Genomic DNA, 72089 nt, shown 5'->3' on the forward strand with positions numbered 1-72089 from the left:
TTGGAGGTGGGGACAGTGTGCTCCGGAAAGGGGAATAGACATGACTAGGGATGAGAGGCTGTGAGGAGGCCTCCCAGGCTGTGCTACTCAATGAGTGGCCGATGGGCCAGCAGCATCAACATCACGTGGGAGCTTGTTAAAACTGCAGAGTCCCTTCCAGAACCATAATCTGCATTCTTGATTGGTCTAATCAGTGTTTTGCAAACAGTGATCCTGGGGCCAGAAGCATCTGGATCACCTGGAAAAAAGTAAGCTTCTTCTAAAACTATAGTTTTGGAAAGGCAAATTCTCTGTTTCCACTCCAGCTCTACTGAATCACAAGCTTTAGGGGCCACATCTTCCAGGAGATTCTAGGGCACACCTAAGTGTGAGAAACATTGGTTTTATACCCTTGTCGTTGCTGGGAATTAGCTCAGATACCCGGGCCTAACCCAATCAACGGCCATGGGATTGCTACAGGAATGTGTATGGGGCTCCAACACAGGCCAAAAAGATGCCAGTGGAAGGTCATTCAAGTTTTTTGAGAAAATTTTTGTCGCATTTAGACAGAGCCTGAGGAATAAGTGGTTTCTCTCCCTGTAGAGGATGCTATGGACATGCAGAGGGCAAATATGGCTCCAGCCACCTTGTTGATAACCTGAAGGGGAGCCGGCGCAAGAATGAGGATGGGGGGAGAGGGGGTAACAGGCAAATGGCCTGGGAACCAGCCTTCCTCTAGATCATCACGATGTAAACCATTTCATTTCTTCATGCCAGCCAGCTTCAACTGGCTATTATCTGCAGCTTAAAGCATCTGACAGAGTTTAATGTGGTGAATAAGTTGCATTGGCCTCGTTTGGCTAATGGCCTCAACACTCTTCAAACACAAGAGTGATATTCAAACTATTTCATAGCTGGTGCAGTCTGGGCACTGACCAATCAGAGGGAGAGACAGCAGGGACATTGGTGCTACTCACCTAGCACGGCTTCCCCAAATCAAGCCTCCTTTCTGATCACTCCTGTAGCAAAGATGGCACCTCTTCTACAATATTTCATCAGGGGAGAGCCTGACTTTTCCCTTCCTTAGTGGGCCATTCCCTTCTGAAGTCCTCTGGGCTGGTAGGCAGTCACAGGGACATTTCCTACTGAGAACTTGCTTATGCTTTCATTTCAGTACTCTTTTTTACTTCCCATTTTTCCTATGAAAATGGAGTAGCTAGTGCTCTTATCTTAACAAATTGTAAGATACTTCCTTCACTCTCTTCCTCCCTTTCTTTCTTCAAGATCCAAATTTTTAAAAATTTTTGTAAAATCAAAGTTAATAAAGCAAAATGTATTTTAAAAGATGTATTAAAATTAAATCAGGACTTTAAAAGTGTGCACAGGAACAATGTGTATACATTTAAGGTATTAACTTTTTTCAGGATTATTTTAGTGCTGAATTGATTTTACTTTAATTCTCCAAAAATTGGTAATGCCCAAGTAGTGTGTCTATACGGTGTTTATTAATAAGGATATTTGATTCACCAGAAAATAATTGCCTATCTCCCAAACCAAATAGTATGGGATTTTAATATATTCTATAAAGAGGTAGAGAGTGGTTAATTTATTAAAATCAGAATCCAGGGCCTTTAACAGAATGATCATGGGTACTGTGGTGCATGAAATGAGACCACATGTTTTAATACAATTTTTGCATTCACAGCTATTGGTAATAGCTAGAGCATGATAACCTGAAATTGCAATCTGTTCGCTGACTCCTGTTTCTCCTGTCCATCAAAGGTGATCAGTTTCACTTGAGTATAAGATACGAGCAACGAAGACACCAATGACTAACAACCAGACCTGTCTTCTGGAAGCAAATAATACCGAGTATATCATATCTTATTGTTTTCAAAAAGAAATGTCATGGTGGGATTCTACTTTAACTCAGATTTGGATATAACCCTGATGACACAAATAGCTGTATAAACATTTTGTGGTTGGGCAGAGCTGAGTGAATTATGGTGATAACATTTTCACTACTGAACACTTTGCCTTATCTCTCAGTAATCAGTCACATATTCTGGTCCCACTGACGTGACAGTCTTACCAGACAGGTAGCTAAGAGGATCTCCTCTGAGTTTCGATATAAAGTTAAAAAAATAATAACCTGGTTTTTAAAAGAATCCGTATAAAATCAGTCTCCAGTATTCCAGACGGATGAAGCATATCATATCAAGACGTTTCTTTGTGACCTGATAGCCGGGTACCTGGTGATCATGCTATGTCACTAACAGATGATTTTGCAACTAGGTTTCCGGTCTCCTAGGAGGATGAATCTGCTGTAACTTAATCCAGCTCTTTGAGTCTTGTTCTTTGCTCCTAAGCTTATGAAGAACATGACTGGTAGAGGTTGGAATTTATGGTAGAGTTTTCTAGAACCACTTCTGTCTACAGCTTTCAGGTGACTAAGAATGGAGCTTTCAGCACCTGTTGTTTCTTATGCTGCTTGAATTATAGAATCTGGAGCAGGAGGGTGACCCCTTTGATCTCAGGGCCTCAGGGTATGTCTTTTTATTTCTTTAATCATTAATTCTCTCTATCGCTTCGATCTTCTCCCTCTAGGTTTCTTCTAGCACATGTATTGGTTTGGCTCTCTTGGATCTATTCTCTATATATTCAATATCCATTTTTCCCCTCAAATTCTGCAAGAGTGAGCCAGATTGACAGGTTCTACTCTTCAGAATATTTCTCTCCATTAGAAATGTTTTAAGCAGGGGTGCCTGGGTGGCTCAGTCAGTTGGGTGTTTGCCTTCAGCTGGGGTCATGATCTCGGGGTCCTGGGATCAGGATCCTGCTCAGCGGGGAGTCTGCTTCTCACTCTCCCTTTCCTTCTTCCCCTCCCCCTGCTTGTGCTTTCTCTCTCTCTAATGAATAAATAAAATATTTAAAAAAAAGAAATGTTTTAAGCAATTGTATGTATGGTCTGAATGCAGGGTTACTTGGTCTTGGGTTAGCCCTTTTATATTGATGCAGGTTCCCTCAAAATGTAATACATTTCTAATGTTTTTTATTTCACGTGTGGGTTAGTTCAGCTTCTCTGCTCAGTACACTCCAAGACAGGAGTAGATATTTTAAAAAAACTAGGGGAAATCCATGTGAAAGATAAAGGAAGCAGGAGAAGGCGGGAAATGACTTCAACCATGAAGTCTGACACCTGTGCAGGAGGAGAAGGAGAGAGAAGTGGGTTCTTGGATTACAGCGAAGTTGTAAGAAATTTTTGGTGAGGTGGATGGTGAGGTCTTTAGCCAAAGCCAGCCGTTCAAGGAGTCTCTTGTCTTGCAGGAATGGGCCCACGTTAGTGTTGGAGTAGCCCGTGAGAAGGGGTGTCTCGGTGTGAATGCTGTGGTAGATATGGAGAGGCAGCGCCTGGAACGGTCAGTGGTGTTCATGCAACAGGAGATCATGGCCGCTGCAGCATGGCACTCAGCCTCGACTGGTATGGCATTTCTTTTGATTTAGTAAGTCTCACCATGTTGGAGGATTTCTCTTCCTTTGCTCAACTTTATTATGTGAGGCATCCCTTTTCCAGTCTGGGAGATGAAGGGATTTTACTCAGAATTAGTAGAGGGTCCTTATCAAAGAATACAGGTCCAGACAAAGACCGAAGAGAAACTTTAGCTAGACCTTTAGATAGACTTTGTGTGTAGATGTTCTCTACTTAAAAAGCCTTGTCTCTTGGGGTTAGGAAGAGAACAAGATCCAGAGGCACAGCTCAGCAAGAATCCTGCTACCTCAAAGAATTTGTCTTCAAGTCAAAGTTACCTCTGGTGATGGCAATGCCCCTTTTGTACCTGGCATGACCACGGAGGGGCTGTCTTGCTTTATTAACATGCTCTCTGCCCTAGGAATAAGCTGGGAGTGAGTGCTGCAGTCAGGTCTTCCCATACTAGCCTTGGGATGCTTCCCTGGAGACACTATTATCTTTTGCTTCTCACCAACTGTGCAGTAGGCTGCCTTCACCTCTAGCTCCTGCCACTTTGTGGCTGGTCATATTTGGGTGTGTCCTGTAGGAAACACTATTCTACTTCCTTCTCACACACACCATCCTTTGTGAAAGGTACATCTTGGGCTCACCCATTCTTTCCTCAAGCCAATCTTTTCTCCATTAAATCCTACCTGACATCTCTGGTATTCAGATGGCATGATTCTCAGTTTCAGTTCTGATACAGAATTTCCTTTCCTTTTTAATTGCAACAAGGATTGACACAGAGTAAAAGTGGTTTTGAATTTGGCTGGGGTGATCTCCTCTCTCATACCTCTTTGCCCTGATGATTTATATAGGAGGTTGAACAGCAGAATGGCCAGAAAATAAAGTTTGAATTCTGTGTCTGTGCTGCATCCAGGGTGATGGGTGGGGGCACGGGAGAAATGGTAACCGAAGTCAGGTGGCATGGCGTGAGCGCTGTGCTCCTGAGAGAGTGTCCACTCGGCCTGAGGGAGGGTGGCAAGTTGAGCCAATGACAGCACGAGGCTCCCCGAAGGAGGCTGAGAGCTGGGGAGCAGGAAGTGAGCCCCTGGCACCATAGTCCCTCTGGGACAGTGTAACGTAGGACAAGATGGCGCCCTGGACCTGAGCTGAAAGAGCTAGCCCAGTAGATTCCACCACACTTTAGAGTGGGCACCAAACAATACCAGGATAACCTTCCCCCTCTCTGTTCTCAAGAGATTGATGAACCTCCATGACCCCATGAGAACCGAGGCAACCAGGGAAAATCAACAGGGATCATTAATAGAGACAGAAGCCCACACTAGACAGCGGAAGCCATTGGCCCATGTAGATAGTAGAGTGAGTGCCAACATATTTGTGCATACACAGAAGGCACCTCTTAGGGATTCCCAGAAATTCACTCAGGGTAGGAATAACTTTAAGAGACTGGATTAAAACAGGTATTAAACAGAGACTTGGAGCTATCTGGATTCATGTATAGATATGAATGTGACCTTATTAAATTTGTTATTACAATTATTTGAAACATACAGAAGAATCTTTATAATATTAATATGAATTTGAATCGTGATTTAAATTTTGATGACCCAATACCCATATCAAAAACTAACATTATGGATTACTGTGGCCAAGTCATAATTAGATTGTTAATGATTTGTATAATCCAAAAACATGCTTCTCATTGAATCATTTGATTCAATGATAAAATAGAAAAGAATGGTCTCCATTCTCTACTTTTGGTTTTTATTGGTAATGGTATTACATTTTTAGATCAATAAACTTATTTTTTAAGAAAAAAACCATAGCATTAATAATACCATGGAATATATTGCTTCCCCTGACCCAGTCCCCCTTTCCTCTCCTTAGGTAACAACTACCTTGAATTTTGTATTGATACTATCATTTCCTTGCTTTTTGAAAGTTGTTTCTATGTATCGGTTGCATTCCTGAGCAATGTAATTTTTAGTTGTCTCTGTATTTGAACTTTACAAAAATAGGATCAAATAGTCTTTAGTGTTCTGCAACTTATTCTTTTTGTTCAACATTATGTTTCAAAAATTCATCCATTCTGTTTATTTATCCATTCTCCTATCCATCATATTTGGATTGCCCTGGTTCTGTTTTTAAAAATAATTTTGCTATGATCATTCTTCTACATGCATCTTGTTGCACATATGTAAGTATTTATTTAGAGTGGAAATGCTAGGATTTAGGGGATATACACATGTACAGTTTTATAAGAAAATGCTAAACTATCCAATTTGTGCTACCAATTTATTCTCCAGGAGAATGATTAGTTTCTTATGCTCCAAATTGTACCAGGTTTGGTATTGTCAGAATTTAATTTTTGCCAATACTGTAGATATAAAATGGTTTCTTACTGTGACTTGGTGTGCAATTCCATGATTACTAATGAACTTGAGCATATTTTTATATTTATGTTGCTTTTCCCTGATGAATTATCTATAAGCAAAGACAATTCTACAGTGAGACTTTGTTCTCTTCAAGAGACAACACAGACTGGTCTCATACGAATCATGTATTTTGTCCTTACTAAAAGGAATTCCCCCTACTCTGATAAGGAGCATCCGTCTCCTTCTTAAGGATGCTCTTATGACATAGGGTTCTCCTCATATGGGCCACCTGCTCCATCTGAGGAGAGCGATGTCAGTCTCAGACAGATTTTTTTCTGGTAGCAGACCTCTCCCTTTAGTGGTACTTGAAATTGATCTACCCACACCATGTTGCTAAATCTATGGTGTGGGAAATGTGAAGCCGGCAGAACTTGGCCTCAGCACCCCTCACCTCCCTTTCCTGGGCCCCTTTCTCTCTTACCACATCCTTTCTCCACAGTGCTCCTGAGCCACCCATTCTTCCCACACATGTTCTTGGGGTTCCTCTGGTCAAAAGAACAGATGATTAAAATGTAGAATAAAGTCAGCTCACTGGGGCTTTTTCATTTCTTAAAGGGAAGCACAAGAATAGATGTTTCAAGGAGCAGTCTTGAAATGATAAAATGATGACATTTCAGACACTGCATCCCTGAGGAACTTTCCTCAATCACACCACCACACCACTCAGTTTGCTGCCCTGTATGTCAATTAGGAAGGCCAGATCTGCTGACAGAAGGGCTCGATCCTAGAGTCTGAGCTACCCTGGATCTTGCCAGCAGCCACGGGAAACCTCCTACTTCCTACCTCTTATGTCCAGCCCACTCAACTAAGGAACCTCAGTTCCAACTAACACGTAAGGTGCACCTATTTTACATATTATGTGCTTTCACTCATAACCTCTCATCTTTTCTCACACTTTTTTATGTTCAGGAGAGAAGGTGGCTGAACATCTTGATGGTCAGTTGACTTGGGCAAAGCCACACCACTAGTAAGGACTAAAGCAAGAACTCACCTTAAACTCAGCACTGGCTCTTTCTCTGTATCTTATGGTTTGAGAACTTTACATTTGTCCCTTGGTCTTGAAGGGCTTACTAATAAAACCTTCTAGGTTCTGAGGTATGCTTTCTTTTGATCAGTTTTTCAAAAAGAGAATTTCTTGAACTTTCCCACCTGCAGCAGTTATGGAATCTTACTTCTAATCTCATCATTCCAAGCAGGGAAGACCCTAGAACATTCCTGCTACCATTCTGATCTTCAGAAGGGGTCACAGGGTCTCAATACCTTGGCTTCTTCTCTTTTCATATGACCCTTTGAGTCATAAGGAAGCTCTTTTTATACCATATATTCTAGTTGAGTGATTCCTTAACATGATTCCATACACTGATTGAGTAAGAACCACCTGTGGAATTGTTCTTAAAAATACAGATTACCAGGCCCTTTCCTAAAAGTTCTGACTCAGTAGGCCTGAGTGGTTTTAATGCACAGCCATGTCTGGGAGCTCTTGGACTGGTTGAAAAGTCTACTCGCTGTGTTAGAGACTGAAAGTTTGGTTCTCGCATCACTACGACTCCCCGGGGCTCAGTGTGCTCGCTTGTAAACTGGGAACGAATAATCCCTGCCTTTATACACCCTCTGAGGCAATGTGTGAGAGCAGATTATGTCATGGGTGTTAACACACGTGGTGGAAATGCTTTACAAATAAGAGCTTATTTCTGTTCCTCTGCGTGACAGGTGTTGCCAGATACATCTCAAGCATGTATCAATTCAATATTTACTATCTGTCCAGTTTTTATCCAAGCAGGTAAAGAGGCTGTGACTCCTTCCTCCTAAGGGGCGGAGAATGGTCTCCTTGAGATCCCCTAGCTGATGGGCTGGTCAATACCTAGTCCGTTGGCCCGCTTCTGACTCTCAAACTTCAGGATTCACTCTTTTCTCTTTAATCTCACTTTTACACCACAAAGGGAAAAGCTTTCTTGGCTTTCAGGGAGATGCCATCTGAGCTCCTTTGTCTGCAGGTCTTTCTCCATAAGCCTCCAGGATCATCATTCCCCTCTCAGTGCTCAGGCTACTCTACCTCTTCTCCAACTTGAACGTGCATGACAAGGGCCTGCAGAATTTGTCGTTAAGTACAGCTTCTCAGGTGCTGCCTCCCACAATTTTGGACCCCAAGGGCTGAGGTGATACCCAGAAAGTTGCATTTAACAAGCACTCTGGGGAATTCTGTGCAGATGATCCAAGGAGCACACGTTAGGAAATACTACACTACCTCTTCTGTGTTCCCATGAAGTTGGTATGCATTCGTTTTGACTCACCAAGGTGGGATTTGTGGCATTTAGATTAGCCAGAGGATGGCCATTTTTTTTCTGTGAAAAGAAGTTGAGCTAAGCACTGTAGAGCCTTGCAACTCGACTTGTGATCTGCAGACCAATAGCCTCTTCCTACTGGGAAGCTTGTCACCCATGCAGAACCTCAGCCCCCACCCCAGGCCTTCTGAGTCAGAATCTGCATTTTAACAAGCCCCCAGGTGATGTGTGTGCTCATAAAGGTGCCTGCAGCACAGATGTTCTGCCAGAACATAGGTCTGGAATGAAGCTGACTTGGGCTTTGTTCTGCGTGCCATCCTTAATCAGTTCTGTGAACCTGTCTTAGTGGCGTCACCTCCCTGACTGCCTTTTTTTCTACTGAGTGAGACGGAGATAATAGAGACAGCAAACATGGTTTGACTTAATCCCCATTACAATCTTGAAGGTGTGTCGCCTCAGAGAAATCCTGACAGAAAATAGTGCTTCATAAATGTCTGTTTCTTAGCCCTTTCTACCTTTCATTAAGTAATAGTGTCTAAAATTTATGTGGTGTGTATGGAAATTGGTGAAGAAACCAAATTATTGTTTAAACACTGCAGGTGGACAATTTAGATAGAATTACACAGGGAAGTACTTGAGTGACCCAAAGGACTGTCCGAGAAGAGCAGGCCACAGAGACTTTTTGTGTGACTAAAAGACAGGAAAAATGAGAATATGTAAGAAAAGACACGGGGGATGGGCACCAAAAAGGACTGAGTTTTCCTGCGCCACCGGGATTAGGCAACGTGGAATGGGAGGCTGAGAGGAGGCCAGATAGCCATCCATGACAGCTGGCCCGTGACTTTCCGGCAGGGGGCTGAGAGGTGGCAGTTACGCTGTGAGTGACTCATGAGAGCATTTCTCACCCAATGCCAAGTTGCAGTGTGGGCAGAGTCAGGGTGAAGCCTGAGGAGGTGGTGAGCTTCACAATTTTATGATAATAGTGCTTGTCTTGTAATTTAGACATTTCCAGGAGTGCTCAGAAGGGGGAATTTGTATCCAGTGGTAGTCAATGAAACTAATTGCTGAATTCATGAAAAATTACACCGATAAAGCTGCTTCAGTTCTGTTATCTCTCTGACTTATTAGCAGGGCCTGGTAGAGGGAAAACGTCCATTTCTGTAACTCACACTCCCTGTTGCTGTCATTTCTCACTCTGTTGCTCGGAGAGAGTGGCCCTCGGTGAGGGGGTCCAGGTGCTCCCCTCCACCTCCCCATCAGGTGACTCCACCTGTCTGCAGTCTCTTGCCGTTCCTGCTTTTCAGATCTAGGCCAGGCGGTCTGTGTTCTTGGCTGAAAAAAGATGCGTCATTCGTTTAATTAGATCCCTCTAGAAAACATCTAAGGAGCTGCATCTTTAGCTGCCATCAGAAACTGATTGCAAGTCGATCTGATTGTAGAGAACGATTTTATAAGCCATTCAAAAATGAAGCCAACTAAACAGTGGCCATTTCTACTAGGTGGTTCTAGAATTTAAGATGACATTGTTATCAAATAAAAGATATATATTAAACTTGTGGGGAGAGGATTAATTTTGATACTTCAATTGTACCTTTCAATAGGATGGGTTTTTCACTCTTTGGAGGGCAGTACATGAAATATTCAAAGGGTGTTGATTATCACTCTGGCTGCCATCATGGTCATCATCGTCATCATCATCATCACCTTAACATCATGACAGTGACTCTTTATTGAGCATCAGTCACTCTGCCAGGAATTTTTACGTACAAAATTGAAAGTTTAACATTAAGCATTTACTTCCTGATAAACCCTTCAGGATAAATACTTGTAAAACTGTACTATGGGTATAACTAAATAATTTAATCCGCCATTAGAAAAGTGAATATAAATCTACTGAATCTTGGAGGATGTCTGCCAAACCTAATGATTTTGGCTTAAGGCTATTATCCTAAGCCATTCTTTCTGACCATGATCAGATAATAATGCAAATTATATATGGGGGCCATATATATTTTATCATGATAAAAATAGCAGAGACAGAAAAGAATGTATACATTCTTGGGAACAGAAAAGTATGTATACCTATTCTCAACTACAACTAAAAATAGGATCCAATCATTAAGATATAAGTTAAAAGGAACCAGGGCCAGAGGAAGCTCTGTTTCTTACTGCCAAGAGTTATTGTTAATCTGTCACAACTGTTTCCACCAACCCTGATCATCACTTTGTCATTAAAGAACAAGCTCAGTAAAGACATCAGTAACCTGGGTCAGTGTAGCTTCACCAAGTCAGAGGCTGGGGAAGGATCAACACGGACAGATGGTAGGTTACCGAATCATTTTCTGACAGATTGCTTCTCAAGGTGATAAGGAAGTGTAACAGTGACCAAGCATGTCAGAGTCATACTTAAAGACTTTTTGCTCCTTAAATTAAGTATTAGCTTAGGACCCACCAGACTGTCCTTTGCTCATGAAGCAACTGGCATAAGAGGCTGGAAGGAGAAGGGGGTATCCCATAAACTGCTTGGTTTATGGTTTTGAGGGCAGAGAGGAAATGTTATTTAAAGGGGGAATAATTACACTTGACCTACAGAACTAGGTCTAACAAGTTAGTGAAGGGAGGGCTCAACAGAATGTCAACATTCTGGGGACAGAAAGTCTTCACTAAGCATGTGCTAAAATTTGAACTTCTTGATCACTAATGTTATCTGCAAACCAAACAAGATAAGGGACTTGGATCTATGAAGTTCCTAAGATTATAGATTAAGAAGTTGGGAAAATGGATCTCCTAGATATCAGATGAGATCTGGTTTCTAAGATTTTGTTTATCAGATTCATGGATAGCTCCCCCTAATTTGCCTTTATTCTCAATTTTTAGTAAGCCCAGGTCCTCCCAGAAGTATATCTTATATGTGAGTGTTTTGGAGGGGATAGTGGTTTATAATAAAATTGAAATTTAATATTATTCTGGATTGATTTTACCAAATTCCTTTCTAAATTCTGTTTCATCTGTCACATCACCAAGCTAGCCTGTTTTTATCCAACTTACTGACAATAATTTTCAAACCAATAACTGAAGGAGTGATGATAAAATATTGCCAATAGAAATAGAATGTTCCTCTTTCCAATCCGATTTTTAATCCTCAATACTAACCCTGGTCCAATTATGTATCCACATAAACCTGGGAGCAGCTATGCCAAGATGGCACTGAGGGGAAGATTATCACCGTTAGTCAATTCAAGATGCCAACCCTTGAAAGAACTAGCACGACATTAAGCCAAGTATCCTCTGTCTACCAAAAGTGTTTCCATTCAGCAGAACCAAATTATGGATGACCATCACTTCTTTCTGCAGGGACTCCACGTAAAGGCTTGTAAAGCTGTTCATCAAGGACATCTTCAGCATTGTGAGATATATGGAATATTGATCTGACATCAAGGATCACTTTTTCTGTTGGCAAAGTTGCATCAGAATATTGAAACAAAGCACTTCTACCCTCTCAGAGAACTGAACTAGCACCAGAAGGAAAACACCCCTTTGGCATGAGCTGAGGGCCTTACCTTACATTTCCTTGACGCTTACCTTCCTTTAAACTTGCATTTCTTTTAATCTTTAATATGAGGCTTGGCCAGTCTACCTTAACTCCAAAAATGTTTCTCTTTATAGCTCAGGATAAAAAAAAAAAAAGTTGCTTATGTCATAATATTTAAGGAAACAAGTTTTTTGGAGCTTAAGAATTACGATAACAGGTAATGTTAAACTCCATTTTGAAAAACTTAGCACATGATAACTTTTCTTTGGGATTCCATCTAGATCAGTTTCAAGAGAGGTATCATAATCACTGGAAAATACGTGCTCTCGGAAATCAACCAGACATAAAAGAAGATAATCACCGTGCATGTTGAGACACTGAGCTTGAACTAAAATTATAGCTGCTTAGTGGATAATCTGATTTGCAACTCTCTAATCCAATCCATTCAAACCCATAGAGTTTGTCTTTCTATTTCTAACTCAAGTCTCACTGATACCCACAGTTCCAGGGTGTTTCTTGAGGTGCTGTTTCCGGCTGTGCTCTTAGCCTCCGGGATCATACTTTCTCTGACTTCTATTTTACTGGATTAAACCTGGATTCTTCTTTCCCTCCCCACCCTATAAGCTTGCTCTGCCATGCAGATAGCGTGTGCCTGACTGGTTCATTTTGCTTCTCTCTGAGAGGTGGCCTCTCTCAGCTCTGTACAGTACAGCCTGTGGTCAGGGGCACCAGAACTCTCCACAGATGCTAGAGCCCAGCCGAGCTCCAGTGTCTCCAGGTTGGGGGTCTAGGAATTGACTTTGTGACGTCGAGTCCTATGTGCCGCGTCGGGGTTGGTCTGGCAGAGGGCAATAGCTCCACTTGGCTAAACAATGCAAAAGGAACCTTGACGAGATCTACTGGGGGACACCTGCACATTTTGGGGGGACTGAACATCACACTGGAGCCCTGATTGTAGGGTGCAGGCAGAAAAACCACGTTGAGAACATACCTTCATGGGAAATAGCATTACTTGGTCAGGAACCTACAAGAACGTTAACATGGTTGGTGTGGAGGGTTTATGTGATGGGAGTGGGTTGGAGCCGAGGAGAAGACAAGGAAAATAGTAGCAGATGGTGAGTGATCTCCTAAGCTGTGCAGGCAGAGGGGAGTTTGACTTGTCTTGTACATGTTGGTATACTAGGGTAACGAGATCAGAATCAAACGTATTTCCTGGTAAAATCTGTGGAGTGTATAAAGAACCTTCTGGAGAGCTCAGTGATTAAAGTGACTTTACAGGAATATAAATGTCACAATTCAAAGCAGTTATGAAGTTAGTACTCTCCAGCTCATCTCCTACCAATAATGGCAAAAATGTCTACATTTGATTTTCACAATACAACCGCTCTACAATCATTGCTTGAATTTCATCTGTATGTACCCTGATGGTCACACCGGTCTCACTTGGGAGTACTTGGAGTCTTCTGTCCGCTTGACTCCTGTTTCTACCCCGGCTCTCCTTTTCATGCTACCTCTCACTGCAGCTTCTCTAAATAGCATTTAAAGCTGTGACCTTTAAAATAAGCACTTAAAAGTCTTGCTGTGATTTACATTCTGAGCATGATCCAGCTGTTTTTACCTAGGCATGCTGTGGGTATGAAAAATTGCCAGAACAATTTAGGATAGAACTTTCTATCTCCAGTCAGTGGCAAAAGACAATGGGTGAATTATACTTTTTATCTCTCAGTGTTTTTCCATTTTTTACAATTCATACTGTGTCAGAAAAAAAAAAATCAGAATTCACTCCTGCTGCATTTTGATGCACTTCCTGGAAGATTATTAGCCAAACCAGTCATACTCTCAGGGAGGTGATGTGGTCCAACATATTCTCATAACTTAGAGTTTGGATTTGTTTTTCCTTTGCTCTCTTCCAAGCTATTATTTTGCTGGCAGTAAAACAAAAACAAACAAACAAACAAAAACAGAAAAACAAAACAAAACAACAACAAACAACAACAAAAAACCCAGACCCACTGAGCTATCAGATACTACTCTGGGACCTGTGTCATTTAAACATTCATAAAGACTGGCTAGAAACCATCAGCAGGGTTATCAAAGTAGTATTGATAAATGACTAGAAATGACTGAAAGTCCTAACCAAGGAATTCTTGGACTCAACTAGGGTAAGAAATTATGATTTATGGTGTTTGCTTGGCGTTCTCCGGTAAACTGTAACAGTAGAGGTTGGCAGGGCCTTCTCGGATGTCAGCTAGAGTGGTATAGACAGAAACAGGAAGGACAAAAAGGACCATGGGGCATGTTCTAAAGAAAAGATTCACAACAGCTGTGTTTTCAGTTTCGAAGGGGAAAAAACACTTTACTGATATTACGAAGTAAAAACCTTGTGAAAATAGAAAGAAGAAAAGGGAAATCTGCGCATAGATGAGGGCAATAGTAAGCAGTAAAGGAGAATAAGACAAAGTTACATCAAACTGGGTACTTACAACATCCAACCTCACTAGCTGGGGAGGCCCTGTGGAGACAGCCAGGCTGGAGTCCTGATGGAGAGGCCTGGGCGGAGCATCCTCCCCTCAGGTGAGACTTCCAACCGACCATCCCCAAAACGGCTGTATTTATAGGGCAAATGATGGGGTATGGAGTTAAACATTTGTTCACCAATGTGCAGTTTGGAGTGAGCTGCATTCCTATGTTATCATGTCTTTACACCTTCAAGGAGCCTGGGCCATATACGTATGCCACCTGTCCTGGATCTGTTCTGGGAAGCCAGCCGGCCTGGAGCCAGAGGGGATGCGAGGCAAATTTTATAGCTCTTGGCGTCCAGACCAGAAGGGCCAGTTCTGACCTGGAGGCCAGCTAACGTCAACTGACCAGGCTCCCGAGGTCACTTATGCAACACAAGTCTCACACACAGCATTCCTTAACCTGCCTGCGTACGTGTGGGGCGGGATGGTTGGTTATGCAGAACAAATCCCAGAAACCTCCATCTAGATAATACAGGCACCAACCACACTTAGTTCTACTTCCAGTTTCCTACTTTGAAATTAATTGTGCATCTCTATCTAAAAGTCCATTATCCTTTCTCACTCAAAATGTCCTATTCTTACCACATTAACTCCTTACTGCCTTTCTTAATTCTTATTCATCAGTGAGATATCCTTTCATTCTCCCAACCCCCAAATGTGGAATCATTTTTCATTCTTCCCCTAAAACTCTCCATATCCATAAAACGATATAGTCTTAGATTATTCTGACTATTCTTTTTTTAATATTTCAAGTTTTTATTTAAATTCTAATAAGTCACATATAGGGTAATATTAGTTTCAGATGTAGAATTCAGTGATTCATCCTTACATATAACACCCGGTACTCAACACAAGTGCCCTCCTTAATCCCCATCATCCATCTAGCCCATCCCCCTGCCCACCTCACCTCCAGTAGCCATCTGTGTGTTCTCTATAGTAAAGAGTCTATTTCTTGGTCTGCCTCTCTTTTTCCCCACTATGTTCACTTGTTTTGTTTCTTAAATTTCACATATGAGTGAAATCATATGGTATTTGTCTTTCTCTGACTGACTTATTTCGCTTAGCATAATACACTCTAGCTCCATCCACGTTGTTGCAAATGGCAAGGTTTCATTCATTTTATGGCTGAGTAATATTCCATTGTGTATATATATATACTACATCTTTATTCATTCATCAGTGGATGGACATTTGGGCTCTTTCCATAATTTGGCTATTGTTGATAGTGCTGCTATGAACATTGGGGTGGATGTGCCCCTTGAGATCAGTATTTTATATCCTTTGAGTAAACCTAGTAGTGCAATTGCTGGGTCATAGCGTATTTTTAACTTTTTGAGGAAACTTCATACTGTTTTCCAGAGTGGCTGTACCAGCTTGCATTCCCACCAACAGTGCAAGAGGGTTCCCCTTTCTCCGCATCCTTGCCAACATCTGTTGTTTCCTGTGTTGTTAATTTTAGCTATTCTGACAGGTATGAGGTGATAGCTCATTGTACTTTCGATTTGGATTTCCCTGATGACGAGTGATGTTGAGCATCTTTTCATGTGTCTATTGGCCATCTGGATGTCTTCTTTGGAAAAGTGTCTATTCATGTCTTCTGCCCATTTCTTAACTGGATTATTTGTTTTTTGGGTGTTGAGTTTGATGAGTTCTTTATAGATTTTTGGATACTAGCCCTTTATCAGGTATGTCATTTTCAAGTATCTTCTCCCATTCCTTAGGCTACCTTTTAGTTTTGTTGATTGTTTCCTTCACTGTGTGGAAGCTTTTTATCTTGATGAAGTCCCAATAGTTCATTTTTGCTTTTGTTTCCTTTGCCTCCTGAGACGGGTCTAATCAGAAGTTGCTCCAGCTGAGGTCAAAGAGGTTTCTGTTTGTGTTCTCCTCTAGGATTTTGATGGTTTCCTGTCTCACAATTATTCTTAAAATGGGTCAATGTCTTGTTCTTTGTTGCTGCTGAACAACGATAATTGGTGCATATGTCATTTCCTCTACCCCATATGTCACTGATGCTTCCACTTATCCCTCAGCGGTTCAGAAATTTAGTATGCTTCCCCAGCACCTGAGCAGTCAAGCCCATTCTCATGTCCCCATCAGGGCTGCTTGGCCCATACTTCCCAAATAGTGAAATCCTCACCTTTCTCAGTAAATACCCTCCACTCTGGCCAAAGTCTATGCAGATCCCATGCATTACTGCATCAACACAATGGCTTAGCTAATTCCTATAACTAGCAAGTCTTCGTCCTCTTCCTAGTGTTAGCCTAGTTATTTTCTACCACCATATAAAGGCTATTTTAATTCTCTCCACGTCACTAAAGTGATCCTTTGTAACTTTTGCTGCCACCAACCTTGAATAGCTCTGAGCTACACATTTTTTTTGGCTCATAGTGGGCATTTAATAAGCATTTGAATTAAATTACATTTTGCCATATTAATCTCAATCTCCTTCATGTGTGAAAGTATTGTCCTTTAAACTATAGTAGAAGGTCTTTGAATTTAATAAATACTTGCCAAATTGAATTGACGGGCTCATAGGTTGGCTCATAATTTTAATTTTTAAATATGTGCTCGGGCATAGACTATCAAAAGTGACCATTTAAACAGAAAGGAAAATTAAGAAAACATTTTTCTTCCACAGTTTATGTGAGAGGAGGATAATTGATGTGATTACTCTTTTTCCCTTTAGGGTACATGCTATTCTCTTAGAAGTCAGAACGAGTTCTGTCATTTTTATCTTTCAACAGTATTATTGAGCAGATACTCTGATGCACAGCACTGTGTGGGAAGACAGTTCAAAGAATGGTCTCTATTTTCTGGACTCCTACATTCTCATTAAGAAAAGAGTAATAGAACGACGCAAGACTTTGCTCCAAAGTGGGTGTTTTTGTCAGTATGCTAGAGGAATGCACAGGAAGGAATTATCAACGGGTACAAAACAATAAGAGAGAGGCTTGCAGGGAAGAGGGGCACTAGAGATGAGCCTTGACTAAAGGGGGAGTAATGAGCATTGATGCAAGTCAGTTATTTTCTCTGTGTCTCAGGATCCCCTTGTATAAGATGAGGGGCTGGGGAAGATTATTTTCAGGGGCTACTTTTAGGAATCCAAGGTAAGGAAGTGGGGAGAGAGGGGTCATAGTGGAGAAGGGACAGTGATCACAGCAAAATAAGTGGCTGAGCAAGACAGAGCAATGAAGTGGTAAGGGTTAGGAAAAATCTTTGGGTAGCATTAGGTCTTGAAGAGATAGGTAGCAGGTACCAGGGGTTCAGGATATTCCAGGCAAACAGTTAAAAGTAGGTGGGGCTAAGGATACAAAAATAGTGATTCAAAGGGGCACATGCACCCCAATGTTTATAGCAGCAATGTCGACAATAGCCAAACTATGGAAAGAGCCCAGATGTCCATTGACAGATGAATGGATAAAGAAGAGGTATACACACACACACACACACACACACATATATACACAATGGAATATTCGTTGCCAAAAACAATGAAATCTTGCCATTTGCAACAATGTGGCTGGAACTAGAGTATATTATGCTAAGCAAAATGAATCAGTCAGAGAAAGACAAATATCATATGATCTCACTCATATGTGGAATTGAAGAAACAAAACAGATGAACATAGGGGAAGGGAAGGAAAAATAAAATAAGATGAAAATAGGGAGGCAAACCATAAGAGACTCTTAACTCTAGGAAACAAACTGAGGGCTGCTGGAGGGGAAGTGGGGGGGGGCAATGGGGTAACTGGGTGATGGACATTAAGGAGGGCACTTGATGTAATGAGCACTCGGTGTTATATGCAACTGATAAATCACTATATTCTACCCCCTGAAACTAATAATATACTATATGTTAACTAAATTGAATTTAAATACAAATTTAAAAACTAGGTAGGGCTGTATGACTTCTCTCGGTCAGGTATAGCCCATGACACCCAAATCCTGAGGGTCCTGAAGCTTGGAGTTGTAGATAAATGTGTATGCTAAGGGGGAAAAAGAAAATTCTCCTAGTTAGATTGTAAAACTCATTTTGAAGAAAAGAGTAAAGTAAAATCACGCTAGTTACATTTCAAATGCTCAGCAGCCACATGTGGCCAGTGGCTACCATATCGGATAGTGCAAATGTAGAACATTGCCATTATTGCAGAGAATTCTACTGGACAATCTGTGCTCTAGATTTTATAGTGAGTTTGTTCAAAGTTCCAGAGTGAGGTCAGAAAAGAGGAAATACTTTCCTTCCTCAAGCTATCTTTGGTTTTATGATACTTCAAACATTCCCAGGACACCTCAAAAAATGTCACCAAATTAGTTTGAAGTTAATTCATTCCAATTCAAGTCAGTTTAAATAAAAAAAGTCACACTCCATTTTTTTTTTTCCTGTGAAGAGCAAAACTTTTCTTGTTCACATCTTCTCAGAAGAGCTATTTGAGCAGGTCTGAAAATAGAACCTGTTTAGAGCACACAGGCTTGTTTGTTCTACCACTTACATCACCAGCACAGTTTGGAGATGGGTAACGTGCACTTGGCCCTTGGTGTTGCTCAGGTGTTGTTTCATTGTCCAGAACCCCTTTGCCACCTCTCCCTTGGGTCTTCTGCCTTTTCTGTTTAGACTTTCTGGTGCCTTCCAAGCAATGGCATCCAAGATCAGCTAATGAATAGACAGTAAGGATATCCTTCCACAGGAGACACAGGCATGTGGATGTCAAGTTGGCATGGGGGAAACTTCCCACATGGACTTGGTTCATTATAAAAAGAATAGTAATCATTTTTAGGACCAAAGTTCCTCTCCTTGTCATGTGACAATTTGGGAAAGGAGTTTCAAAACAGAATTAAATAACAATTCTTCGTGTGCAAAAGACTTAAATAGGGCCTTTTTGGGGATGAAACTTACACCCACCAGGGGATGAGGTGCAAGAGTAAATGGGCAAGGGAGCTGAAGATAGCCCTGAGAATCAGAGATGAAAGCAGTAACACGAGGTGTGGCTCACACCCGCCCATCCCCCTCTGGTGGGTGCCAACTCCCTCTCTAGTCCCACCCTCAGTGCATCTGCTGTTACTTCACAATGCAGGGACACCCATCTTTAGCCACAGAAAATAAGACTTTCTGCCGTGTTCCATTTGGCTCATTATGGAACAGAAGAGAGGATGAGTCATGTGGCTTGGTTTTTCTCTTCCCTGCCTCGCCTTAGTATAGCCTCTTTGAGCTGTAAGGTACTTCTCTCAATCATGTACTTACACAGCATTAACATTTTATTCAGTGCACCAAATAAGGCATCAAAGATACTAAGACAAAGAAGATGTGGTCTCTGCCCTTGTGGCATTCAGAGACAATTAGAAGGTTGTAAAATATCTGTCACGAATGTCACCACTTTCACCTCCCTTACCGTAACATTGTTCATGGACCACTCATTCAGATAAATACTAATTGAGTGTCTACTATATACTCAGACTGAGCCAAGCACTAGAGATACCAAAGTGTAAAATTCAGGGAAGGTCCCTGCCCTTAGGAAGTCTGCATTCAACATTCTCCTGGTGAGCTCAAATATGGCCTCAGAATCCTTCTCAACACAGTGCTCTGGCTAGTACCACTGAGTCCTCAGACAAGTAGAGAAGAAACCCAATGTCTAAGCCATAATCTGGCAAGTGAGACAGATTCGTGCATAAAACAATGTATTGCTGAGTGACAAAACACTAGAGCAGAAGTACACATTATTAAGTTGTATGGGAATATAGAAAGTGAGTGACTGAACAGTGCCCAGTGAAGTCAAGAAAATTCCTGAGAGGAAATACAGTTTTCCAGGACTTGAAGGAAACATAGGAGTCCATAAAGCAGATCAGAAGTGGTTGGTACAGGGGAGGGGAAGACTGCAGCCACAGGAATGAACGAGAGCAGAGCCCAAGGCAGGAAGGACACAGGTGATGTTCAGGGAACACAGGATGAGAATCCCGAGTGTGGCTGTGTGGGTGAGGTGTTGAGGTCAGGAGGCCAGGAGAGGGGACACTGTAGAGGTAGGATTAAGCTCCATTGCCGAAGGTCCTCTGTTCCACGTTGTGAAGTTGGGAATTTATCCTGGTGGCAGCTAGGAGCCCAAGAGGCAAGAGGGGCACTTTAAGTGAAGTGACCTGCTCAAACCTAAAAAGAGAAGCAGTAGAATCTCACACTTAAGAGCATACAGACACTGAGCAAACAGCCTAGGTTTGAATCCGCACGTCAGTTAGCTCTTCCGTGCCTCAGTTTTCTCATCTGTAAGACCGACATGATAATGGCATTCACCTCACTGTCAGAATTAAATGAGGTAATATATGGAAACTGCTTAGAACACTGACTGGCACATAGAAGCCCTCCATGTGGGTCATTTCCATGCTTATCATGCTGTTTTGGCAAATTTGGAAGCCAAGGCACAGAAAGAAAAAATAATTTACTCAGGATAAAATGCTCTTCTGTGGTGGGGACTGGATACCTATCCATCATGCCAAACCACTTCGAACATGAGCATTATCAAACATTCATCTCTCCCTATGGATCCTAGCAGATACATTTTTTTTTGTTTGTTCAGATGAAGAGGAAATTAATTCTTCTTAAAACTCTGTCATTTCTATTTCCCCCTTTTATCTTAAGATGCTCCAGCTGCTTCCCATATTGTGTTCTTCCACTCTGTTGTTCTTTTATTTTAACACGTACTATTTCATTTTCCCAAAACACAGTGCAATTTATCATAATGTAAAAAAATAAATAAATAAACCTGAGCAGAAACACAAAGCACATTTTTCTCCAGGAAACTTCCCTGTTCTCAAGCACAGGGAGAGAGAACCTGGTGGCACCTTCAGCAAACATATGCATCAATAGGTGCGTTAATCATATCAATGTACGAAACTGGTCCAGCTCTGCTGGAATCCTTTGCTTGCAAGTGAGAGAGAAGGCACGTCTTTGAAGATGGGCCAGATCTGTCCAATCACTGCACCAGTCCAAGGCATTCGTGTTTGCAATGGTTCCCACATTTGCAAAATTAACACATTGGTTATTAAACTGTTCTCAAGGAGGCATTTTCCTAGGTTTCTATATACAATAAACAAAATCCTTTGCTCCTCAAATGATTGCTATAGTATCCATGGTCAGAAGTGGAGACTTACCACCACTTGGTGTTAAAATCAGGCTGTGTCTGCCCATTCTCAAAGCAATGTGACTGATTAGGAATGGGGGTCTGTGATCAGGAACGAGAAAAGGAGTCAACTTGGATGGGAGAGAAGAAAGTGATATTTTTAGTTGTGGATCTTTGGGCCAGATAAAGGTTGTAGAGGCTTAGTACATATATAGATCTTAGAACACTAGGTTTTTGCCTTTTGTGGGAGGAAACAGCTGAGGCTTATTTAAGAGAAACTGATGTAATGGGGTATATGTTTGATATAGTCTAGTATTTTCTAGAGGAAGAATTTTATGAGAGGAGTGCAGGCTATAAAACTCCATGGATCAGAGAAAGAGTGGGATTCTGGATCTATGTTTAGATGAGGAGTCTCCATCGGCATCGCTCTGCGCAGTGGTACTCAGTACTCAGAGTGTCCAAAATGCCCTCAGTGGCCAAGGGTGCAGTTAGTCTAGTTGGGAGGCGGCGTCTCCCAGACAGTAGGTGGTTTGAAGAATAAGGACATCAGCCAGGTGTCAAGTACAGAAGAGCTCTGTAGCTCTCAAGCCTGGGGCACATCAGAGCCTCTTGAAGATACATATTTTTTTCTTTTCTTTTTAAATTTAAAATCTAGAAACGTAATATATACCTAGTAAAGTAAAGAAATCCTAAGTGCATATCTCCATGACTATTTAAAAAACCATCTCACCCGTACTTCACCTGGATCAGGGTATAGACCATTGCCAGCACCCCACAAGCCCCCTCGAGCCCCTTCCTAGTTAGTGCCTGCTGGACCCACGAAGGAACTCATCATCAGACCTGCCTCACCAGAGTTGCTTTGCCTGCTTCCGAACTTTATCTAAATGAGGTAATACAGTATATACTCTTTTATGTCTGGATCTTTCGTCAGCATGATGTCTATGAGATTCATTCATGTTGCTGCATATGGAAGAGTTTGCTTTTTCCACAGGTGTATAATACGGCTATGTTAATAGCTACATACAAACTTGTATCTCATTATATCTCCTTGTTGAATTATGTTATTTTGTATCTTGTTGAATTGAAATTTTATTATCATAAATGTCTCCTTCATCTCTAATAATATTTCTTGCCTTAAAATTTGCGTTGTCTGATCTTAGTAAAGCAATGCCAACCTTTTAAAAATATATGTATTAGAGGTTGTATGTGTTTTATCCTATCCTTTTCAACATTTTTGTGTTCTTATGTTTAAGGTATATTCTTATAAGATAAGGTATATTCTCTATATATTTATATTTATATAGATATGGATGATATATATATGTAAGATATATCTGTATTTTGTTTTTTTTTTAATTTGGGTAATTTAGTCTATCTACATTTAATGCCATAACTGACATATTTGGATTTAAATATACCATTTCACCATTAGTTTTCCATTTATCCTATTTTACTCTTGTTCTCTTTTTTTGCCTTCTTTTGTATCAGTCTAGTATTTTTAAATCCATTTTTATTTCCATTAGTTGTACTGTAATGTATTCTTTTATTCTTCTCTTAGTGGCTACCTATAATGCATCCTTGATCTAATAGAATCTACCTATAATTAGTACCTTTACTACTTCTTAGATAATACAAGGACCTGCAACACTTTGATCTATTTATGCCTTTCCCACCTTTTTGCTATTGTTACCAATTCCTTTAATTCTACATTTATTGGAATCCTCATTAGACATTACTATTGTTACTAAAAAGGAATATTCATTTAATTGACCCACATTCCTCCCATTTTAGTACTATTCTTCCTACTTTTAATTGCTTCTATCTAGGATTATTTCTCTTCTGCCTGATAAACTCCCTTTACTATCTATATATGATACACATGTAGGTAGGGTCCTGCTGGAATGAATTTCCTTAGTTTTGCTGGTCAGAACTCTTTATTTTACTTCATTTCTGAAAGATATTTTTGCTAGCTATAGAATTCTAAGTTGACAGCTGTCTTCTTTCTACACTGTAAAAATATCATTTTCTCATTTGGTGGCTTCCATTGTTTCTATTAAACATTCAGGTGTCAGTCTTATTGCTGCTTCCAGAAGGTTGTGTGTCCTTCATCTCTGGCAGCTTTTAGGATTTTCTCTTTGCTATTATGATGTGCCTAGGTGTGCTTTTCTTGTATTTATCCTGCTTAGGTTTATGGAGATTCTTAAATCTGTGGCTTTATATTTTTCATAAATTTCAGATTATCCCTGGACAGTTTTTTCGCACAAATTTCTTCTGCTCCATCTTTCTTTGCATCTTAGATCCCTATTGTACAATGGAGGCATTTTTATTATGTGCCATTTGAGTCTTGCCCTTTTTAATTTTCCACTCTTTATGTTTGCAATCTACATATTTTCTACTGACTACCTTCCAGCTGCTTAATCCTCTTTGCTGGTTTGTCTGCTGTTACACTCATCTACTTAATTCTTAATTTTAGTATTGCCCTATTTATGGTCCTACAATTTTAATTTTCCATATATTTTAGTGCACTGAAGAAATCACCCATCTCTTTATCTATTTCCTGAATGCATTCATGGTAGGTATTTTAAAATCCGTGTCTGATAACTTCAATATTGTGATCACCTATGGTCTCTTTCCCTTCCATGGTTTTGTTCCTCTTGCCTTGTAGTCATTTGGTCCAGTTTCCTGGCATGCCTCTTAATTTGAATGCCAGACATTATCCATGAAAAGTAATATGGAGCTCTGGAAGATTTTATCTTCCTCCAGAGTGGATTTAATATTCTTTTGGCAGGCTGATAGAATAGAGGCAAATCACCTTAATGCAAGCAGCCATTGCCATGACTTTAGGTTTTGGGGAGGCACGTGTACTTTCTGTTTGTCCTTACTTCTAGGGAGTAGCTCTTGGAGTGTGTGGTAGGGAGGGTCCCAGCTAAAATCCTGGTATATTTATAATGGCCTCACCTTCCTAGCAGGCCCACCTCCACTTTTAGTCTCTTCAGTACCACGAGACTACCCAAATTCCTGTTTAGTCTTTTAGCCTCTCAGGTTTCACTTGGTTTCTGGATCTCTACCACTACCCACCCTCCCCACCATGCACTACCTAAGAAGCGTATTTTTCATAGTACCTTTTAGAATCATTCATGTAGTCTCTTAATAGTTTTCAAATCTTCTTCATATTGCTGTCTCCCTTCTGTTGCACAAGAAGATATGTTGGAGTCCTAACCCCAGGTACCTGTGAATGTGACCTCACTTGTTAATAGGGTCTTTGCAGATGTCATTAGTTAAGATCACAGTGGATTAGGGAGGGCCATAAATACAATATGACCAGAGTCATTATAAGAAATAGAGAAGGCACAAAGACACAGACACATAGAAAGAAGGCCATGTGATGATAAAGGCAGAGATTGAGGTTGTGCGGCTGTAAGCCGAGGAAAGCCAAGGATTGCCAGCAACCACCAGAACCTGAAGGAAGGATCTAGAGCCTTCAGAGAGAGCATGGCCCTGTTAATACCTTCACTATGGACTTCTAGCCACCACGCCTAAGAGAATAAATTTCTGTTTTCAACCACCTAGCTTGTGGTCATTTGTTATGGCAGCCCTAAGAAACTAATACTAATGTTGATTTATGTCCTATATCTGTTCATGATTAGATTTGTTTATTTGATTAAGAATTGGAAAGAAAAGTGTTCATTTTTATTTCTTTTGAACTCATTGATTCATGCTTGTATTATTTTTGTTATTTATTATCATTTTCTTCTTACTGTTCCAGCTTTTTTTCTGACTGTATTCTTATAATTTTTAAAATTGAGTACTTAATGCTGCTAGGACACACAAACTCCAGGGGTTGAACCTGAAAGATATGTCACACGTGGAAAGTCCAGTGAGAATTGGCCAGCCTTCCTCCACCCCGTAGTTCTGCCATCTGACTAGCTGTGGTGGTTACTGGAAGAGCAGAAGAGAGACAGAAAGGGAACATAGTCTCCTAACGGCCTCAGTCCTGGAGAGAAACCTCATCCACTCGCAGTTCATTGGCCAAGAGTAGTTACAAAGCCTCAGTGTAACCACAGGTAGGATACGCAATGGAAGGGAGTATTTGGAAAACTTATTTGGTACTATGTCTGCTGCAATTCAGTTGAACTTAAAGATTGTTCAAGTGAATAAAGCTATGGATTTTCCTGTGCATATAGCTTAGGTACATCTCATGTATTTTAGACTGTCTTCAGCTAGTATCCCTTAGAATATGTATTTGTCTCCAATTACACAAATATATGAGATCATCCACGATTGTCCCATAGATCTCAGATGTTCTTTTCTGTTTTTTTAAATTTTTCCTCTGTATGTAAGTCTGGATAATTTGACCCATCTTTAGGTTCAGTGACCTTTTCTAGTCTCAGTGGAAAGCCTAGGGTGTTGACCAAGGTGTCTCCCTTCCAGTGGGTCAGAACTCCAATGTCTCCTGGCCCCTGTGTAACCTCAGAAATCCCTGTTATCCCCCAGCCACCAGCAGCTGCCCTCTGGTAGACCCCCTGAGTCTTGCTTAGTGCCTGCACAGTTAAAGATTCTGCCAAGGATGGAAGCCCCTATGACTTCTGGGGCTCCTCAACAGCTGCCTTCTCTCAGCTCCCTCGACCCACAATCCCAGATATTTTAGTGACCCAATCACTGTTCCCTCCCCCAACCAGACCTGGCTCTGCACTGTCTCCACTTCCATTTGGAAAATGCCCCAGGAAGAAACCCAGGATGGTACTAAACTCCACACTTCTCTCCTCCAGCAATTGCGTCCTGTGCGGGCTGCTACCAGACCCCTGAGAAGAGTCATGGCACCTCCTTCATTCAGTTGCATCGCAGCTTACTGCCAAACCAGCTGCTCTGTCATTGGCAGGGTCGCAAGTCTGTATCACGGATATTTTTAAAATGTGATATTCTCATTTTCACTATCTTCCAAAGACTGTAATTCTACTTTTCATTTCTTATGAAATGAAATGGTTCCTTAGGCTTTTTTTTCTACTTTTTTTTCATTTTTATATTTTATAGTTCTACTCTTGACATCAAATAATATAGCTTATACATTTACAACTTTTTGAAATGGATTGAGACCCATATTTGGTTTGATAGGCCATCAGTTTTAAGATAATTATTTTATAGGTCTATGAAATGATTAACTCATAAAATTTAGTATTAATTCATTTAATCATTTCAATTATATTATTCAAAATTTCTACATCCTTATTTGATTTTGGTATATTTTATCACTCAAACACAAATAATATTGTACTAAGTTTTCTTGCCATTATTGTGTTTTTATAAATTAATTTTGCCTTTTTTGTCTCAGTTTTTGCTGTATATTTTTTATTTGCATGTATTTTATCGGGCAAGCATGAATTGTTTTGTTGAAATAGGTACTTATCAAATGTTGCTGTCATGTTTTAAAGTGAGGAACTGAACTATAAAGAAATAATTCTAGTTTGCATAATGGCACCCTTCATCAAATGACATTAATCATTCACGCTACTGTAACATTATCCTGAATTAATAAGGAAACCACATAGTGGACTTTTATTAAAAAAAGATGGGTCAGTGTAATGTATTTTAATATGATTCATTGGGTTCCTACTATGTGCCTGATTTTTCTTTCCTGAATGAATGATACTTCAGATCACAGGAAATATTTGACTTACTATGGTCAAACAAAATTTACTGAACATACTTCATTATCTTAACCAGTTTTTCCTTTACAAAGGTAGAAATTATATTTTCTTGCTTTCCATATAGCTACATTTAAGTCACATTCACGAAAGCCGACTCATCAACAATTTCACCTTTAAAACAGCAGTTTCTCAACCTGCTCACTGTCCACCACCAATAATAGTTGCAAGGCAGTGGGTGAGGCTGTATTTCAATACTATTCGGGGTGCCAACTAGATATTGCTAAAAATTACTTCTTGGATTCCTTTGCAATAAGAGGCGATTGTGTTGTTCTATATATTTTGATGTTTTGTTATTGGTTGAATAAAAGTTTATGCCTTTCATCTTAATTTTATATTTTTACCCTAAATTATAACTTTTATTAATATAGAACAATCTTCCTTATTCAATTTTAATAATGTTTGCTTTGGTTTCTAGATTGTTTGAAATTAATTTTGCCATTTCAATTTTTTTGTTATTTATGTTTGCCAGATAAATCATTGCCTATAGTTTTCTTTTTAAACTTCAAGTCATTTTGTTTTAGATCTGTTATTTTAGGCAGCGTATAGCTCAATTTTATTTTTTAAAACAATCTGAATGCTTTTGTCTTTTGATAGATGTATTCAGCCATTTAAGTTACTGTCATAACTGGCGTGTTTGATCTGTTATTGTCTTACGACATGCTCTGAGTTCTTGTTTAATGCCTATGTGATGCTGCATAGTCTATTTTTGTTATTAATGTTTATTATTTATTTTCAGTCAGTGATGGGTTTTATTTGCTTTTATTTTCTGTAGTGACATATCCACTTAAAAGTTCTACGGGTGGTTATCTTTAAGTTACAAAAAAACCCACAAAACTTTTTATAGTAGACATTAATGGAGGCGGTAGGATGCTACCTGGTTTACATTTCTTTTTCTACGTACATTTTCTTCATACAGTCACCTAGTGCAGAGACTCTTAACTGGGATAATTTTGCTCCCCTGAAGATAGTTGCCAATGTCTGGAGACATTATGGTTGTCAAAACCTGGGGACAGAGAGTGCTAAGGTCATCCAATGAGTAGAGGCCAGGGATGCTGCTGAACATCCTGCAATGAAGAGGACACTGCCCCACAACAAAGACTTATCCAGCCCCAAATGTCCATGGTGCAGAAGTTGAGAAACCCCGATCTAGTTAAACCCTTTTATCTTGCATATGAGGAGTTTGAGACTCACAGATGTGCAGTGTCCTGTCCAAATTCAGTTAGCTACTTAGGTTCCAGAATGAGGACAATAATCCAATACTCTAGCCTTTTCTGCTACAACACCCTACCTCTTTAACAGATGCTTATCTAATACAAGCCGCTCCCTATGTGTGTTGCAGAAGTGTGTGGAAGATAAAAGATGACAGCAATAGCTTCCTTCATAGCAAATCTGCTTATTCAGCTTTTTGGCTGAATAAGATCAAGTAAAACGTGGTTGGTACTACAAAGCTTTAGTGGATTATAGCAGCCATGTGATCAGCGAGCACTTTTGGTTTTTTGCAAAATATGAAATGTAAAATACACAGAATGTGAGAGAAGGAAGTTTACTTTGAGGTCATCCTCTCATCCATCATGGTCCTCTAGACTGACTCTGCTTGGACAATTTCAGCGAGGGGAAGCTCAAGACACTCAGATACTGGTTATAATGGTGATTACTCTAAATGCAAGGCAGACTAGAAATTACAACTGTGATTACAGTGACCATAAGGTAACAATTGAATTTATGTTCATAAATCAATCAGGAGAGAGTTTGTCAAACAGAACAATGTGGGTGTTGTGAAAAAGATTCTAAGAGGGTGCGGAGCAATGTATGAGGTTGGGAAGTGCTTTAACATGACAGGTGATACAATCACAATTTCCGGGCCCTAGAAGGAGTCTCTGCCTCCAAGGACAAAGGAGCCAACCCACTCTGAGTACCTAAGTTCCTGGATCAGAACGATTACTTCTTCAGGGAAAATTGTAGGGAGAATTTCAAGATTAAGGCATGATGGCTGACTTAACTACCGAGGTACTGACTGGCTGCAAGAGGGAAGAAAATCCAAAAGGTTTCTGGGAAGGAATCATGCAGGTAAGAAGATCTCTAGAATATTGCCTGTCACCTACAGGGCAAAGGAAGAGGAGTAGAAAACACTCTTTACTTGGATCAACATTTTGGATGTGGGCAGAGATAAAGAAATCACCAAATTAAAGTAAAAATGTGAATTCTGGTTTTAAAAACTATTCATTTATAAAAGTGGACTTTGTTCTATAATTAAATTTTGTATTTTATTCCCACCCCAACCTGACCTCCTCCCCACTTCCCCTTAGTCTTCCCCCAACGCAATTAATGGTACTACCATCTACCCAGGTGCCTAAGCCTTAGATGTTAGTCTTGATTCCTTGCTCCTCTACATCCTCCACAATGAATCCAATACCATATTATATGGATTCTATCTCCTAAAATCATCTCAACTCCAGACACCTGAAACATCTTCACTGCCATGATCCAGGTACAGGCTACCACAGTCTCTTATTTGGAAAACTGCCATGATTTGTCTGATTGCCTTGATCTCTTGTCATCTATTCTCTACACAGCAGCAAGAGGTGGTTCTTTTTTTAAATGGAAATCAAATGATGTCACAGTCTTCTTCCTGGATATGGCCAAAGGTTCCATCAAAAACATTACATAATGATGATGATAATAATAATAATTAGTAATGCCTTTAATTTAGGTATTATTGTCAGTTGGTCCAAAAAGAATACTGTGATGTAGTTCTCATTCTGTGAATGAGGACATTGATGTTCAACAAGGTGAAGGAACTTGCCGCAGATCACAAAATGAGGGAGTGCCTGAACTGCGAGGCAGGTCTGTTGGATTTCAAGTGGGTTGGCTCCTTTGTCCTTGGAGGCTGCTCTTCCTTCCTCCTGCTCCGCTTTTGGGAAAGGCAAGTCCTCTCTCTTCTTCCGTGCCAGGGAATGCTTTTTATGTGTTTCCATAGCCGACTCTTCCGAATTCTACTTTCTTATGTTTTAATACTGGGAATGTAAACTGGCTGTTGCTAAATTTTCAGGAGTTCTACATTATTATGTAAGAAAATAACAGAAGGAACAAGAAAAATAATTATGGAATTTCTGAAGCTAAGCTTCAATGATTCTTTTCTTACAATGAAACATAATTTTAATTTTTCTGGAACAAATGGGTTTTAACAAAGAACATCAGCCTAATAACGAAAAAGTGAATTTTAAAATGCTTCAGCTTATTTTTCAAGTGAACTTGGGACATTATTATCAAGAAAATTTAGTTTTGAATGGTATTTTGCATTTCGCTTTCAGTTAAATTCAATGCAAGTAGATGGGGAGGACAGGCTTTGGAGAAAAGGAAGCTGATGTTCAATGGTAAACCAGATTTGGTCCAAAAAAACCCATGTTTATCACCTACTGATCTAGGAAAAAATGTAAGTCAACTACTCTCTCTAAATATCAGGTAAACTCACTGAACAGTGGAGGCTAATTCTTATCTCCAAAAGTTATTGTGGCGATTCACTGGGACAACATATTCTAAAGCACCTACCATTGCGCCATGCCCAGGCCATAGAAAGATTTCAAGAGAATGGGTTGTATCTGAAGTGTAACAGATGCACAAGCAATGCATGGTTATAGAGAGTGGAGGAGGTCATAGTAAATGAGTGACATGGGAAAGATTTCATGGAGTAGGTTACATTTAAATTGGCATTTGAAGAATGGTTAAAATTTCAACAGGTGGAGTTTAGTGACAACAAAATTCCAGTACAGTACATGGATTAAAAAAAAGGCCAAAAAGTGTAGTGATCCAGGAATCACAAGTGATGAGGATTGGCTTGGTATAAAAGGTTAGCAGAAAGAGAGGGGAAGAATTAATACTATGATTAGATTGATAGATTCCATTTCAACCAAATCTGAAAACACTATCTACTGTGAGATGTGATATTCTTTCATGCTCCATCCAGAAAGAAGAAAACCTAGCCAACTAAATAGCAACACAATATATTGACTTTATTTTATTGATAGAGCTCTCTTAGAATTGGACATCGTATGCTATTCTCGTGCAGAAGTAGGAAAGAAGACAAAAAAGCAGAAGAAGCTGGTTTGAGAATGCCTCAAGCCCTGCCACTCTCAGCATCCCCAGCCATGTGTGCATTTGGTACAATGTTGTCCTCTGTGCCCCCAGGAGCTCTGAGAATGAGGTGTTCTTGAAGGAGTGCTCCGCTGTGGTCTCGGGGGCCTTCTCCACACTGCCGGCACCCCGTCTACAAATTCTGCTGTGTGTTCTCAGGCATCAGCAACCGTATCACTCCCACCACACGGCTGCCTGAGATGTTAAGACACAAACTGATTTCAGAGATGTTAAGATGTGGGGGGGAGGGAGTGTGTTTTTAGAAAATCTTTGCAAGTCTGTGGCTGTGAAAGCCCTGAGAATATATTCTGCTTCAAGTCTGTACTTTAATCTGTAGCCAATTAGGAAGCATGGGATGCTTTTAAATCAGATGGGCTTTGGGTGATTCATTCCAGTAGTGGGGCATGGGGGGTGGGCTGTAAGAGTGGGGAGCTCCCAGGTCTGTGGGTTGGTGAGAGATGAAGATGGTCTCAACCAAATGAACAGCTAAGACCATGGAGGGAGACAGGAGAACCTTCCATGGGAATGCCACTCTCCTGAGCAAGTTCATACAATTTCCCATTGGGCTTTATGCATAAAATTGAATCTTTTAAGTTAAATTGTGTTTTTCAGCAATCCTATGTCTGGGCCCTGAAATAAGACTGGGGAGATTTATTAAAGAATTCTGAGAAGCTCTAGTTATCCAGACTGACAACAAATGGTTTCCACTTTTTGATTCTTTAGTGTCCACTAGGCCCTGAGCTAGTATAGAGTGTGCAAAGATGGGTCTGACTCAATCCCTGTCCCTGAGGAGCCCACAGTCTAATGGGGAAGCCAGAAGAAGAGTTAGAATACCACTGGGCATATTCGGTGCAGGGGCGGAAGGTGGCCCAGAGGACGGAGCATCAAATGCCTCTAGAGCCTGGGGGGGCAGAAAGGGAGCAACAAACTCTTGTCAATCAAGATACACAAAAGGAGAAACAGGGATAGGACCTGGTGGGTTTTGCTGCTCAGAATTCAAATCTCTTTCTTTTTTTTTTAAGATTCTATTTATTTATTTGACACAGAGAAAGAGATAGTGAGAGAGAAAGCACAAGCAGGCAGGCAGAGGGAGAGGGAGAAACAGGCTCTCTGCTGAGCAAGGAGCCGATGCGGGGCTCGATCCCAGGACCCTGGGATCATGACCTGAGCCGAAGGCAGCCGCTTAACCGACTGAGCCACCCATGCACCCCAGAATTCAAATCTCTTTCAGCGGGTAACTTTATTCCTCAGTTCCTTGAGGGCAGGGTATGCATAGAGTTTCCTAGGTCAGGCAGTCCTCACAGAGACAAGCAAAACCCTCACATCATTTGTATGCCCCGTCTCCCTGTAAGGGCCCAGAAAGTATCAGAAACACAGTGTGGGCTTGGACAGTGCTTCTCCCCACCTCTGAAGTACGAACCTAGTTGGAGACCTCCCCTCACCAGCACCCCACTCTTCTTGGAATGTGCACTCCTTAGGGAGGAAGAACATCCAAGCTGTTCTTTTTACAAGCTGATGTGTCTTTGCCTTGTGGGAAAAAATTTACCTCTTGTGAATTTACTCTGTCTTAGTGAGGAAGTGGATTGAATTTTCTGCTAGATCAACACGTATGACTTGTGCCCAGAAAAATTTCCAGGGAGAGAACGTGGCAATGGATGTAAATTCTGCTGTCTTGAGTCATTATGCCAATGATTGGTGTGGTTCTCTGCAGGGTTTATCTCCCTGAAGAAAACCCCAGATTGGACATAAAGATACTGCTTGAGGCTAATCTGTCAATTACTGAGAATAGCTCTGCAAGTATATATATATATGTATATATATATACATATATATATATGTATATATATATACATATATATGTATATACATATATATGTGTGTGTATATATATGTATATACATATATATATGATGCTAAAATAGTATGAAAATTGAGAATAAAATTTGCCTAAATTCAGCATCCTGCTGATGCCTAGATATTGGTGAAAGAAATAAATCTCTTTGGTGGAGTTATTATCCATATGTTTATGATATTTTAGATTTAATCTTCTATATTTAATGCTGAAGAGATTTTCTAGCTAGGGTAAATCCAACTGTGGTAAAGAAAAAATGGCAAAATACAAAATGACTCAATGCAAAATGACTAGAGAAGTCTATTTCTTACTCACATGGAGTTCAAAATGAGGGTTTGTAATGGGCAAAGGGCAATCAGTGACCCTGGTTCTCTCCTGCTGTTTCAAAATTTACTGTGCTCACTTATAAGAACCTAGCAAGCAGACAAAGGCATCGGGGATGATGCATGGGTGGTTTTCTGGGGGACAAGCTTGAAAGGAACTCATGTCATTTCTGCTCACATCTCATAGGAGAGAACTCAGTCACCTATACACACGTGACTGTGAGGGAGCTTGTGAGGTGTAGACTAGTTGTATGTTTAAGAAGTAGAGGAAATAGGTTACAGGTTAACAGTTAGCCAGTCTGCCATGGTTTGCCCTTCTGTTCACCAAAGATGGTATCTGTCCCGCCATTCTTCCCACAGAGAAAATACACTCAACCTCCTCATCAAGGGAGAAAACTAAAGTTCCACACTGTCAGCACATCCAACTTTGATGTCTGTGTGGTGTACAATCCTCTCCATGGGTCTAGATGACCCAGTGAAACAGTTACCTATGAATAAGTCATTTGAACTTCGCACACTCCACAAGCAACAATGGAACATGGGAAGGGTAACAGCAAAACTCCCGTTCAAAAGAAGACGCTTGTCTTGGGCCAGCCCATAGTAATGATGGAATACTGCTGGGCAGGCACTGTGAAGGTCACCTGATTTGGGAGTTTCTCACTGAAGCCCCACTTCTGCTCTATAGAAAGAACACCATGGATCCTGGTGCCACCCTCAGGGAGGTCTTTCTGACATGCTTTCCTCTTCTACTTTGAAGTGGGCATTGGAGAGCAGGCTTTCCTTGAGGGCTATAGGGCTTTCAGAGCCCATTTTCTGTTTGTGTAAGGTTGGTTGCCCAAAGATTGTTTCAAGGGTTAAACTGTCAAAGAAGGTCTTAAGCCCAGAATCATGGTTTCTTTGACAACACACGTCCCACAAAAACTGTGTGGGCTTTTGATCTATTTGCTTCAGTAAATCTCATATATCAATAATGATACCCCAATTTTTTCCTAGCCTAATTTTTAAAATCAGCTTTGTTTCCTTATCTCTCTTTCTCCTCCTTTCTCTTCCCCTCTCCTGTCTCTCCTTCTATAAAGTTAATGGTGGCCATGTTGAGCTATCTAAAACAGTATGTTTTGGGGAGAAGGCAACATGCTTAATCTGATGTTTGCTATAGAACTTGGTTACTCTGTGCTGTTACCTTTGGACACTAGATGTTCCTGGACAGCTGGACTCTCAATATCACCACCACTGTGAATATTTTCTCACCTATTCCAGTGTCTTTTGATTGGGAGCCCTGATTGGGTTAAACTCCTTTCTGGCTCTCAGGTAGTATGGCAAAGGAACCACTGGTCTCATTGGCTTCCTGTGAATTGAGAAGTGAACCTCTGTCTTATCATGACTCAGTCCCTTTATGAGCCCGAGCACCATATGTATCCTCCTCTTTTTCAAAAACAATGCTCTCATGTAACTGTTCTCCTTAGGGAAGAAAATGCACCCAGAAGTTCCCCACAAGGAGACACCTCAAGTTACATCAAGTGTTGTATCCTGTTCCAGGTCTGGGATCTCTGCGTTGTACTCTATTTTCTTTCACTGTTAGTCTACAGCTATAAACCAAATTGGAAAATTCACCATCAAGAACCTATAAAGGGAGAAAGAAATGAAACAAAATGGAATTTAGGTAAAATATATAAATATATGTACTTGAGAAAATGAAGAGGGGATTTCTGGTAGACGCTATGCTTCTAGGTAAGAGATCATGGAGCTGCAGCTGGCTGGGATGGCTGTTTCTTGCTCTCCTACCCGCTTTATTTACACCTTCACTGCTGGGAGGCCGGAGCCCCTGGTGGTCCTGCTTGTATAGTATCACAGTACTTTTCTATAACATTTTGCTGGTAGGCTTGGTAATATAAGGACATCATCTGGGTTCCATACATATCCCTCTCTAGCTATAGTGTGCAAAAACGTCCTTGATAATTATGATCAATAATTACAGTCAACACTGTGACCTCCTTTTATGTCTATTTACTTAGTGCTTGAAAAACCCCAAATGGCCATGTTCCAATTCAATGGAATCATTGCTGAGTCTCCTGATTAGAAGCATTACTCCTTCGTGATTCTATGTATGCAGTAAACCAATGTAATCATTGACTTGTGAGTTAGTGGGATGGTAAAGCTCCCCATAAATAAATTGTGGTGCACGTCTGCAGAGGAGAAGTAACCCCGAGGCAAAACATACTAATCTCTGTCAGGTAAAAGCATACTGCTCTGGTTATTTGTCCTGTCAGTTTAATAATTGTGTACCAGATATTGGGGCTATCTCCCTTGTGCCAATTCTCAGCTGTCATTGAGCCACTCCACGTGATCAACCTTATAATAATCCCCTCTTTTGTACACAAGTGTAAGTTCTACATTTTTAACTTGAGACAACTGGAGACGTGAGGGAAGTCACCACCCTGCTAGTTTTCAGACTGAACGTGGCACTAACTCTAAATCACACAGGGACGCAGCATTGTCTTTTTTGTTTGTTTGTTTGTTTGTTTGGTTTTGGTTTTGGGTTTTTTTTTTAAATTTATTTAACACCAAGTAAGAGCTTCAGGGTTCCTACTTTGTCCTCCTGCCACAACAGCTTCAGTCAAGGATCTGGGAATCAATGCAGGAATTCTGCTTGTGGCTAAACAGTTTATTTCCACCTCTGCACTCAGGAACAGGGGATATGTCACGAATTAGATCTTGGTCTCACTTTGCCTACCAGGAAGGTGTTCTAGAGTCATAACTATTCATTACTTGATTTTCATAGTCTCTCCCCCACATTTCCTTGAGAAAGGCTAGAATATAGATTCCTATTTTTTATTTTTATTATTTTTATTTTTTATGATCGTGGCTCTAGTATCCCTTCTCAAAGGTAAAAGCTTAGCTCCATTGAAGGAACTACAGGTCTGGGAATAGATGAGTGGCCGTTATTATTAATTGTGTGGATTAGCCACTATGGAAAACAGTATGGAAGTTCCTCAAAAAGTTAAAAACATAAGTACTATATAATCCAATAATTCCACTACTGGGTATTTTCCAAAAGAAAATTAAAATCTTAATTTGAAAAAATATAAGCCTCAACCTGATTTTAAAATTGACACCCTTCCTCCTTTGATAAGTACTCTCAGAGAAAATCTCTATAAATATTTCTTATTTTTGCCTATCAAAATTAGCAGTCATTAATGTTTTTAGCAGTTTACTATGGAAATTTTCCAGTATAAAGTAACAAGGAAATAATTCTACAGTGAACACATGTCTACCCAACTACCTAGATTTTATCATTAACATTTATCATGTGTTTCATCACATATCTGTTTCTTATTCCTCTTGCTTTAATCTAGTTTGCTTTTATACATTCAAAGTATGTTGCAGATTTGATACACTTCCCCCTAAATAGTCTGGCATACACATGAGTTTTGACAAATACAATCACCCGTATAACCCAACCTATTTAAATATAGAACCTGAGTCTTTCATATGTAAGTTTTCACTTTTTGAGCTTAATTTTGTAATGACCTCTGGAGTATGTTGAGTTATTAATTTACTTATGACCCGGGGACAGTGAAAAGTGGGTATGGATTGGGGCATGAGGAGAATTGATTTCCTCTTATTTAGCTACTTATTCAGGCAAGGGGAGCCCATCACTAAAGCAGGGGGTCTAGTTCAGCAGGCAAAGGAAAATCAGATTTTGTATATGAAGTAAAATTCTGATAAACAGCTTAACATTTGGTCTGTCATTTTATTTCTCTGTTTTTTTTCTGTTTCCTATCTTCCTGTGGGTTACTTGAAACTCCTCTTAGAATTCTATTTTATCTATAGTGCATTTTAGTGCATCTCTTTGTATAAAATTTTGTTATTTCTCTAGATACTATATTATACAGACATAACTTACCAACAGTCTACTACTGTTGAGATTTTACCAGTTCATATAAAGTGTGGAAGCCTTATCTTATATTAAGTTCCTTTATCCTTTCCCATTTGCCTTAAATATTTCCTCTACATATGTTGACAATTACATGAAACAATGCTATAATTTTTGTTTCAAACATCACACACAATCTTGAAAACTCAAGAGGAAAAAGAAAATATATGATACCTACCCACATTTACTTTTTCTCTTGTTCTTTAGTCCTTCCCATGTTCCTAGATTTGTTCTTTTACATTTCCTGTCTGTTTCAAGAACTTTCCTTAGCCATTTTCCCAGGGTAAGTCTACAGGTGACAAATTCTCTTGGTTTTCTTTCATCTGAGAATGTCTTGATTTCTCCTTCAAGCCTGGAGGATGTTTTTTTCCTGGATGTAGAGTTTGGGCTTGATAGCTCTTTCCTTTCAGCACTTAAACAAATTATGGTACCTCTTCATCCTGGTTATTTCTGACAGACATCTGCTGTCATTTTGATTGTTTCTCCTCTGTAGGTAGGGTGTCACTTCTCTCTCACTGCTTTCTAGATGTTTTGTTCTTGGTTTTAGAAGTTTGACGCTAATGGGTCTTAGTGAGCATTTCTTTGAATTTATTCTCATTGGGGTCCAATAATTTTCCGGGGGAATCTAGGTTTATGTAATTTGCCAAATTTGGGTAATTTTTACTTGTGATTTCTTTGAAATTTTTTCAGCCCCGCCCTCGTTCTCCTCTGCTCTGAAACTCTCATGATATGAATATTAGATCTTTTGTTATATCCAAAGACTATTCCTTTTATTTCAGTGTCTTTTCTCTCTGTTATTCAGACTGGGCAATTTCTATTATTCTATCTTCCAGTTCACTGATTCTTCCCTCTGTCCTTTTTATTCTACCATTGAGCCCATCAATTGAACTTTTCATTTTGGTTATTGTATTTTTGGTTCTAAATTTCCCATTTGGTTCTTCTTTATGTCTTCCTTTTATTAGCTGAGATTTTTTCTTTTTTTTCTATTTCCTTTGTTCCAAGTCTGTTTGTAATTACTTTCTAAAGCACTTTTTTTGATGGTTGCTTGAAAATCCTTGTAAGATAATTCTAACATCTGTAAGATCTTAGTGTTATGTGTTGATTGTCCTTTTTCATTCAAATTGAGATTTTTCCTGTTTTTAGTGTGACAAGTGATTTCTGATTGTATCTTGGGCATCTTGGGCATTATGTTATAAGACTCTGCATCTTATTTGAGTTATTAAATCTTGTGGTTTCGGCATGCCTCCTCTGATACCAGACTAGTGGAGGGAGGGAGTCTCCCCTTTGTTACTGCCTTATCTGATCTTCATTTGACTATGATATACATGAGAAATTTTTATTGTGTTAGGCTACTAAGATTGAGATTGTTACAACAGCTAGTATTAATTAATCTAATCCTTCAGAAAAATCCTTTGTTTATCTGATCTATGCAGATTACTGACTAATTTCTAATTTTTTTTTATCAATGGGCACAATATAGTGTGTGGGTAGATGTGGGGGTGTGGGTGGGGAAATTTGGAGGGAGGGAACAGCAGCTTCTATCTGTGCTAATTCAGGGGTATTGAGTAAATTAGCATTTCTTTACGGAGCCTGAAGCTCAGTGTGATGGTTTCTCCCAACCGTCCCCCCCCACCCAAGAAGAAAGTAATCTCCAGTTGTGCACTGGTGAACATTTTTGCCTTCTGGGCTACTCTTCTGTCCTTGGGCTCAGGGCAGCAGTTCTCATGGCCTGAAGAGAGAATGGTATACCCTACATTGAAGAATGTTCTCTTCCCCGCAGGATCCAGCCTGCTGTTTGTAATAAACTCTGAAATGTGTGTATAGCAGATGCTGCTGACACAGGAAGCATGTCATGAAGTAACAATCGTACGGCTGTGGCCCGATGGAGCAGGTGAGTCTGTTCAATGACACAATCTGCTTCCCTCTCCCACGTCGGCACTCAGATCCTGGTTCCAGGAGAAGCCACCAGAGCCGTCTCCTCTCCAAACCAGATGTTCCTCTTATCCCTGGTTAAAGGGAGAGAGTAAGGTGACTGCCTCCACCTGCTCTACCAACGCTGCAGTCCAGCTCTGAGCAGAGGGCCCTGTGCTTCAGATCAAGTGACATTCAGTAGGCAAGAGCCTTTTGTAATCTGTAACTCTCAAATATGCAGGTGTGAGGAAACATGGCATTAGAGGTTTGTTGTGGGGTTTTTTTGTAATCTTATTTATTTATTTTTATTTTATTATGTTATGTTAATCACCATACATTACATCATTTGTTCTTGATGTAGTGTTCCATGATTCATTGTTTGCGTATAACACCCAGTGCTCCATTCAATACGTGCCCTCTTTAATACCCATCACCAGGCTAACTCATCCCCCCACCCCCCTCCCCTCTAGATCCCTCAGGTTGTTTCTCAGAGTCCACAGTCTCTCATGGTTCGTCTCCCCCCTCCAATTACCCCCCTTCATTTTTCCTTTCCTACTATCTTCTTCTTTTTTTTAACCTACAATGAATTATTTGTTTCAGAGGTACAGCTCTGTGATTCAACAGTCTTACACAATTCACAGCACTGGGTTTTGAAGTCAGATCCACTTCTTTTTCAAATCCTGTCTCCACTGCCTTCTAGCTAGGAAATGTTGGGAATACTCCTTGACTTCTCTGATTTTCCAGTTTTCTCCGTTCTAACATGGAGCCTCTAAGACCTATTCCTCGGGTGGGATTAAGAGAAATAACATGTGAAGCCCTTAGCTCTGTGTCTAGAACATAGTTAGGGCTCAATAAATGTTAGTTCTCCTTCCTCTTCTCTCTGCCCTCCCCACACAATGTCCTCTAGGTGCAGCACAGAGACAATTCTTTCCTGTGCTCCTGCCTGACTCAGTACATTTCTGGATATCCGGAAAGAGACTTCTTCAATTATGATTATACAAGCTCTCCAGCAAGTAACTGGCTACTTTACTAAAGTAAATCATGTCTCAATCCTTCTCCACCATAGACTCCATTGGATCAAGATAGAAGGAAGGTGGTAGAATGGACAAGGCGCTAGACTAGGTGTCAGAAGACCTGCATGAAGGTCTCCTTTCCAGCTGTGGCAGTAGTGATTACATTAGAAATGTCTCCAGATCTAAGTTTACTTGTATGGAAAATGGTGGCAATGGTATCCACAGAAAACTTTGTGAGACGCAAGACCTAGCACACATATGAGGTATTTTGGTAAGGATACATTTTTGTTTGTTTTTTTGCTTGCCCCGTTTTTCTGTATGTCCAGGTATCTGTGCCATATGTATCTTTCCCAGATGACGGGAGAGCTGTGTCCTGTATACAAGGGCCATGCTTTGGCTGGGCCATCCACCCCTGCCCCTGGACTCACATTATCTTTCTTTGCTCATGTCAAGAATCTTTGGTTTAGAAAAAAAAAAAAAGCAACTTTGGTTTCAAGGTATGCTACTTTAAAACAATCCCCATCAGGGGAAATCAGAGGGAGAATGTTCTATCTTTCCACAAGATTTTACTTTTTGTACACTTGTTTCGATTCAACCACAGGTCCCAACATGAGTTGTACATCTTTGTTAAAGTTTACCACTCTCCGCCGAAGTCAGTGCTGGCCATTTTACAAATAGAGAAGTTAACATGGCCAGCGGACATGAAATACACATATGGATAAGCTGTCTGAGATCTTGTCACCAGGGAGTCATCTGTTTGACTTTTCTGACTTTACTTAAAGAGCCTAACCACCTTGATATTTGTTTAAACTTGAATTCAATTCCAGGAAGGTGTAACATTCCCGTTGTCTCCTTTCTATGTTAACAGAGCTTTGGTACATTTGAGAATGTATTTTCTTACCGTCGGAGGCTTTCGAACCTCTGCTTTATTTCACAGCTGTCTACACTTGAGGCCACATTTTTGGACATCTACTTTTAATTTTCCTGCCTTCTGCCTCTTTGGAATCCATTCAAGTTCTCTTCCAAAGCTATATGGGGACTCACTTGGGGGGCACCATACATTTTTCCAAGGAAGAACACTGAATTTTGAAAAGGGAGTAAAATAACATTATGGAAATCTTATGTTTCAACTCTGTTCTGACTCATTAATTCTCTCTGTGGGATTCCTCGATGATCCAAATAATGTATATGCCTTCAAATAGGCTTTGCTTTCTTGAGTTGAGTTTGGTTCCTTTGTATGTTTCCTCTGCCATCTAGAGAGTTTTCCTCAGTCCTTGGACTTTGACACAATGTAAGCTCATGTTTGGTTCCTGCTGCTGCATTTTTTTTTTTTTTTTCCTCTCACTTGGGTCTCCTGAGCTAAATGGATCCTGCACAATTTATCTCATGCCTTATTGCAGCTGTTACCACTTTGCTCCAAAAATGTTTTCCTCATATTCGATTACTTTGTCACTCAGGCTTATCGTTATGTTGACATATTATTCACTCCTGCGTCTCGTTAACTTAACATTCTGATGTGCGGTACAAAACAGTAAACGTACTTGATGTCTTGGAGCTGCCGTCCTGTGTGGAAAAAGGGTTTATTTGTAAATTTGTCACTCTAACTGAATGCTTTGCAAATCTATTCTACCATCATTTCATTTCTTTTGATTCTGTTTAAGAAGCAAAGCATGGTGTATTTCTGGGGACTAGTAAAATTCTTTTATGCAGTAATAGATATTCCAGGAAGAAAAAAAGTCCATTCATCTCTGTTTCCTTCCTTTATATTCCTAACTTGTTTCCAAAGGCTTTCTTAGGATGCTGGCAGTATATGCCATGAGATTTGTCAGGATTTATTTTTAAATTTCTTTAACCAAAGAGGAATCTCTCCCCTTTGAGAACAACTCGATATTCCATTAGGTTCTTACTAAGGGGATCTATCTCCCACAACCACCCTTACTTTTAATGTTCTTAATTTTATCCTGTTGTTTCTGGTTAGAAACTGGAAGAATTTTACCTTGTTCTTTGTTCACAGAATCTTAGAACTGGAAGGAAGCTTCGAGAGTGTCTAGTCCATCTTCCCAGGTTTTCAGATACCAGAGTTTGGGGAGGCTGAGTGGAATGTCTGCTTTTGGACCAGTCACAAAACTGGTCTTAGCAGAACTGGAAGCAAAGCTCATGTCTTCAGATTCCCAGCCTGAATCTTTCCACCTCTGTGACGCTCAAGGACCCTGAGTATTTTCACTTGCTATTGTCACGTTCTGTGAATTTTCTTCTTAGAATGTGTCACTTGGATGTGCCTCAGGCTCCATAATGCCTTCGCTGGTGAATTCCCCTTTTCAGTGATGGGACACTTGAATTGATAAAGACTTGAGAGGCATTGATTGGTTCGTAATGGCATCATCTTCATCTTGGTAGCTCTAAGCTGAGAACCATCCCTAGGACCAAGAAGATTGTCCATAAATAACTGTTGAAGAAATGAATGAATGAAGAAAAAAAATGTCTTGTCTTACAACCCTGTGTGAACTGTGAGACATGCAAAAAATGGAAAAAGATTTACTGCCAACCATGAAAATGTAATCTTGAAGCTGAAAGCACAGGTAGGAAGTAGCAGTGTAAGAAACTACATTTAATTGCCAGAATCTGAGTGCTGTACAAGTTCAGAAATGAAAACCTAATATAGCCAGAGTCTATAAAAACATAAGCAGTGTGGATAGAGTCAACACCAATATATGCTGTGGAAAATAGGAAATGTCTCTAGTTTGAAGGGCGTATCTTTTTGACAAAGAAAGAAAGGAGAAATAAAGGAAAAAGTGTTTTTCAACAGAGAAAATAGAGAAAAACACCAGTAACTTAGGGATGAGAGGGGGAAAGAAAGCAGAGATTGCTTGACTAATTTAAGTCATTTCATGAATAATAGATTCATAGCTTTTAATTCATGGCTTAAGACTATAAATCATTTTGTTATGTGGGTTTTAAGAGCATCTCATGAATGTACTCCAGGGCCTCTAGTCTCACTACTGAGACCTTCTTCGAAGTAGGGCAAATAATTTTCCCAATTAACTCATTTATTATAAGCTAAATTCTCATTAATTTTTAGAATTGAATTGGGAGGGGCAAATGTATTTCTTTACTAATGATTCAAAACATAAGGTCACTACTTAACTTGGTAAGTAGTTTAGGTTTTTTCAGTCACAGGGGCGCCTGGGTGGCTCAGTTGGTTAAACATCTGACTCTTGATTTCAGCTCAGGTCATGATTTTGGGGTCCTGGGATGGAGCCCTGCCCAACGTGGAGTCTGCTTAAGATTCTCTCTCTGTCCCTCTCCCTCTGCCCCTCCCCACACTCTCCCTCTCTAAAAGAAATAAAAATAAAATAAATAGATTTTTTTTCAGTTACAGATGGAGCATCTCTTTAGAGAAGACTGGACATTGAATAGCTTCAGTATTGAGGCTTGCTGACTCTCAGGGTCTGCGTTATTCCTGAAGATGGCAGCACACCCTCTCTATAGGCTTTGACTTCATTTTCCCCATCTGAAAAATGAAAATTCTGTCCCAAGACTTGCTTCTCCTTTGGAACAGAGGAAATGCATTGGGCTGAACATCAGAAAGCCTGGGCTCTGACTCTGCCCACACACCTGGAACAATGAAACTCAACTTCCCACAGCCTCAGTCTCCTCCTGTGCTAAATCAGAACTATATTCTGAGGCTACTTTCTCTCAGAATTTACGTATTAGTTAAGGCTCTCTGGTTGTAAGCACCAATGGAGTTCACTGAAAGATAGAACTGAAATCTAAAAAGAAGTCACATAAGCAGGCTTCAGAAAGGGGAAGAGTAGGAAGGGTGGAGGTTCAGAGGAGCCAGACGTAATCACTTATCCCTCAGCATTTCCATGGGATGCATGTCACACCCCTGGAGCTTCAGCTTCCTATGACCAAGCATTTGATTGTCTGATACTCATTCCTGGGCAAGGGATCGCCTCATCCTAGATGTAGAATTTCAGGAAAAATGACTGACAGAATACAAAAGTAATGAGATACGCTTTCAGGGCAGTCAAGGCAAATTTTAAGGAGCAGGTCCAAGGTCTTGTCTCCAAGAGATTCAAGCATGTATTTTCTTTCTTTCTTCCTTTCTCTCTTTCTTTCTCTTTCTTTCCTTTCTTTGGGGGACACACCACAGGACAGGAGGAATGTCCTCAAAACTGAAATAGACATAGAGAGGAGCCCAGAGGCCCACACAGAAAATAGTGACATGCACAGACTCAGGACACACATCACGTGGAGACAATCCCAGGGGCACAAGACACACAGACATACAGGGAGACGCATAGAACCAACATACCTCCCCGCCCAGCAGGTGCATGTTCGTGGGAACACCAGACACACACGGATATGTACATAGAATAGGAACACACCCACAGGGACGTGTGAGGCATGCAGGCTCAGGGACACACACAGACAAAGGTCACAGACACACAAATATAGAGAGTATAATGCTGAGTGAAGTAAGTCAATCAGAGATAAACAAACGCAGTACGATTTCACTCGTATGTGAAATTTAAGAAACAAGACAAGTGAACCAACGAAGAAACAAAGAGATGAACCACAACAGCAAAAACCCAGACTCCTAAATACAGAGCACACACTGGTGGTTGCCAGAGGGGAGGCAGGTGGGGGGATGGGTGACATACATAAAGGGGATTAAGAGTACACTTATCTAACATTTATTTTCTTCCTCAGGATATGCATACTTTTGCTAGAGACTGTAACCAGATTTGGCTTTAGGGAATGTTCTTTCCCCATCAGATACAGCTTTGGAGATGTTTTTACAATCTATCACTGCAAAAAAAGCCACCCAAAACTTAGTGGCTGGCTGAAGACAAAACCATGACATTGCCCATGATTCTTAGGGTCAGGACTCCGGGCAGGGCTCAGTGAGGATGGCTTGTCTCTGCTCCACATGGTGTCAGCTGGAGAGGCTCCACTTGGGCTAGGGCATCCACAGTGGCCTCTTGCAAGCAGGCAGCTGGTGCTGGCTATCAGCTGGGAGCCCTAAACCACATCTATGCTTAGTTTCTTCCCTTCCCCAGCCTGCATCCCTTCACCAATCCCCATCTCAGTCCCTGCTTCTAGGAAGCTTGGCCCATGTCCCTGGGCTTCTATGTCCTCACCCACACATGACAGGGGTGCAGCTGAATTGTATGTCAAGGGCTTTCAGGCTGGGCTTGGGCACACTGGGCTTTCCTGCTCCCCTCTCTCCTCCTCCCTGAGTTGAAGGGGGAGTTTTCTCCAGATCCTGAAATCCAGAATGTCAATGGGCAGTAGAGGGTTTGTAGTTTTCCAAGTCACACAGATCTAAATTACTTCTGGCTCTGAGGCCGTGGACCTGCTCCTTAATTTCCCTGAGCCCTACTTTCCTCATCAGGAAAATGACGATATCCATATCTATCTCAGAGGATTGTTATGAGAATTAACTGGGAAAAAAGAAAACAACAACATATGAGGCACAACTAGAGGGCCTGGCACACAGAAGTTGCTTAATAAATGTTATTTCCTCTTTCTTCTTTTGCTCTAAGACTCCATTACTTTATTACATTCCCCCCAGGAAGAAAAATAAATAATCCCAGTACCATGTACTTTCCCTGACAGACATGGTATGAGGGGTGACATTGCTTAAATAATGTTCTTAGGGAGCACAGTGCCTTGGTGTGAAGTGTCAATGGCTGAGATTTGATCCTGACACCTGACCCAGGGCTATGGTAGGGTCTTGGGACCCATGATTCCCTAGTGTTTAAAGGAATAATAATTACATTAATTTCAGCTGTTTTGTTTCCAAGGTCACAGGATTCAACTAAAAAAAAAAAAATATGAGGGGCGCCTGGGGGGCTCAGTCGGTTAAACGTCTGCCTTCAGCTCAGGTCATGATCCCAGGGTCCTGGGATCGAGGCCCGCATCGGGCTCCTTGCTCAGCGGGGAGCCAGCTTCTCCCTCTGCCTGCCGCTCCCCCTGCTTGTGCTCTCTCTGTCTCTGTCTCTCTCTCTCTCTCTGACAAATAAGTAAATAAAATCTTTAAAAAAATAAAAATTAAAAAATGAGAAAACGGATTTCTACCTTTTTCATATTTATGAAAAGAAACCCATGCCTACCAACCTCATTCCTGCCACAGTTTAGGCTGAGCAGGATGAAAGTCAAAAGCTATTCAGACTCCAAGTTAGAACTTCATCGAATGATTTACCTATTTGCTTCCGAGTCAATAAAAGTTCAGCACTAGACCCTGGAAATGAAAACCACAAATTTGTTCACTTATTTTACTACCAGTCTCCCAGCTTTTGTGTCCCCTAACTTATAAGCCTTTTCTAAGTTCTCACATTTTTAATGTTTTGCCAATAAAAAGCGAGCATGACTTCTTTCTTCCGACAGGTAGCAAGCCACGGTTACATGTGAGCAAGGGTGCCGGCCGCCTGGCTCCGTGGCTGGACTCACGCAATCCTGGTAGCCGCCATCGTGAAGGATGGCCGTTGAGAGCCGTTTTCCATAATACGTCTCATGGAGATGCTGCTTTCTCACTTACATGGCTTGCCTGAGAATTGGAGTTTCCTTCCTTCACTAGAGAGCCACAAGCCCTAATTGTTCAATTAATTTTACAGTGAGACCAGCATGGGATTCACAAGGGTGTTGTAGGATCATGTGTTAAGTACCACATTTCACACACCAGATAGCAACTTGAACCAACTTTCAAAGCATTTGATTTTATTTGCCCTCATTGCAGATTTGCTCAGCAAGTGAGATGGCATGTAACAACCTAGAGGTCAGGTAGATGTAAGAAATCACTTAAGAAACCACAGAGAGTTTATGGACTGGCACAAAGTTTCGTGTATGATTTACATTCTTATGTCCATAATTTAAGGAACCTTCATGCTTAACTCTCTGCTCTACTTGAAGACAATGCCCAGAAAAATAAATGAAAAGGGAAACATATATTTAACCTCACTAACAATCAAAGAAATACTACCTGAAATTACTGCAATATTTCTGTCCATTAACTTGGCAAATTTAAATCATAAGGGGAGAGTATGCGGAGTTGGGCATCACCATATACTTCTGACATGGGTATAAATGAGGACTAGCCATTGTGGAGGGCTCTTTGGCATTCTGTGTCAAAACCCTTAAAAAGAAAACCTTTAACCCAGTTGCACTTCAATAATTAACTTTAAAGAAATAGCCAGAGACATATTCAATGATCTTTTGACAAACACGTTACTTAAAGTATCATCCTTAACAATAAAAACTAGAAAGAAATGACCAACAGCAAAAAATTAGTTTGATAACCTGTGACACATCTGTTTAATGAAATACTATACACCTGTCAAAAGTGATTTTTCAGGGGAGATGAGAAAAAGAATTACATAAGGCCACAGTATGGTGGCCGTTTTATTTCAAATAAACAGAAACACATGTATATATAGATATTTCTATATGGGTATGTATATATGTATGTATGCATATATAGGTGTGTATTTATTCATGTCTGTGTGTGAGCTTAACACATTATCTTTTTCCTAGACCACTCACTAAACTCATCCTCCTCCTTCCATTTCATTTCACTCTAGTTAATTCTCTACAAAGCAGTGACAGTGACCTTTTTTTTTAAGATTTTATTTGTTATTTATTTTAGAGAGAGAGCATAGGCAGGGGGAGGAGCAGAGGGAGACGGAGAAGCAGATTCCATGCTGAGTGTGGAGCCCGATGCAGGGCTTGATCCCATGACCCTGAAATCATGACCTGAGCCAAAATCAAGAGTCGGAAGCTTGACAGACTGAGCCACCCAGGCGCCCCGAAAGTGACCTTCTTAACTAGATCATAGCACTGCCTTGCTCTGAATCTCTAATGCCATCTTTCTACATTTAGAATAAAGCTAAACTCTTTACCAATACCTCTAGGGCCATGTGTGGTGTGTCTCCTTCCCATCTTTCTGTCCTCATCTCTTTAACTCACTGATTGTCTCTGTGTCTGCACGAACGATGAATACCATTCTGTGCAAAACTGCTCTGATACTTTGAGTGAAGTGCCAAGCTGCAGGTGCACTGTTCTTCAGGTGTGTTAAGTCAGAGATGGGCAAGAACATTAGAGAACTAGATGATGACTGACTCAGTTCCTCTCCTCTGTCCCCAAGGAGTCAGTGGTGACCTGCAGTGGGGCTGGGAAGGGGGTGGAGGAAGAGGAACAGAGGCCCATAACTTTAGGATCTCTATTCTCAACTTGTTCCTCGAGTTGGCAGGAAATCTCAGGGGGATTGTTAAAATCAACTTTTAAAGATTTTATGGGTCTGCTCTGAAAATGTAACCTGGAGGGGGCGCATTAATATCATCTTTCTGCTATGGATACAATCTTATTTAGCTAATGTTACCTTCCACAATTTCCCTGACATTTTCAAGTCAACTATTAACATGAACAAGGTACCATTTTGTTTTTGTTTTCTAAAGTTCCTTTGATTGCATACTTGGGCTTCTTGTCCAAACAAGCTCACCTCGTTGAGTATTCTCTAAGTAAGGAAAGAGGAAAGAAAGAAAATTAGAATTATGGATCTTTACTTAGATTTCCCATAGTCTTACCAACCAGAGAGAAATAGATAGGCATATATAATTCCAATCACGTATTTGTACCTGTGTGTACAAATGTATATATTCACAACAACACACATACCATACACATGTGTATAGATAGATAGGATCACGTGTATGTATAAAAATGGGGTCATAGGGACACTTATAAGGACTTCCCATTTACAGGAATAGTACAGACTCCATAGAGTAAATCTGGCAAGGTCTCTAGGCTGATTTTTCAGGTTTTTTTCAACTTTTCTACGTTTTGCCAGAAGGATCTTTCCCTGGCCTCCATTGTAATGAATGGACATAAAACACAAAGGCCTAGCTAGACATTAACCAAGGCTAAACTTTACTTTGAAAGGCCAGAAATTTACCTCTTGATTTAGCCAAATGGAATATGCCCCATAATTTCCAATCTCTGACATTTTGCTCTTGCTTCACCTTCTGCCTAGACTGCCTTCCCCATCTACTTTTTGCATGTTAAAATCCTATCTTTCTTTCGAAGTGTATCTCAAGTGGCCCCTCTACATGGTTGCCTTTTCTGGTCCGAATCCCATGCCTTTTCTTTGTGTTTCTTTTGGAAGACTTATTGTAAACCGCCTGGTGCCAGTGGATTCTCTGTTTGCTGACGTTCCCCTCCACAGCATGGTAAAAGCCCCGTCGCTCTGCCCCTCAGAGCATCACCAGCCTAACTGAGGGGAACCGAGACTCCATATTCCAGAGTTTACCTTTTTTTACATGTTGTGTTGGATTTTGGTGTGAGAGGGACCAAGAAAAAGAATTACTGAGGGTGTGGATAGAAGGAGCCATAGGACCTACCTTGCTGAGGAGAGACCAGCGAGCAACACAACTCGGTGTGTGTGCTGTGCTGACTTCCCAGGATCTGAGTTAACTGCCAATAGGAAGAAATCCATTATTGGAAACACCAAATTATCAACACTTATGAGGAGTCAGCCCTAGTACTAAGTACTTAACCTATATCATCTGGTATAATCCTTTAAAGAATCACATGGATAACCGTTAATCCCATTTTAAAGATGAGGCAACTGAAGCTCAGAAAGGTTAGGTAACTTTTTCAAGGACACTTCGCTAAAAAGCTGCAAGTTGGGCGGTAAGCCCAACTTCATGAGCTTCCAAGCCCCTGGTCTCAATCACTTCATTGCACGGCCTCCTAGCGGAAATGGTGGTGCCGGAGGTTTGCAATATTTCCTGAAGAGTCAGGGTGGGAAGTGAACTGATGCAAGAGAGGCAGTGATGGGCCTGGAGCAGGACATCCGTCCTCTGCACGGTAGTGGGTGTGTGCTTGTGTATGTGTGCACGAGGGTGTGAGTGTGTGTACGGGTGTGCACGCGGGGTGTGTGCGCGCATGCGCGCGTGTGTCTTAGGGGGAACACAGATGGCGGAGTCCCTGCAGCAGGTCCGCCCTGACACTTTATCAAGGTGCACACCCACTGCCCGTGCAAATGGCCCAGGAGACACACGAGGACTCTGGAGAGTGAGAGCAAAGTTTGGATCAATTGGATCCAGGCCAGTGACGGTGGCTGTCGGGCAACTGGCCCCTTCAACAGCAAGAGAGGCTCTGGCCCGGAAGACAGGGGAAATCGGAGTGTCGCTGTGCAGGGCAGGTGCTAGCTCTTGCCTGAGCCGGGGGCCACTGACCCTGTGGGAACTGAGGCAGGGAACGAGCCACGGTCCCCAGGAAGCCACTGGAGAGAAGGGATTGTGGGGGTGGGGGAAACTCTGGTTTTTGCTGCTGAGTTGGTGAGTTGAGTTTAAATAGCTACTTCTGTGGGATGCTCACCATTTAAACTGTGCTTCTCAATCCTTGATATTTGGGTTTCTTGTGCTGCCAGGGTCTACACGAATATCTCTATTAAAAGAGGGGAGGGGCGCCTGGGTGGCTCAGTGGGTTAAGCCTCCCACGCTTGATTTCGGCTCAGGTCATGACCTCAGGGAGGTGAGATCAAGCCCCTAGTCAGGCTTGGTGCTGAGGGTGGAGTCTGCTTGAGATTCTCTGCCTCTCCCTCTCCCTCAGCCCCATTCAAGCACTCTCTCTGTCTCTCTTTAAAATAAATAAATAAATCTTTAAAAAATAAATTTAAAAAATAAAAGAGGGGAAAACCCCCTAACTTCCATGCGGTTTACTTTGGAATGTAAGATAATAAAGATTCCAGCATGGCCTCCTGGCTGTGCACACCACTTTGCTCAGATAGTCACAGTTGGGAGGAGGAAAGCCCTCCAACTTTGACCTTGAGCAAGTCCTAAAAAATTAATCAGAGGTTTGGGAGGTTGTCAAAGCAAAGCTAAAGTGGAGAACCCACAGACTGCTCATTTGGTCCAAGAAAACATATTAATAATTCTTCCACTATGAAATGGAAGAGATGGAAGGTGATAAAACACAGGAGGCTAAGTTGCTACCAGATAAATTAATAGGAATTTTGAATGTTTCCCCTGGTCAGCTGGCATGACAAGGCTTTATGACCCTGGGACATGGAGAGAAAGGAAGATAGAAGAAAGATCTTAGTAGAGAGAGTAAAAGCGGGCCCCCCAACAGTGAAGGACAGCTGGGGCCTCAGGAGGAAGACACGCCAGTAAGGGTCTCTCTCTCAATGCGAAAGCTGTAGAACTTAATATCGTTTTCTGGTATTGTGTTTAAGCTGTTTGTTATACTGCACTTCTGCAGCATATATGAATTTCAGAAGTTATAAAGTCAAATGCGCAAAAAAATCCTTCAATTGTTTCTAAAATAATTTTTTTTTTCTTGAGCCTCCGTCTCTCTGAGGGCCAAAAATGTAGTGTAATTCAATTTGGTCATCAAGAGAGAAAAAACATAGCTTTACACATCTCTCCATCTCTCTCTCTCTCGATTTGCATCTAAGTTTCAGGGGAATTAGGGAGCCTCAAATCATCAGGACAGGTGAGACACTGCATCTGTAGGAATTGCATTTGGCTGCAAGGAAGAGAAAGCTCCATTAACTAGTGCATCATAATAATCAAGTATGTCGTCTGCCTTATATGACAAAGACTGGAGTCAGGGAGTCTAGGCTTTATAGGAGGCTCCATGAGGCCACCAAGGACCCAAGCACTTTCTACCTTTTTCCTAGCATTGTGCCTTTTGGCCCCATGCATGTCTCCTACTTCACCTTCCACATCTTGTGTCTATTCCAGGAAGAAATAAGAGGAAGAGCAAAGGTCAAAAGGCACATCTTAGCTGACTCAGCAGCTTTGGGGAAAATTTTCCCATACTCTGCTTATATCTCAGCAGCCTGAATGGTGTCCTGTGGTCATTCCTAGCTTGAACAAAGTTTGAAAATGTAACTTTTTTCTTTAACATCTCAGAACAAAATGGTTGCCCGGTACTATAGAGCTAACGGCTATTAGCCCGCACCCGGCCGTGTCTCTCAGAGGCAGCAACTGTCCACACCAGCATCCTCGGAGACACAGTTTCTCCCCAAATCCCTAGGAATCATCCTTATTTCCACTGACATTTACCTTCCTTCTTCATTGAGACACGGTGGATTTTGTGCAGGAGACTGGGTGTATGGAAGGGGGATGTTGCTGATGTGAGCGTCCAACACCCGAGGAGACCCAAATGCCCTGTTTCAAAAGCTGTTCACTTGGGTAAATAAAACCTCGGTAACGTTCAGAGTACGCTCTTCTATTCCTACTCTTGGGACCTGGGCACTGCAGTAACATTTGCAATTTACTAACGACAAGAATAGATAAATCCCATGGAAAACAAATTGTTCCCTCACGTGCTACTTTCAGATAAATTTTGGTGTTTAATTAGCCCCAGCACTTCAAACAACACTCTGTGAATTCTCTGTCTCTGAGCAGTGGAAACTTGATGATGTCCTTTTGTTCTGGAATGGGAGTTTCTTTGGTCAAAAAGACACAAACACAGCACCTATTTTGTCCAGCTATTGAAAAGCAGGTGTCCAGATAATTTAAAGTTAAAATGAAGTAAGCTGCTCCTGCCCTCTGTCAAGGTCAAAACCTGATTTGCAAATGAATGAATCACGATTCTTGCCTCATGATTCTCAGTGAGCACATTACCCCGAACTTTCCTTAAGTTACCGTATCTACTGGGTCAAAGGAACACTGTGAGGTCAATAAGTTTGCGCTGTGTTTCATGAGTTTCTCTTGGGTTCAGGATCATGTAGGCTCCTTTAGGATGCTCGGGCAGACTGCCTTTTCAGACATCCAGCAGCCTCTTCTGATAACACTGGATGTGCAGCACGTTTGGAGAATCCCCCCATAGGACACTGGTGTCTGCAGGTCCTGGCCTATGAGAAAAGGGAAGATGGACTAAAAAAAATGTCACTCTGAGGACTTTGAAAGGAATAGGATTCCCCTGGGAGGGTTTGGGGGAGCTCTGGGGACTTGAGAGACTAGGGCAGCTACCACTCACCTCTTCTCAGTCACAGACCTCTCCGAGAAGCTTGTGAAACCTACAGATCCTCTATTCAGACACACAGTGCTCTAGGGCTCTTTTTTAGTGTATTCTTTCAGGGGAGGCAAAGGATGATTTCAGTTCAGGTTAACAGCCCTTGCTTGCTCCTTGAAGACATGAAAGTGTGGCCATGCCTCTCCTCTCACGGCAGAATTTGAGGTGCAGTAAGGAAGAGAGGCTGAGAAACAGCAGTAGAAGGCACACTGACTTCTTCCCACATGGCTTCTCATCTGCAAGGCTGGGGATCTCAGCCCCCTCCTTCAGTCCTATCCAATCTCAGATGTGTAGACCGAGCCTGGCACTTGGTCAGCTCTGTTCTTTCACTTGGGGTCTTGATCTAGGAACCAGATCAAGGAACCATGCTCTTATGAACAAATCCCTGCCATGTATTCTATTTTCAGGCTCGAATCTCATCTTTTGCCCGTTTGAGTTTCTAGAGTCCTGTCCCCAAGGTGTGAATGGGTTTTGGATTTTTTTCTCACAGCCCACCTCTAACCTTTCTGTGCTGTTGGCCCTGATTACAGGCCGATTATAGTTCATATTGTTTCCAGATGACTCTGGGAGAAAGTGTCAGCAATGAGCAATGGGCTTCTCTTAGGTCCTCTGGAGTTTTTCAGGTTCGAGTTCATCAGTGAAATAGGTGCGTTTCCAATACCTTTGTACCATCTAGCGTTTCCTTCATGAAACATTATTTTGTCCGATTCTATTAGATGCAAGGTCATATCTCCTGTCTTTAAGAAGTTTATGTTCTAATGGGACCAAAAGAGAAATATAATGTGATATGCATCATAAAACTAAGATAAACAGTGAGGAGACTGTGATACACAATGCTCAGAGGGGAAAAAAAATACTGGCTTTGAGCCAAAGGCTCAAAGAGCTATGAAAGCTATGGTAAAACCAACTCAGAATTAGGTCCTGGATTGTGGCCACAAAATTGAGGTGACCTGGACAAGTCATTGTTCAAGATATGTCTTGATTATTGTATCTATAAAATGGCATAGAAGGGGATATGATTAGATGATAATTCACGTCTCCACTTGCTTTAAAATTATATAATTTTGTAATTCTATAATCTAGTTCATCACCTTCGATACTTAGGTTATTTCAAAGAAATTACACATTTTCCTATCAAAAGACAAAAATGACCCTTCTACCTCATCCAGAAAATCATAAAATTATTGGAAAATGCATGATACACACACTGGGATTTTAAAGAACCTAACATTTTACAAATGTTTAAAGGAGTTCCTCTTAGTAATAAACTCCAATGTTTACCGAGCAATTAATATGTGTCAGGTAATTTGCTAAGTGCATTGTGTATGTTGTATCATTTAATCTTTGCACAAAGTCAGTGGATTAAGTGTTATTGTTATCATTCCTATTTTACAGATGAAGAAACTGAGGCTTGGAGAGATTAAGTTACTTTCATAAAGAATCTCAGTTTGGATTTGAACTTAGGCATTCTGACTCTACAGCCTAAATACCCTATTGCTGCTGTGGCTAGTTTTTCCAGTGAAGTGAAATTTTTCATCAGTGCTCTATACTATTTCTCAGGTCGCAGATACTGTGAAAATCCCATGAACTGCCAGTCTGTAAGCTTTCATCCAAAAGGACAAATACATCGACAAACACACACATGCACTTACAAATGTGCACATATAGATATATTCAGAATCCCAGAAACTCTTTTGAAGGCCACTGCACAGATTCAAGTTTTCCTACTGAAAGCCAAGAATAGCTGGAGCAGACTCTGGAAGGACTCTTCCTTACGGTGAGACACCGAGTCAAATTCAACTGATGAATAACAAACGCACTAAAGGTAAAACATCTCAAATGATGTGTAAAAACTCCAAGTCAGCTTTGTTTTTCCACTGAAGAGAGCCCCTTAGAAATGAAGACTGAACTGTGTGTCATAATAACACGTGCTCTGCTTCCTTCGCCGCTTCTCTTTTGGCTGTTGGTGAATTTTTGGTTCACCGGGACGAGGCCGTCTTGCGAGGGAAAGGTGATGCCATTTGTCCACTAGGGGGAGACTCGCGCACATTTATCACCTCGACTCTCTCCCGCGGCCAGCCCCTGCCTTTAGATAAGAATTGGAACTTGATTACCGCAGTGGCTCATTTGCTCGGGTTCCTTGGCTAAGCAAGGCGTCTGAGTTTGATTAACAAGATTTTCCACCTGATGTTCCACTCTCATTTTCGGAAGCTCTGAGGACGGGAGTAAGGACTATTATGCAAATAAGCTAGTGCCCCCCACTCCCACCCCCTTTCCCAGGGGCCTCTGAGCTGAGCGGCTCTAACTGGACCCTGGGGGCGCCCGCCCCCGGTGCCTGGTTTAGGGAAAGCGCAGCTGCAGCCCCAGGAGCTCCAGCGTGGGCAGGGCAGCAGACCCAAAATACGCACTCTGCAGCCGGCCCCGCCGCTGCCTTTTTTAGCTTGTTTGCGGCCAGGCTGACTCACACAGCTAAGACAGCAAAATGTACCTGCGGTGACGGCTGGCGGTATTCAAATATCCCTAGTTTCTTTTCTCTTTTTCCTCTCCTCTCCTCTGCCCTGCTTCCGTCCCTCTCCATCACCTCTGCCAACTTATGCCTCCTGCCCCGGAGCCGCCTGGCCATGGCCAGTCCTGCGATTGGTTCTCCGCGGTGAGGGAGCTGCTGGCCCCGCCCTTGTCTGAAGGTGACCTCCCAAGTCCGTGCATTTTCTGAGCGGTGTGCATTCAAATTAGGTCTGGAATGTTATATCTCTTATCAGGATGTGCAACAGTCATAAATATACACACCCTTCACCGAGTTTCATTTTGCTGGCTTCGGAAATCGTTTTTGAATTGGAAGAGTTTTCTTTGTTAAACCGGAAGGTGGAGGGCGTGAATGGCACATAATGTGCCCACCATTCTTCCTCCTCCCTGGATTTGAATTTGGAGTGGGCATGATTCAGAAGAGGGGAGACTATCCTTACAGGCCACTATTCTCCATATGTGAGGACACCTTCCTAATTTAGTATCTACCTAAAAGCAATAAACTATGATTTTTTTTTTAAGTTGTTGTACACTGAAACCAATGTATTTCGCTTTCTAAGACAAGAAGTATAGTTTGTATCGGTGGGGAAATCCACTCTGTCTGCCGCTGCTTCCCCGTTGCAGAGAGGGGGCGAGGTGGATGGGAGACCGTCTACCAAATGGGGAGCACTGAGAGGTGTGGATAGACGCAGGGAAGCCCTGAGCTGAAGGTGGGGGTAGGGGCCCGAGAGCAGGAGACTGTTCTTCCGCGGGATGCATTTGGGTAGGTGTGCTCCGAAGGGACGTGGTGTGGAGGGGGTTGGAAGAGGAGAGAACCGAAGGGGAATCGTGGAGTGCGGGAAAGACATAAGGTACATACGAACTCTAAGCTGTAAGCTTCCTCCGTCTCCCCCCGTCTCCCCCAAACCATCGGGCCATGGTCCATAGGGCCAAAAGTGTTCTGTTGATAATTTTTAAAATGGAAACCAAGAAAAGTGTCTAAGTCTCATTTTCACGTGTGTTCATTCTTTCAAACAAGTAGTTCTTGAACGTCTACTATGAGGCAGGTTATATTCTAGGAGCTGAATGATACAAAGGTGAACCAGGCAATAGAAGCTTCCTACCATCTTAACCCTCGCCTTCCGGTGGAGGGGGTATGGGGGTGAGGAGAGACAATAAACAAGTGAACAAAAGTACACAAGATCATTTCGGAGAGCACTCAGTGCTGCGAAGACTCACACAGCAGTGCTGGTTACGGAGTGGCTGGGATGGGGAAGAACATGCATGGCAGTGTCCAGTCAGGAGAAGGGAAACCACTCCAGGATATTCAAACAAGAGAACTTTGATACAGGGCATTTATTATAAAGTTATTGGAAGGCCTGGAAGAACCAAGGGAAGATGCTGCCCAGGGGAGGCCAGCAGGAGATTGGAAGGGAGGGGGAGGGGAGAAGGCATGTCTCCTCCTGGGTTTGCTAGACACTTCAGTGGTGGCAGCACCTTTGTAGATGGTGGCCCTGAATTCCTGCTCAGGCATCACAGTTCCAGACAACAGCAGAGGACCTTGACCTTGGCTTTTCCATCCGATGGGTGATAGCAGCTTCTTGTTCTTCATCTCTAGGTGCCTCCCCCCAGAGAAGCGTGGGACTGGCTTGAAATTCTGTAGACAGCAGGTTCCTCTTCACTTTCCACAAAGCCAGATGACAATTCTAGCCTCCTCAAACATGCTCCATAGGAGAAGGAAAGATTTTGTTTCTAAAATAATAAGACCAGAGAGACACTAGAATAGGAGACACGAGGCCTTGTGAGGGGCTGAAAACAAGAGGGTTTGGTGCCAGTCTACAAATAGGATGGAAATCCTCAGGATGCCTTCCCTAGGCTGCTTCCAGATCGCTGGTGCACAGACGTGACCCCACCGCCCTGCCTCAGACATAGGGTTACTTACATCATGTTCTCTAAAAACCCGGACATCTGATGCTGACATTCGAGGGCACCCCAGTGAGAAGGCCAGCCGTTACCATTTCTTTACACTGCATGCATCTGTTAAACTGCAAGAAGGGACGTGAGGAAGTGCAGACACTGAGTACAGACAAATACTGAATACTTTTCCACGAACAGGAGTGCAGAATTCGCCCAGCAGCTGAAGCCAGACATACGGGTTTTCAAGTTTGAAGGTTCTATAGTATTGTTAAAATAATACAGTGGGGAGGGAGGGAGAAATGGATGATGCAAGAATGAGTGGAAACTTACAGGAGCCTGGTTCTTGAGGACATGAAAAAGGATGGGTGGCGAGGTGTGGAAGACACATAACAGAAGAGCTGCAAGACACAATGTGAAAACAAGGATTTAAGGGTGGTAGAAAATCAGAGCCAGAAGTGAGGATGACTAAGCACTCAGGGATTAGCAAACGCCTCGAGAAAGACATTGGGCATTTAATAGGGTATGGATTGATGGCTTGAGCAAATCTTAACTAGATCTTAAGGGACAGGGTAACCCCTTCCACATCTGGGTCTATTCATTTCTCAAATAGAGGCGGAAAGTTTTAAAGCTATTTTTAATGAAAGATTTGTCTATCCAGTGTTTTTCACCTTAACCTTCCCTTTTCCAGTTTTTCTCTAACTCTTTTATATATATACCTTATGTTCTAGCCAAAATGACCCATAGGAATCCCTCAACAAGTATTTATTGAATTAATAACTAAGTTGGATTAACGGTCTCTTTGGCCCTGCTGGAGCTCCCAGTTCCTGCAGTCCATGTTTTCCTAGATCTGCACTTTTATTTATTTATTTTTGTACTGTTTTTTCCTCCCAAAATACCCTCTTCCCCACCTCCCTTTTCTGCTTCTGGAAATATTCCTCTCTCCTGATCCAGCTAACATGCAACTTTGCAAAGTCCTCTTTGACCTTCTCACTCAAATATGATATCCCACTGCCCCACCCCCCTTTACATTCTATGGAATTTTCTTTATCTGGCTGATGTCTCTTAACATTCTGTGTCCAGGGTGATGGCTATTTGTGGAATTATGCTCCCCTCTGGATTGTGAGCACATCGAGGGCAGTCACCATATTTAATTCACCTTGTTTGCATTGAACTGCCTGGCACAGATGCTTCTTCCTGTGAATAGGGAGTAGTCAACAAATCATAGCGAGCTCTTAAATTGACTTCTCTCGCCAAGTGTGAGGCCTCATTAGTACCCTGACGGAAACCGACTGGTGTCCTGTTGCACTGGGGCTGAGTCCTTTCGCTGGGCAATGACCTCTGCAGACAGAGAACTTCTTTCCATTGCTCCACTTTTCATGATTAAAGACTTTTTTTCAAACTCAACCACCTTCCTCATAGTCCTCGTAGAAACACACATACCTGCAAAGGCACACAGGGCAATGCACACGGGCACACACATGTTTATCCGTACACCCATGTGCACACACACATACACTCTCTCTGCACATCCTAAAACACAGTCCGGATTAATATTATGAATCAGTTTTTTTAAAAAATCAGATTCATTGTGATATAGTTTACATACAGTAAAATTTGTCATTTTAGGTGAATATGTCTATAATTTTTGATACACATTGTATGAGTTAGGTTCTTCAGGGAAGCAGAACCAGTAGGAGATCATATTTAGATAGATAGGGAGAGGAAGAGAGAGAGAGTGAGAGAGAGATGGATGATAGATATATTTATTTCAAGAAATTGGCTCACACAATCGTGGGGTCTGACAAAGCCAAAGTCCACAGGAGCAGGCTGTCAGCCCGGAAACCTTGGCAGGAATTAATGCTGCAGTCTTGAGGCAGAATTTCTTCTTCCTCTGTAAAGACCTTCAACTGATTAGATGAGGCCCACCCACAGTATCAGGGATAATCTCCTCTACTTTTTTTTTTTTAAGATCTTATTTATTTATTTGACGCAGAGAGAGAGAGAGAGCACAAGCAGGGGGAGTGGCAGGCAGAGGAAGAGGGAGAAGCAGGCACCCTGCCAAGCAGGGAGCCCAATGCAAGGTCAATCCTAGGGTCCTGGGATCACAACCTGAGGCAGAGGCAGACACTTAACTGACTGAGCCACCCGGGTGCCCCTAATCTACTCTACTTAGAGTCAAATGATTGTAAGTGTTGATCATAGCTACAAAATACCTTCACAATAACACCTAGATTAATGTTTGACTGAATATCTGGATGTTATAGCCTAGCCAAGCTGACACATAAAACACACCATAGGAGACGCACAGCTGTATAATCACTACCATAATGAAGATACAGAACCATTCAGTCATCCCAGAGAATTCCTTCATGCCTCTTCGTGGTCAATACCCCCCCCGCCCCCAGCCCTGTCAATCCTGATCTGTCTTCTGTCCCTGACCTTTTGTTTTTTCCAGAATATCATATAAATGCTATCACTCAATACGTGAGCTATTGAGACTTGCTTCTTTTGCTTCGTATGATGCATATGAGAGTCATCCATGTTATTGCATGTGGTAGTTTGTTTCTTTTTATTGCTGAGGATATCGCCGTATACCATGATTCTAAATAAGTTTACCTAATGGGAGAGGTATTACCTCCTACGTTTTTCTAAATCTGAAGTTTGAAATTTTATAGGCATGCAAATTAAATTTAAAAGACTAGAAAGCCCTCCTAGACATAACTCAATGAGAAGTCAGTTATGAAGTACATTCCCCCAGGGCCTGCACAGGTATTCGGCCTTTAAAAAAACATAAATGATTTCATTGGCCACACAGAGTCAAAGCCAAGATGTATTTTAAAAGCATCAGTTATCATAATCTTCTTATTGGCCATATGGCACAGCAAACTATTTCAGGACAGACTCAGTTGACTCTGATTTTCATAATGGCTAATGGCTAAGCCACAAAATCAGATCAGGGAAAGGTTGGATTCCTGAACTAGTCATGACAATGGTAAAAGGCATAACACTGATGGTCAGTCATGACAGATGGTCAGAAATGACAGACTCATGTGTTATAGAATAGGTGTCAGTCACTGCATAAAAAGGAAGTGTGACTTTTATCCACTTGATCTGACATAATTGCTAGGATCCATGCTCAAGAAATCAAAGGAAGTCTATGATCTAGTCTGGTCCGGTTGGGCCAGCCCCTCTGGATTTACTGGACTCTCAGTCTGCTATGACTAAATTCCCTCCCTCCTTGTCTATGATGTAGGAGTAGAGCTTTTTTTTTTTTTTAATGGATGGTAGGATCTGGAACAAGATCTGAATGCCCTCTAAACTCTCAGAACATTCTAGATGGGTGGAAGGAGAATGTGCTGGAAAGGAAGTCAAGAGAGAAGTGCTTCAGCAATGAGGGAGTCATCTGTGGGACTGAGTTCTGCCGAAGGAATGAAGGAAATCAGGGGAAGCAACTGGGCCCTGACTTTGGAAACTAGAAAGTAGTTGTTGACCTTGGCAAGTTTTGACAGAAGGTAGTGGGTGGCACTTCAGAGAATGGGAGGTAGGGAAGTAGAAATATTGTGCATACGGACAACTTCTTTGGAAGTTTTGCTGTGGTATTGAGAGAAGCAATGGCAAGTTCTCTGAGGACAGAGGGAGTTGGGAGGGAGAACATGCAATCTATCAAGACGGGAGATAGTCAATTCTAAGTATATCTGAAAAGAAAGATTCCTCATAGACAGAAATGGTGGTGCAGGAGAGTGAAAGATGATGGCTGCAGAAAGCAGAAGGGATGGACCTGGGGCATGGGCCTTTGGTTGGAAGAGGGACATTTCCTCCACTGGGACTGAGGGAGAGAAGGAGGAAACGGATGCACGTGCTTGTGGTGTTGCACTGGTTGGATGAATTAAGAAGCATGGCCATTATCTAAGAGAGGGGGTGAAAAGGGAGCCTGGACCATGTCAGGAGAGGGGAGAAGGTAGGAAGTTTTTTTTGTTTTTTTTTTTTTTTTGAGCAAATGCAAAGACTCAAGAAAGGTAGCTTATTGATCGGCATAACTGAAGGCTCATGGGATACAGGGGGTTGTGAATTTATGCTGAAGCCACTTGTCTAGGCTGTGAGATTTGGTGCAGGTACCATATTGTATCCAATATTTTCAGCTGTTTTGTTCAGGTGCTGGTGTAGACATGACAAAGGAGGATGCAGGGCTCATGGAGGGTTGGTGTTTTATTAGGTAAATAAGAAGAAAGGAGAATGAAGGGACAGGATAAGATTGGAAATGATGAGCCATGAAATCTAGGTTGGACACTGTGGGAAATAAAGCCAAGGCAGAGTGATGAACAGCGAGGAAGTGTTGGCACTTAATATTCTACCTGGATAATATCCACATCTTGGGAAGCAAAGTTATAGCTGAAGATTCCAGGTTTCAGAGGTCACATTGCCATGCTAAGAGAGTGGGGACCACTATGCTATAAGAAATGTATAAGCTTTTTTACAACCTGTTACAAGCGGTCATGAGCTGACTCCTTCCCTGTAGGTTAGTCACACCTTCGGAGAAGAATAGAGCCCTGTGCTTGTATTTGGGACAGCAAGGAAGGGGAGACCTGGGGAGAATGTCCCACTACACAGCCGTGGTGAAACCCTAAAGGGACAGGCCAAGAGGGGCAGCTTCCTTGAGGAAGACAGGAATGCCAGGGCCTGGGAAGGAGCCTGGGTCTCAAAGCAGCTGGGTAGAAAATTCCGAGAAAATTCTCCCACAAGGACACTGACAACCTATGATGGAGGTCTGATTTTGTTATTGTTAAATGTGGCTTAATTTAGCAACTCAGTTATATTTAAATAACTCCAGCCATCTCCTCAGTAGCACCTAGTGAATGGTATTCGTTTCCCTATTAGAAAGACAGCATTTCATATTGAAAAGAATATGTATCTAGTCCGGGCAGATGTATTTAACCTTGATTCTTGGCTCTGCCACTGGTCGGCTATGTATTCTTAGGGAAATTACTCCACTTCTCTGAATCTCAGTTCTCTTATCTCTAAAGCAAGGGTGATGATAACGCCTTTTCATATATTTATTCTAAGACATAAGTAATTAAGGTAAGGAAATAATTTTGAAAATTGAAAAGCTATATGCAAGTTAGTATAGTAGGAATGAATCCTAATCTACAAATATAGGTGTGTAAGAAAATTGCATTTCATAATTTTCCTTTACATCATTTAATTTTTTTATTTTTTAAAATTTAATTTAAATTCCAGTATAGTTAACATACAGTGTTATGTCAGTTTTCGGGTATACAATATAGTGATTTAACAATTCTAGGCCACCCTGCTCTCTGGCCCCATGGACCCACGACCTGACCGACCCATGCCCCGACAAATCTGGCGAGCACCACAAAGAAAGTGGTTCACCAGCTCCGGCTGGAAGCCGGGTTCAACCGCATGAAGGTTTCCAAGGCAGCTGCAGATCTGAAACAATTCTGTCTGCAGAATGCTCAACACGACCCCCTGCTGACTGGAGTATCCCCTCAAGGACGGATCCCCTCAGACCCCAGAAAGTCTGTTCCTTTTTGTAGTAAAACGAATCTTTGGAAGGTTTTCTAAACCACTTTCATGGACCAGTGAATAATCAAAGGAGAACTCAATTTGAAGCCTGTACAAAAGCTTATCCCTATAACACGTGCCATACTATACAAACTCCTGCTTTGTCAGTCCTTAACACCCACCTCTCTGAATCTTCATAAATTTCTATTTCACAGCCGAATTATTTTATATACACTGGCAGCAGCATTCAATAAAATAGTGTAAAGAATTCTATAGGTTACTCCGTACATAACTGTATTCTTAATCCTCTTCACCTATTTTGCCCATCCCCCCCCCCCCACCTCCCCTCTGGCAACCATCAGTTCTCCATAGTTGAGTCTGTTTTTTGGTTTGTCTTTTTTCTTTGTTCATTTGTTTTGCTTCTTAAATTCCACATATGAGTGAGATCATATGGTATTTGTCTTTCTCTGACTGACTTATTTCACTTAGCGTTATACTCTCTAGCTCCATCCATGTTGTTGTAAATGGCAAGATTTCATTCCTTTTATGGCTGAGTAGTAAGTATTTCATTATATATATTCCTTGACATCACTTCAGTTCTGAATCTGAGCTCCACCCACTTCTGAAAGTGTTCAGAATTCAACTTCAGACATTATTCAACTGCCATCTTCTCTCACTCTAAAAGTCAAGTCAAGTTTCTTGGGGTTTTCCATAACACCACAACATTGCTTTGTTACCACAGCCCCCATTGGTTACTATGGAGACACCATATGATTCCTTCAAGCTTGGCATCTTCTCGGGCACACTCGGGTGAGATCAGCCTCCCCAGATGGACTATGCAGCCATTCTTGCAGAGGGGCTCCTGCAAGGGAGAAAGCCCAGGCTTATTTGAGGGAAAGGGATCTCTTTTTCTCCTCAACCTTGGGCAATCTTTCCTTTCTTTCCTTGCCCTCAAAAAAAATCAAAAAACAAAAACTTTCAATCCCTATGGTCACTTCTGGGACACTTAACATTATCTCCTCAAAGGATTTTGATTTTTACAAATTCAGGAAAAACCATTACTTGGGAGTCTTTTTGCTTTCAGCTCTACCAAAATTCCTAACATCAGGAAACCCCAAGTACCTGGATAACTTTGTGAAAAGAAGCAGGAAGAGGAAGGTAGAGAAAGAACAACCAAAGCTATTTTAATAAATGCTATTCTGTGGTGGTCACTTTTATTAATTTGAGTGGAATCTTTGGTGATCTTGTTGGATAGTTTGCCTCTTAAAGAGATAGCTGATTCAAGAACTTGGAAAACAATGATCTTAGGATTAAATGAGACATATGTGAAAATTTCAGTTCTTTCAAAGAAGATGTTGTCTAAATACCAAGCACTGAATGAATAGGAAATGCTGGCCCACTTTCTAACACAGGTACTACCTTCTCTTAATTGGGAAAAGTACCCAGTAACTAGGGACCACTTGGAAGATTAATACATATTAACTGAACACACAAATGGGTATTTATAAGCCACCTTCTTCCAAGAATGGCCGTGGAGCACTGAGGCAAACTTCCTGTTGAGGGTCTGGTTGCCATGTTTGGCCAACTAGGGAAATGAGCATCCCATGGACTCACTGTTAGAGTCAGTCCTACTTGACCAGACAGTGGTCCATTTGGCTGAGCACACAGTTCTATTCCCTCCCACGTTCCTGTGCCTGAAACAGCAATAATAAAGACCTCATTTAAAACATTGGCCTTGTGAGTCCAGAACAGTGACAAATTGAGTGTCCCTACCTGATGTGTGCAATTCATCAACAGAAAGGCTCTAAGGAGATGCCAGACACCAGCAGAAAAGGCATCTTCCAGAAATAACACATAAGAGTGAAAATTCTTGCTCATTATTCCAAAATCAAAGCCGGGAATCTTAAAATATTATCTAGTTTTATTCCCTGCCTCCATACAGCCTGAACCCACTACAGTCTTACCAATGTTTACCCCAAATACCCAAAGGAACAAAGGAAATCTGTCAAGGTACAAAAAACCCTCCTTTTGCCTTCTGAGCCATCCCCATTTATTACTACTTCAAGTGCCGGAGTGAAAGATCCCAAACTTAATGTAAGAGATAACCTCAGATGGCTAATGAGATAAAGGTCTAACAAGCCAGCATTCGGATTTGGAGAGTTTAGTTCTATTTTGGAAGCAGATTATTCAATTTGCAAAGAAAGCAGCAATGTGATACATTTATCTTGCAAAACAATGGAGTACTCTTCCTCTTCTGTCTACTTTTTAAAAAGAAAAAAACCTCTACGCCCAACATGGAGCTCAAACTCACAACCCCGAGATCAAGAGTTGCATGCTTTATTGACTGAGGTAGCCAGGCGCCCCTCTGCCTAATTTTTAAAATATGAGATTGTATATAATAAAACCTTTAAACATAAAGCCAATGATACCTTTGTCTCGTGAACTCCAACACGTTATTGCAGTAAGTTTTAAAAAGAAACTGAAGCCCAAAGTGATAAAGGAAATGGCCCAAGGTCACACAGCCAGATGTGGGAAAGCCTTGATTTAAACCTCGTTGTGATTAAATGTTTTATGGGGACTGAGCATTTTAAGAACGTTTCAAAATGCTTTCTTGTTTTCTGTCTCTCTCCCTTTGTCCTTAGTTTTGATTCATTAGAGTTTGAATGCAGTCACGTACCCCTTTACATTTGCTAAAAGAATGAGTCCCTTGGTTTCCCTTATCACTCCTGAACTGGTGGCCGGGGTCCTCACAGCTCTGCAGGATGCGGGACATCGAGGCCCACCAGGTCTACAACTTCAGCCTAAATTTGACAACCTTTTCCCTCCAACTGGCACAAGTTACTTTTTTAAAGCTCAAAACACTTCAGCTGAACCGGTGTTTTAATCCCAAATATAAGAATAAATAAAAACAATGTGAAATGGAATGGATGGATGAAATGTGGTGTCTGGATGGGAGGAAAGAAGCAGAGTCAGAACCTGCCTCTAGAAAGAGTGAGGATTCCACATACACACGTACATCTAGGACCCTTCAGCTCTGGCTGACCTCATTTTGCTCAGTCCATTAGCACCTCTTGCTACAGCTGAAGACTAGTCTAGTCTAGACCCAGTGGGCACCCTCACCGGAACTGTCCTACCACCACCCTAGGATCCCTTAACTTGCAAACTTCAGTGAACTGCTTTGCTAACCCCCAGATATGTGTCCTTCAATGGACATCTTTCTCCAGTGCTAGGGAGACTCAACAAGGTGCTTTTTCTACTCCAAGCACACATTGTCCAAGTTGAGGCGCCCGATGGCTCAGCAATACTTTAAATCACCTTTTGTTGATTCCATGGTATAATGATCTTGTCCTCCACCTTATCATAGCCACTAGTATCCAAAGATAAACCCTAGACACTCTCCTTAATAACAACTGTACAGTCTCAATTTCCATCATCCCAATTCTGACAGTCTCTACTTCCTAAATTTCCAGCCCACTTCTTCTATTACTCCCACCTTGATCATTTTTCAACCCCTTAAAGCACTCAGTCCATTAACCTGAATACATTTTCTCTGTTAACCTCCTCACATCCTTGTGTTCCTCATTATTCCACTTAAATTCCATAGCTCATTACAATCGCTCTTGTGCACAATCTCAAGATTATATTACACTCACTTGGAAAATGCCAACCATGGTTCAGTCTCCACCTACTCTGCACCTGCTTCAGTGGGCTGAATGTGGGTGGAGAAAAACATGAAATCAAGATACCTCATTCCACTTTAAATGTGTGACCACAAACCTCAGGTAGGCTCTTGTCACATCATGTTCCCATTCTCCCAAGGGTACTGGACTATTCACACTCCCTTCTCAAACCTCCCCAAGTTTCTTCTTCCACCTCACTCTTAGAGGATGACTTTGATTTTATTCTATTGAGAAAATAGAACAATTTGGAAAAGGATTTCCGTACTCCTGCCTCTGAAACTCTATGCTGCCTCCTTGTTAAAATGGTTTCCTTAGACCTTTGAGAAATCTAAGGAAATCCCCTCTGCCTGAGATCCATGATCTTTCCACTACACATGGAATTTGCCTCTGCACTCACCCCCTCTGCTCTGCATCATCTAACTCTATAATATTTTTGTTGAGATATAATTCACATACCATAAAATGCACCTCTTTAAAGTCATAGTTCAATAGCTTTTGGTTTACAAAATTGCGCAAACATCACTGCTGTGAAATTCTAGAATATTGTCATCATCCCCGAAGAAACCTGTTACCTGTTACCCCATTCCTCCATCCCCCAGTCCCAAGAAACCACTAACCTACTTTCTATGAATTTTCCTACTTTGGACACTTAATATAAATGAAATCATACAACACGTGACCTTTTGTGACTGGCTTCTTTCACAAACCATAGTGACTTCAAGGTTCGTCCATGACTATGTGATGAATCAGTATTTCATTCCTTTTTTGGCAGGGTAATATTTCAGTGTATGGATATATCACATGTGTTTTTATCCATTCATCAATTGATGGACAATTTGGTTGTTTCCACTTATCGGTACTATAAATAATGCTACTACGAATGTTCAGATACAAGTTTTGGGGCAGATATATGTTTTCAGTTATTTTGGGTGTATATGCAGGAGTGGAAATGCTGGCCCTATTGTAGCTCTATAACTTTTAGGAACTGCCAAAATGTTTTCCAAAGCAGCTGCACAATTTTACACTCCCATCAGCAATGTGTGAGAGTTCCATTTTCTTCACATTCTCACCAACACCTACTGCCCATCTTTTTGATTATAACCATTCTAGTGGGTGTGAAGTGACATCTTATTGTGACTTTGATTTGCATTTTCCTAATGACTAAGGTGGAGCACATTAGGAAACAATGTCTTCCTTCTGCTTGCTTCGCTGGATGCTGTATCAGTCTGTCCTGAGCTAATCTGCTGCCCAGAAGATTTCTCATCTCCACACCCACCCAACCCCAGCCAAAGGTCTCTGTCCTGGTTTCCATTTCTTTCCATCATGCCATCTCTTTAAGGAACACTGGGAAATGTTGATGTCACATTCCAGGTAACATATTTGCATTTTCCAGAATCCTTAGATGACATACTATTTTGCCCTAAAGCAATGGGTACATATAATGATGCTGCAGCAGATTGTTAAGGGAGTTGCTTGGGGACACACGACCCTTTCTTCAAGCCTGGATTTGAAAGCCTAGTCCATTTCATCTCAGGAAGTCACTTAAATATGTAAGCTCCATTTTCACGTTCATTTAAAGGAGATATATTAGGTAATCATTAATTGCAATCAAAACATTCTTTCTCTGTGATCCTAGCTGTTTTGTTGTTTTTAACTAAAGACAAAGATTAAGTTCTAAAAGTCATTTAAGCCTGTCAAAGGGAAACATAATAAACTAGATGAAAGAGGCTCTCTTGGACATATTAATGTCCAAAGTCTTCTGAATCCCTGCTACTAAATACAGGTTGTATTTCAAACAGCCTCAGGTTACAAGGATGGTGACTAATGAATTATAAAGGAAGGTAATTAACTTCCTACATTCCCTAAAAGCTTGCTTTGTGAGACCCTCTCTGACGCTTTCATAGTGAAGACAGTAACTTCTGATTAGCATTGTTAGGAAATTGCCCACTTCTATTTTCAGACTCCTTTCAGACCGGGGGTGTAGCTCCAGGGGGCCATGGAAATTTTGGAGCAGATCTGGAAATGAAGTGTGGCGTGTCAGAAGTTGTTTAGCTATTAACCATCAGTGCTGTTGAGGGCAAGTCACTTCAAGGAGATGTATTTTGTATATGTACGCCATAGGTTTCCTTATTTGCAAAATGAGAGGTAAGACACGATGGCTTGTGAGTTTCCTTCCACACCTTATGTTCAGTGACCCAAGCTTTCTCATCCAGAGGCATATGAAATAGTGTAGGACGCTCCATGGCTCACGGGGTCTAAATAACATTGAAAATAAAAATCAAAAGCGAACAAACTTTTCAACCTGGACAACTAGTTTTTATGACTTACTGGGGTATTAAGAAAGGAGACTGACTGATTTTCCTAATGCAACTGGCATATTGAACAAGCTCCACGTGTGGATTGGAATCAAGACACAGATGAGTTTTTATCCCCTACCATCCTTTTAAATGTTATCCCCTGGTGGTAATCTTTTGCCTGTAGAAATCTTTTTCCTGCAGGCTCCTGACTTTCCTGTCCTCTTAGAAAATAACGCAACATTTGCTTTAAGTAACAAACACGCTCAATTCAGAATATATGAAGTTCAGCAACTTTTAATCATCAAAATGCCAAAATTAACTTGGTATGACATTTTCTTCCCTCTGCTAACTTGGACCTGCCTCCTAGAACAGGGAGTGTGGTGCTGCCCACTTCCCTACCACTTTTTTACTCTCAAGCAAGGTGCTGGTCGGGAAGGCCTAGAAGAGGAAGAGAAAGAGAAAATTTTTTTTTTTTTTTTAGAGAGAGAGTGTGCGAGGTGTGGGGAGGGGGGAAGGGGCAGAGGGAGAGGGAGAGAGAGAATCTTAAGCAGGCTCCATGTCCAGTGTGAAGCCTGATGAGAGTTTCGATCTCATGACCCTGAGATCGTGACCTGAGCCGAAAGCAAGAGTTAGACGTTTAATCGACTGAGCCACCCAGGCGCCCCAAGAAAGAGGACAATTCTCTCTAGGTTGGGGAAATTGTGCTTTATGGGCCAGGCCCCACGTTTGGTGAAAGCTGTTTTCTGTTTCTCCCATAAAGTACTTTGGAGGACCCTTCAGAGGTTTCCTGTCGGGACCCTTTCTCTTGCAGTTTCCTTGACTCAAGCAGAAACGAATGGAATCTGAGCTGTTAAGTGAGACTCCTTTGTCAGACTTCAGTCACTGGAGGTAGGCTCCCCACTCCCACCACCCCCTCCAGCTCCACTCTGTTGTGTCCTTAACCCTCACCTGGCCCTATGGGACAAGACCCTCAACGATCCCATTCCAGCTTAATGTCCACCCCTTCTCTCTCACTGTGGGGAAATTCATATATCCCTCGCCCCTCGGAACCCTGGGAGACCTGTCTAATCTCAACAAAGCAACTATTTGGGCCTTCTCTTTTCCTCAAGATTTCTGGGGCAGGCTCAGACTATATCCCACGCTTGGCTTTCCTTTCTCAGTTGTAAATCAAGCACTAGTTTTCTTTCTTTTTTTTCTTTTTTTATTTTTTTTAACGATTTTATTTATTTATTTGAGAGAGAGAATGAGACAGAGAGAGAGAGCATGAGGGGGGAGGATCAGAGGGAGAAGCAGACTCCCTGCTGAGCAGGGAGTCCGATGCGGGACTCGATCCCGGGACTCCAGGATCATGACCTGAGCCGAAGGCAGTCGCTTAACCAACTGAGCCACCCAGGCGCCCCTCAAGCACTAGTTTTCTGTGTCTCCTAGTGTCAGGGGACAGTCTCAGCACTTTCTGAATGGACACCTTGGAGACAACTTACCCCAAGGGCGACTGCCCGGCAGGCCTCTAGGCAGATGGCCCAATGTCGCCCTCTAACAGCCCTACGTGCTCCCTGAAGAGGAGTATGAAGAAGCAGAGCAAGACAACACGACTCTCCAAAAAGAAAACAAAGGCAAAAACAAAAAAAAACCCATTTCATCAAACTCTTCTCCAAAGCTTTTTTCTAATGCTTTATATACCTTTGATCTCATTGAACTATTCAAAATTTTAGAGATTTTTATTAATTTTATACATTCTGCATTTGAGAGTGATGGACAGGTCTGTACTCTGTCATGATAATCTGATATTTATTGGATTGATGCTTCTGTTGAAACCAATCACAGGAAGAGTCTCATTCTAACATCCTGTGACAGTCACATTAACCCCACGGGTGACACGTTATTACAAAAAAAAAACAAATTTGGAAAGATAATGAGGGAAAATATATTTTTTTAAGATTTTATTTACTCACTTGACACAGATATATATAGAGAGAGAGAGAGAGAGAGAGAGAAAGGGACCAAGCACAAGCAAGGGGAGGGGCAGAGGGAGAGGGAGAGGCAGACTCCCTGCTGAGCAGGGAGCCCGATGCGGGGCTCCATCCCAGGACCCTGGGATCATGACCTGAGCTGAAGGCAGACGATTAACCGACTGAGCCACCCAGGCGACCCGAGGGAAAATATTTTAATTGCTCTAACATAAACTTATACTTTTATGGTTTTATTTTTAAGTCTATAAAGTCATCCTTCTTCTTTTATAGCTGTGATCTAATTGTACATATACTCCTGTAATCTATTTTTTCAAAACTTATTCCTCACAAATGTTTTGTTAAGTCATGCTTGGAATTTCAACGTGTGCAATATTTCTCCTTGTGGTGATGTGCCATTCCTTCAGCAAAGGCTCTCTGAATGCCTACTCCGTGGCTGATGCTGGTTAAGGTGCTGGGGCTTGCTGGAGTTAGAAGAATGAGTAAACACTCTGCTTAGGGGAGTGCAAATTATTATAATGCGGTACTGTATTTGTGACAAGACAGTAACCCACATGAAGTGGGAGTAGAGAATAAAACATATCTATGTGTTTTTTGAAGGGAATTAGGAAGAAACCACAAAGGAAGCGTTAACGTGAGATGTTTGCGGAGATGTTAATGTGTGGGAATCTGCTAGGCAGACAAGCAGGGGGAGGGCACACCCGTGGGTGGAACAGCCGTGCAAAGGCCTGGGGTTTATTTTGGTCTTATTAAAAGTGTGAATGCTTTCTTTTCTTTTTTTTTTTTCATAACTGTTATTGACTTGTTGTAAAATTGCTCAATAAATAATCCATTCTCCTCAAGTATAGTGAAAAGCTAGCTTTATCATTTAAGTTTATTGTGTTGCTTGGTCTCCATATGGTGTTTCCATGCAATTCTGAGGGTGGGGTATCTTTTGGGAGGGCTAGTACCACACTTCTTAAAGTAGTGGTTCTTTTTAATGG

The 72089-nt window shown here is 41.5% G+C and overlaps 1 long non-coding RNA gene across 2 annotated transcripts; it reads left to right on the forward strand.

Annotated features, from left to right (window-relative positions):
• Nucleotides 1-21638: 21638 nt before the first annotated feature.
• LOC118541432 (uncharacterized) lies at nucleotides 21639-55166 on the forward strand. Of its 2 annotated transcripts, none has more exons than XR_013442812.1 (4): nucleotides 21639-22214; nucleotides 39051-39161; nucleotides 42209-42773; nucleotides 54619-55166. It is a non-coding gene; the product is annotated as an uncharacterized LOC118541432 (long non-coding RNA). The 2 variants fall into 2 exon arrangements; XR_004920110.2 differs by lacking the exon at nucleotides 54619-55166 and adding an exon at nucleotides 43568-45730.
• The last annotated feature ends 16923 nt before the right edge of the window (nucleotides 55167-72089 follow it).

This window comes from Halichoerus grypus, chromosome 12 (assembly GCF_964656455.1).
Source record: "Halichoerus grypus chromosome 12, mHalGry1.hap1.1, whole genome shotgun sequence".
Classification (NCBI taxonomy): domain Eukaryota; kingdom Metazoa; phylum Chordata; class Mammalia; order Carnivora; family Phocidae; genus Halichoerus; species Halichoerus grypus.